This window comes from Primulina huaijiensis, chromosome 7 (assembly GCF_012295235.1).
Source record: "Primulina huaijiensis isolate GDHJ02 chromosome 7, ASM1229523v2, whole genome shotgun sequence".
Taxonomy (NCBI): domain Eukaryota; kingdom Viridiplantae; phylum Streptophyta; class Magnoliopsida; order Lamiales; family Gesneriaceae; genus Primulina; species Primulina huaijiensis.
The window spans coordinates 20,393,108-20,450,960 of record NC_133312.1 but is presented as its reverse complement, the minus strand read 5'-3'; the positions used below and the strand labels follow the sequence as shown (position 1 = coordinate 20,450,960).

General features: G+C 35.4%; 8 protein-coding genes across 14 annotated transcripts; 4 read left to right on the top strand and 4 right to left on the bottom strand.

Annotated features, from left to right (window-relative positions):
• Positions 1–3,887: 3,887 nt before the first annotated feature.
• On the top strand, positions 3,888–5,764 carry LOC140980724 (xyloglucan 6-xylosyltransferase 2-like). Its single transcript, XM_073446754.1, has one exon. The coding sequence runs from the start codon at positions 4,193–4,195 to the stop codon at positions 5,555–5,557; it is 1,365 nt and encodes a 454-aa protein (XP_073302855.1). The 5' UTR covers positions 3,888–4,192; the 3' UTR covers positions 5,558–5,764.
• A 586-nt stretch (positions 5,765–6,350) lies between these two features.
• LOC140981681 (probable histone-arginine methyltransferase 1.3) lies at positions 6,351–13,008 on the top strand. The gene is made up of 16 exons (XM_073448099.1): positions 6,351–6,722; positions 7,056–7,118; positions 7,418–7,524; positions 8,178–8,238; positions 8,525–8,555; positions 8,780–8,883; positions 8,985–9,083; positions 9,169–9,238; positions 9,442–9,538; positions 10,294–10,348; positions 10,591–10,674; positions 10,962–11,039; positions 11,715–11,818; positions 11,902–12,074; positions 12,180–12,331; positions 12,714–13,008. Exons 1-16 carry the CDS (start codon positions 6,549–6,551, stop codon positions 12,762–12,764), a joined length of 1,503 nt encoding a protein of 500 aa, XP_073304200.1. The 5' UTR covers positions 6,351–6,548; the 3' UTR covers positions 12,765–13,008.
• Positions 13,009–13,242: 234 nt separating this feature from the next.
• Positions 13,243–17,187, bottom strand: LOC140981056 (uncharacterized). Its single transcript, XM_073447292.1, has one exon. The coding sequence runs from the start codon at positions 16,967–16,969 to the stop codon at positions 13,427–13,429; it is 3,543 nt and encodes a 1,180-aa protein (XP_073303393.1). The 5' UTR covers positions 16,970–17,187; the 3' UTR covers positions 13,243–13,426.
• Positions 17,188–19,012: 1,825 nt separating this feature from the next.
• LOC140980267 (GTP-binding protein At2g22870) lies at positions 19,013–22,123 on the top strand. Its single transcript, XM_073445998.1, has 4 exons — positions 19,013–19,506; positions 19,596–19,665; positions 21,404–21,566; positions 21,660–22,123. Exons 1-4 carry the CDS (start codon positions 19,044–19,046, stop codon positions 21,870–21,872), a joined length of 909 nt encoding a protein of 302 aa, XP_073302099.1. The 5' UTR covers positions 19,013–19,043; the 3' UTR covers positions 21,873–22,123.
• A 508-nt stretch (positions 22,124–22,631) lies between these two features.
• Positions 22,632–24,171, bottom strand: LOC140981281 (uncharacterized). The gene is made up of 5 exons (XM_073447643.1): positions 23,829–24,171; positions 23,645–23,751; positions 23,399–23,546; positions 23,112–23,306; positions 22,632–23,019 (listed from the first exon to the last, which is right to left on the bottom strand). The coding sequence occupies exons 1-5, from the start codon at positions 24,057–24,059 to the stop codon at positions 22,789–22,791; spliced, it is 912 nt and encodes a 303-aa protein (XP_073303744.1). The 5' UTR covers positions 24,060–24,171; the 3' UTR covers positions 22,632–22,788.
• A 488-nt stretch (positions 24,172–24,659) lies between these two features.
• Positions 24,660–29,058, bottom strand: LOC140980882 (uncharacterized). 2 transcript variants are annotated; one of them, XM_073446970.1, is made up of 4 exons: positions 28,699–29,058; positions 28,563–28,609; positions 25,389–28,353; positions 24,660–25,055 (listed from the first exon to the last, which is right to left on the bottom strand). In XM_073446970.1, exons 2-3 carry the CDS (start codon positions 28,585–28,587, stop codon positions 25,622–25,624), a joined length of 2,757 nt encoding a protein of 918 aa, XP_073303071.1. In that variant the 5' UTR covers positions 28,588–28,609; positions 28,699–29,058; the 3' UTR covers positions 24,660–25,055; positions 25,389–25,621. The 2 variants fall into 2 exon arrangements, with proteins under 2 accessions (XP_073303071.1, XP_073303072.1); XM_073446971.1 differs by having other exon boundaries at positions 24,660–25,012.
• Positions 29,059–37,058: 8,000 nt separating this feature from the next.
• Positions 37,059–48,315, top strand: LOC140980502 (ubiquitin-like-specific protease ESD4). Its single transcript, XM_073446351.1, has 9 exons — positions 37,059–38,181; positions 38,298–38,377; positions 38,455–38,548; positions 38,649–38,747; positions 39,586–39,678; positions 39,793–39,912; positions 45,568–45,671; positions 46,636–46,708; positions 47,884–48,315. The coding sequence occupies exons 1-9, from the start codon at positions 37,342–37,344 to the stop codon at positions 47,944–47,946; spliced, it is 1,566 nt and encodes a 521-aa protein (XP_073302452.1). The 5' UTR covers positions 37,059–37,341; the 3' UTR covers positions 47,947–48,315.
• A 346-nt stretch (positions 48,316–48,661) lies between these two features.
• On the bottom strand, positions 48,662–55,614 carry LOC140980501 (kinesin-like protein KIN-13A). 6 transcript variants are annotated; one of them, XM_073446345.1, is made up of 14 exons: positions 55,323–55,614; positions 55,106–55,226; positions 54,730–54,970; positions 54,151–54,372; positions 53,860–54,051; positions 53,640–53,744; positions 53,426–53,503; positions 53,011–53,092; positions 51,930–52,092; positions 51,328–51,657; positions 50,229–50,447; positions 49,526–50,123; positions 49,371–49,436; positions 48,662–49,196 (listed from the first exon to the last, which is right to left on the bottom strand). In XM_073446345.1, exons 3-14 carry the CDS (start codon positions 54,937–54,939, stop codon positions 49,014–49,016), a joined length of 2,448 nt encoding a protein of 815 aa, XP_073302446.1. In that variant the 5' UTR covers positions 54,940–54,970; positions 55,106–55,226; positions 55,323–55,614; the 3' UTR covers positions 48,662–49,013. The 6 variants fall into 6 exon arrangements, with proteins under 6 accessions (XP_073302446.1, XP_073302448.1, XP_073302449.1 ...); XM_073446347.1 differs by having other exon boundaries at positions 55,161–55,226; XM_073446348.1 differs by having other exon boundaries at positions 54,730–54,984; positions 55,170–55,226.
• Positions 55,615–57,853: the final 2,239 nt, after the last annotated feature.

Here is a 57,853-nt window from a genome sequence, read left to right as displayed (position 1 = left end):
GCTACTTCCACTATGGAAGCTGAGTTCGTATCTTGTTTTGAGGCAACCTCACATGGTGTATGGTTGAAGAGTTTCATTTCAGGGCTTAGAATTATGGATTCTATATCTAGGCCATTAAGAATATATTGTGACAATTCAGCTGCTGTTTTTATGGCTAAAAATAACAAAAGTGGTAGTCGAAGCAAGCACATCGACATTAAGTATTTAGCCATACGAGAACGTGTTAAAGATAAGAAGTTACTTATCGAGCACATTAGCACTGAATTGATGATTGAGGATCCTTTGACTAAGGGCATGCCACCATTGAAATTTAAGGATCATACAGAAAGAATGAGACTTGGTTCCTTTATGTAATTTTGTTGTAAGAACAAATTTAATGAAACTATGATGTGATATTTTCTCATATTTGTTGTGTACACATTCATTGATTTGAGAAATATCAATAAAGTTGGACCTCGAATAAACATAAGGTTTATTCATTAAGTTATACAGTTTGAGATACATAATGCATTGTAATTCATAGAAGATAATATTCGTTTTAAGATGACCTATTGCCATGATTCATGTATTTTGTTTTCTCCTATGGTAAATGATATATATGTGTCAAGTGGGAGAATGTAAGAAATATGACACATGAAGTATCGTGTAGAAATTGGCGACGGCCATTGCCTACATATTTTGACGAAACTTGTGTACGCACCCTCAACTTTAGAAAATTGATATGCGTACACGTTTCTTCTTTTAACATTCAGACTCCCGATTTTCTCGTTGATGGTATGAGATGCCTATAAATAGAGACGATTGAGGTCCCTAAGCATACACACCTCATAAGAAATATACACCATCTACAGAGAGCGTGAAGTGCTTAGAAGGCTTCAACCGAGAAGAAAAGCAGAGAATTTCAAAGTTTTCAATGGTCGGAGGTAATTCTCGATTAAGCTTCCGCATATTATATATCATGTTTATATATACGTAGAAAAGTGATTTTAAGAAAAATTCTAACATATACATATAAAGTTAAATGTCATAATTAGATAAAACCGTAAAATATAATTAAAATAAAGATAGTTTTTATATTAGAATCAATAAAGCTCAAAACCCAATATTGACTCGTTGTGCATCACATACTCTTACATATACAAGTACTCGGTCGATACATTACATTATGCAGCTGGGGATTTTGAGACTTTTGAGGAAGGGTTGAATCTTGCGGTCCTGGACGCCAACTACGATTCAATCTTACATCTTGTGTGATCTGTGATTCGACACGGAATTTTGTGTTTTTACTTGTAACTCAACAAGTTGAAGCTTGCTTTATAAATGAGAACTTTGAGGTGCAGGAAAAAGATGAGCTGCATGAGTCACAAGGTCAGCACTTTGAGCCAATGGATAAAGTAAGGGTTAGTCTATTGATGGTTTTCTCTCGATCTTTTTCATGGCCAATTTACTAAATTAATGATTTCACTAAATTAATAAAGATAATAATTTTTTGAAAGACTCTTGTATAAAACTATGATAATTAAATGATTCATTCTTTAAAATTACAAACATAACTTGGAACATTTAGTAAAAATATGATTATATTGTTATTTGTAACCTTGTACAAGCTTTTTACTTCTTTGTAATTTTCGAAATTTAAACATCTTGGCATCAGATTTCTTTTGAAATTTGAAAGGCCAAGTTAAATTCTCATTTGACATGTTATATATATATATATATATGCTGCACATCTACCGTGCACACCGAGAAAAACCACAATTTCAGAAGAAGAAAAGAAACAATTTGACCATTTAGTTTCACAGACGGAGCACTCATTTGGGGAAGGACGACTAGTTCAATTCAACACCCATATTAAATAAATAAATTGAATCATTCCTTTTAAGTTTGATTTATACATGATAACCTTGTTACATTAAGGTATCCACCAATTATTTTTCATTTGGCATGCGTGACTCGGGGAAATTGAAAAATTGCAGAGAATTGAATTCTCATCTGCCTTATATGATACTTAGTTTTAAAGTATTCCCTCGATATTCTTATTCTTCATAACTAATATTTTACGCGTGCGATTCACATATTGTTATTTTATATAATTAATTATTGAAGTTAGTAAGTATTAACATTTAAAAATTTATTTAAATCATTTGAGGTAATATTTAAATGATGGTTAATTGATTTCTTTATCTTGATTGAATAGAACAACTACTAATAAAAAAATAGAAAAATATATCTGAAAAAGCACATTGTTTTGTCTACATTTTAAATAATAAATAAATATTTTTCAAAAAGTTAATTTTTTTTATCATTTATTAGATGGATAAATTTCGATTAAAAATTTTAATTATTTTTTAGAACATATTAAAAAATATTTATACTGAAATTCTAATAATAATAGTAATAATATTTTATGGACAATCAGTACACCAAAATTCACGACGACCTTCTTTTAAAAAGTTGGAAAATATAACATTGTATTAAAAATTATATTTTATTTAATATGGTAGAGAGTAGTGATACTAAATATATAAAAAATGACACAAAATTAAAATCATAACAAAAATTAAATGAAATGATATAATCATTGTAGATGCTTAAACATAATTTATATTTTCAAGGAACATCAAATTCAATTTTAAATTTTTTTTAAAAGAAATTAAAATATTTCACATTTAGTTACACATTAATTTTCTATTTGTTTTCAACTATTTAATATTGTATGTGAATATATTAATGCTAATAAATATATCTTTTTATAGTAATTTTTTTGGGAGGAACATTTTAAATATGATAAAAACTCTTTTTACATAATATATATATGTAAAAGACTAATTAATCAAATATTGGTTACCATATGATAATTAGTACATAAAAATTTACATGAAATTATACGGCCCTTGCATATTAAAATACTTTAATATATCTATTAATTAACCTTATTTTGAGTAGATTTTGTTTTTATTAGCTACTAATGAATTGTTAAATTAGTATATGATCTATTGTAAAAATTATACCGATCATTCATATAAAAATAATCTGATATATCTAACAGCTAACTGTATTTTGAATAGATTTTGTTTTGGTTAGCTCAATGTATTGTCAAATTAATATATGAATTATTGTATATTTGATATGTAAAATCTACAAATTTAACTAAAATAATTATTTTTCCCTCAAACTAAATTATTTTTTCCCAACTTTGTTTTCATTAAATGTAACTAGTAGGTTTTTTGTGAGACGATTTCGCAGATCTTTATCAGTGAAACGTCTCAATTATGTCCATATTTACAATAATAAGTAGACAAAAATTTGTGTGAGACGGTCTCACGGATCGTATTTTGTGAGAGGAATATTTTATTTGGGTCATCCATGAAAGAATATTACTTTTTATGCTAAGAGTATTACTTTTTATTGTGAATATCGGTAGGGTTGACTCATCTCACAGATAAAGATTCGTGAGACCTTATCACAAGAGACATACTCTAATAAGTAATACTTTTGACATAAAAAGTAATCATTTTTTATGAAAGTTCCAAATAAGAGATTCGTCTCGTAAAATTGATACATAAGCCCATCTTACAAAAGTTCGTGTGAAATGTAAAATTGGTTGGTACTAGTATTTCTATATGTTTAGTGATTTCTTTAAAAAATATATCAAATTGATATTTTGTGCACAAATTAAAATTCAAATAACCATAAAATTACGAAATGGGTCATATTTTGACATGAAATAATATATAATTTATTTCAAAACATTTTTTAAAAAATATAATCAAACATTGCCATATTTTTGCTATTCGTTATATAATTATTTGTGCTAAAATAAATTAATTTATAGTCATATTAATTATTTTGATTTTGAAGGTCGAATCTCAAAACTATGTTTATTCGAGGGGGATGACTGCAGTTTACCACATTTCCTGTCCGAATCCCATGTTCGCCACCACCTCTGTCCGTATCCGCCTCTTTCTTTTCTTTCTTTCTTTCCAACATCGGCACTTAAAATTCTTCCTTTCCCTTCAAAAAATGCATCTCAAATTTGAAATTGTCATTCTCAAAGCTCCCTTTTCGTGCAACAATCTTTGAAAAAACATTGCCAGATTGAGGAAAATCATCTTTAACAGTTCTGTTAATCCATCGAAAGAATTGGAATTTTGAGCCGGTTCGAGTTTTAGCTCAAAGGAATTGAATAGCCATGTTAAATCGGCTAATCAGCCAGCGCCGTGCACGCCAGTTCCGGCGACTTTTGCGCAATGGCAAGCTCACGCTTTTATGCCTCGTTCTTACCGTCGTAGTCTTGCGTGGGAATCTTGGCGCCGGAAGATTCGGCACGCCGGAGAAAGATCTTGACGAGATTCGAGAAACCTTCTCATACATACGCAAGCACGCCGAGCCTCGCCGCGCTTTGGTAGAGCCTTCAAAGGGGCAGCGGAAACCCAGTGATGGTACGGAAAATGGCAGCAAGAATTATGCTGAATTTGATATGAAGAAGATTTTGAAAGACGAGGATGATGGGGTTGAGGAATTCAAGCGTGATTCGACGCAAGCTTATAGTTTGGGTCCAAAGATTGAGAACTGGGATCAAATGAGAGACGAATGGCTGAAGAAGCATCCAAATGTCCCTAATTTCATTGCAGAAAAGAAGCCCAGGGTTTTGCTGGTGACTGGGTCGTCGCCCAAGCCGTGCGAGAATCCGGTGGGGGATCATTACTTGTTGAAATCGATCAAGAATAAGATTGATTACTCTAGGCTTCATGGGATTGAGGTCTTTTACAATATGGCCTTGCTTGATGCAGAAATGGCGGGATTTTGGGCGAAACTACCGTTGATCCGAAAGCTTTTGTTGTCCCATCCAGAGGTGGAGTTCTTGTGGTGGATGGACAGTGATGCAATGTTCACAGATATGGCCTTTGAGGTGCCGTGGGAGAGGTATAAGGATCATAACTTGGTGATGCACGGTTGGAACGAAATGGTGTATGATCAAAAAAACTGGATTGGTTTGAACACAGGGAGTTTCTTGTTGAGGAATTGTCAGTGGTCTTTAGATATTCTTGATACATTGGCACCAATGGGGCCAAAAGGGAAGGTTAGGGAAGAAGCAGGGAAGCTTTTAACTCGGGAGCTAAAGGATAGACCAGTTTTTGAGGCGGATGATCAGTCTGCAATGGTGTATATATTGGCAACACAGAAGGATAAGTGGAGTGATGAGGTTTATCTTGAGAATACTTACTATCTGCATGGTTATTGGGGCATTTTGGTGGATAAGTACGAGGAAATGATAAAGAAATATCATCCGGGTCTCGGTGATGACCGTTGGCCGCTTGTTACTCACTTTGTGGGTTGCAAGCCTTGTGCAAAGTTTGGGGATTATCCGGTCGAAAGATGCTTGAAACAGATGGATCGTGCATTCAACTTTGGAGATGACCAAATCCTTCAAATATATGGTTTCTCTCATAAATCACTAGCCAGTCGGTGGGTGAAGAGAATACGGAATGAAACTGGTAATCCTCTTGAAGTAAGAGGTCATCAGGGGTTGCTTCACTTGCATCCGAAGCTGTGAAAATGTCATTTTCTTGAATAGGCACGGAGATCCGATGAAAGGGACTGACTTGCCCTTTACATATCAAGATTTTTGTTTCTAGGAATACATGTAAAATTTCGAATTTTTATTATTTTAGTGTAATTCGTTTGTGTGGATTGTTCTGCTGTACAGATTACATTATTTTGAGCTGGTTAATCCAATCCGAACTCATCCCTTTTCGGTTTATTTGATTCTTTCCCTGAATTTCATGATCTTTGCAAGTTGATGTTTGATCTGCAATGCCACACAGCTGGTGGACCTGAAGTTTCATCAGTTATGATGGCCTACAACAAGTATAGGATTCTTGGTTTTGGCCGAGTAGCTCATTTATGCCTCCATCGACATCGAATTCTTCTCCATTTTGTCCACGCAAAGCACACGATTTAGGTATGTCGGGATCGTGCCATGTTGAACCTACTAGATCATCCTAAATTATCGTATCGTTTTTTAATTTGCATCCATATCTATTATTTGAGATTAGTTAGTTATATTGAATCTTGCATCGAAATTACTTTTTGTATATATACTATATTTTTTAGATTTTTTTTTATTACAACTCAAGCGGAGATGGGGATCGAACCCGAGGAAATCGACTATTCCGACAGGGGTGAGACCACTGGACTACAAGCCCGGTCTCCTATATTTTTTAGATTCTACGAAGTCATTAACATTACATCACAAGAAAAGAACAATTCTTTAACCAAACATGAGGTCAAGTGATTTGTACCTTTTCCGGGCACCAAAATAGACAACGTGTCGAAAAAGAAAGACAAAAGACAACGTGTCACCTACATGTCCAATTAAAAACTGACACGTCGCCATATTCACCATCACTGTCGCACCAAATCATCATGAACGTATTATTCATCTGCACTACTAAAACCTCGCTTCTCCCCATTAAAAACCCTAACTTGTTATGTGTAAACTGTTCTTTTATTGACAATATTTATAGTGTTAGATTCCATTTTTCATGGAGGATAATAAGCTGGATGAGCAAGATTTTTTGGTAGCTTCGATTTCACAGCTATCCATTTCGAGCAATTCTTCGCCGCCGGTGGTTGCCCGGTTTCGCCCCGACTGGCTCCAATTTGACCTGGACTCCGATTCAATTAACTCCGTCCGATTCGAGCTACGAAACTGCAGGGTCAGGTTTTTTTTAAAAAAATTTCTTGTTGCATTTCCCTAACTTCACGTATTCAAGTTCGAGCTTTTGTGCAAATAGTGTTTGGTTGGAGGTTTAGCTTGGTTTCATATATTGAATCACGTTTGAAAATCTTTGTATACATGCTAAAGAAGTTTGTAGTGCTAGGTTAATGAAATTCGTGCTACTGGAATTTAAGTTTCAGGGAAGGATCGTTTTCCATGAATCAGTTGATTATTATCTCGAACTGCTTTCACAAAAGTTCATTTTTTTAATATGTTTAGCATGTCATGTAGTGATGGTTTATTATAATGCTTGTTTCCTTTTACTTTCCAGCTTTTCAAGCTTGGACCATCTCAATCAGTGTGTGTATCTGAGGCTTCTGAAGTAAATAAGGAGGTATTATACGATTTAACTTACTCATGCAACAATTTCATGTTCGCGAGGTTGTTTGTGCCACCCTTTTGGTTATTTCAGTTCGCACCACTACTACATTGATTGCAATCATGATTGTTATATGTGTATGGAGTTCTCTATGATCTTCTGTATCTCATAAGTAATATGCTATTTTTGTGGTAATGGTGAAGATAAAAAAGAAGGATTTTGTTTTCTTTTAAATTTTTTTTGTAGAAAAAGAGGGATTTATTTTTATGAATGGCGTGTAATTAATAAGATGTAATGGTTATTCTGTGAATCAGAAGAAGTACTCAAGGGGCATCACCATACAGTTTATAAATGAGGAGGAAAGTATGGCTTTCCATTGTGCATTTGAGCAATGGAAGAAAGACGCGACTGTTCAAGGTTAGTTTTTTGCATGTTGCAGGTGTCTCGTGAAAGATGTAATTGTGTGATTGTCATTTGTTGATTTGGTTTTAAATGATGGTGGTAGTAGAGTCCATCATCTTTTGTATGTAGACTATGATGTCATTTATCTGAGACTTACGCGATTCAAGTGTGATGTTACTAATTTCTAACCTTTTATGCTGGACTTGCCATTTTCTTTGCCATCTCTAAACATTTCCTTTTCTTTCAGTCAATATTTACCCTTTATTTGGCATCATTAAGTTCTGACAACACCACTACTATGACTTTTTAAATGACAATTTGTCTATAAATGTTATTGCATTACGTGTCTGAAATCTTGTTAAGAATCTGTCTCTTGGTAACACTATAGCTTTTTGATTCCCCGTTGATATGGGTTTAGATTCATGCCCATTTGGCTTTTATCCATTGCCTTGGTGTGAACCAAAAAATCACGATTGAGTTATTCTAGACATGTATGCATGCAGATTTTTTCAATTATTCTTCTAAATGTGCTCCATTATAATTGTTGTGATCTGATTTAAATTCAAACTTAAATCTAGATACACGCTGTAAATGTTATAAATATGGACTCCAAAATATGGAGTATAGGCACTGGTCTGTAGTTTACAACTGTGGCACACTTTTTCTATGCAGTAGCAATAATAATTCATCATGCAAGTTTGCACATGCATTCTCATCAACAATGTCTGCAGTGGTTAAGTACTTGCAATTCTGAATTAGATTAAAAACTCTGCTGTCAAAGTTCTGAGTGAGGATTCACTGTACTGATACTAGAAAGTTAAAATAGCCTTATAAAATTTTAATGTCATGCAGTCCAGTCTTTTGTTATTCTGGCAGAATTGGATTTAGTTAAAGGATAATCCAACAGAAGTAAATAATACTGAGGGCAGAGGCACATGGAAACTCATATGCAATTCTTTTTTTTTTTTTTTTTTTTTTTTTTTTTTTTGCAAATGTTAAAATTTTTTTTAAAAGNCCAGCAAAATATGATGCAAGATTATGTGAGGACAGGTTACATATCTTAGACATAAATTTATATTTCTTTGAAATTGATTTTGAACCCGGGCACTCACATCGGAGCTTTTCCTTTTACCTGCATTTTCATTGGCATGTGCTATGTTTTTCATTTAGAGAGATTTTAATTCAAGAGCTTACGATTCCATGGCTTCTCTGGTTGCTGAACTAAAATCTCAAGTCTCATTAGATTGCTGATTTATTAGAATATTGTGTTCCAGGAACTTATTATGCAGCAGTCATGGAGAATCGTGCGAATTTTGTTGATCGTGTGGTAGTTGATGTCGGTGCTGGTAGTGGCATCTTGTCATTGTTTGCTGCTCAGGTGCTGAATTACACATGATTCTTCGCACTCCCTAATTGAATAAACTGATTACTTTACCATGATTGATCAACGGTGGCTGATTTAGATATTCCTTTTCGCAGGCCGGTGCCAAACATGTGTATGCTATTGAAGCATCAGACATGGCAGAATATGCTCGTAAACTTGTAGCTGGGAATGCATTACTCAGCCAAAAAATAACGGTGATATTTCTAACCATACTTTAATATTATTTTCAGATGAGTTGTTTGCACTGTTATCAATATAATGTCTCTGTTTATTATGTAGGTTGTAAAAGGTAAAGTTGAAGAGGTTGAATTACCTGAGAAGGCGGATATTTTAATTTCCGAGCCAATGGGTATGTTTGCTTATCTTTCTTTTGTCATCTGGCAGATGTAACATTTTGATATTCTGGAAAGTCAATCTTGCTAAACCAAATGAAGAGAACATTAGTATGCATGGATCCTTTTAGATTCATGGAAATGCTCTTCTGTCTTTCGATAGTTTGCAGTTCAAAGAAGACCTGAAGGCATATAATGGCCACTAATTTTCCTGCTGCAGGCACTTTGCTAATAAATGAAAGAATGCTTGAGTCATACATTATTGCGAGAGATAGATTCCTTGTTCCAAATGGGAAAATGTTTCCAAGTTTAGGAAGGTATCTGTTATCCAAAATAATCTCCTTTCTGTGCTCAATTCTACATTTTCTTCAAAGTGGGAAAAATTCTCCAACTTTTAACTTGGACAATGAATTGGAAGTTGATAACTCCACCCTTTTCTTATTTCTCTCGGTTTCATTGTCGCTGGATTTTGTCTGAAGTATATACTTGTTTTTTACTTGTTTTGTTTATATCATACATCATGAACAGTTTCGTTCTTAAGATAATAGGAATGTGTTTATGCCTCTGCTTCTCTTTTATAACCATTCTATAATTTCTAGGAGCTTTGAATTATAATAATGCTTCGATGATTTTGTTTCTCATGACACAGTTATATGTAGCAAATTGAGCTGGTTTTTAAGGTATTCATTTTATGATATTCTTTGAAGGGCAATGATGTTCCTATTTCCATGTACTGGTATGAAAGATATTTTCAGTGTTTGTACTTTCTGCCAAATTGTATTGATATTTCTATTCAGAGTTGTCTACATGACTAGAAAGCACCTCAAACTATCTGTAGCCAATCAAGTAACCTAATGGTAGAGACGTAGAGTTATTGGTTTTCCAAGATTTAGGTCTTGTTATTGAGTCACACTGGGTGTGTGTGTGAATTTTTCTTGATAAAAGATGCATGACTGTGCATGTGCCTGTTTTTTCTATTTGCTGCTGTAGGGTAGGTTATTTTTCACATCAGTTAGAGCTTTACTTTGCGGTTTTCTTCTGGATATATATTGGTACTTGCTTGTTCTTGTAGGATACACATGGCACCATTCAGTGATGAGTATTTGTACACGGAAATTGCGAACAAGGTTGGCTACTACTATTGCAGCAGGTGTTGCTAATGTCCTACTGGGAAAACCAGGGACGGGTTAGCCATTGTTCATCAATTAATATTTTAGGTTCAACGAGGGAGGGATGTCCATTTACTTCATGGAATTTTAATTGTATAACCAAGTCAAGAATGTTATGGTGCTGTCGTAACATCTTCCCTTGACAATGAATGCTTTTCTATTGCGACAGATATTTGATTTTGTCTCTCATTTCCACCCAGGCTTTATTTTGGCAGCAACAAAATTATTATGGTGTAAATTTGACACCTTTACATGGTGCTGCATTTCAAGGATACTTCTCACAGGTTGGCTTCAATTCTTTCAATATGTTTTGTTTATTATATGTTCACAATAAGTTGCAAATCACTTTAAGACTATGTATTAAGTTTTCAATCCAAGATGCTTTTCATATAATGTGTCTTTTATAATTTCAAAATAAATATAAGACAATTTAATTCTGGAGTGATAATTTTCTGGTGAGTCCCATTGTCGTGATCATATCTGGAACTTAAATGTGTGGATCAAATTTTGTTGAGACATTGTACTGCAAATATCCTTGGGCATGTCATAATCTACTTCGGATTCTTTGCAGCCAGTGGTAGATGCTTTTGATCCAAGATTATTGGTGGCTCTTGCAGTTTCCCACGAGATAAATTTCATGTCCTCCAAGGTAATGTTAACTTCAACCACGTATCTATTTTGCATGCGTGCAACTTCAAATTTCATTTATGGTTGATACTTGAATTTCAGAAATATTTTACTGAACTATCTCCTAGTCATTTTGTTGACTGTTTTGTTAGTACATCCACTCTAATTTGATCGGGGACTAAGATGGTTGGACACTTTTTTTCATTCAATGCTCCACTAAATAGATGGAAAAGCAGTTTGTGGTTAGTAGAACCTCTTGGAAATGTGAAGCAAACTCATTCATTTTGCTAAGGGGATTGTTGGTGTTGTGCTATACCAGAATTGTGATGATAGTGGTTTGATGAACATTTCTCTGAGAAAACAGTTCCAAAAGATTTGGTTTATTTTTAACCATCAATCACAGCATAATTTACAAATGAACTATGACAAATAATTTTTTGGTTTTCGAAAAATGGAGTCACTGGTGGACTCAACGTTTGTATATCTAATGGTCTCTTTACTTGTGATTCATATCCAGAACTTTTGCCATAAAAAAATGCTGTAATTTATTTTTTGAAAAATTGAGTACCGAAAGGTCTTGGTTTTTTTAGTTCCTTGAAGAGTATGTGACCTTCAGAATTGCATCATATTATCGGTTATCTTTTTTAAAGTTGTAAATATTGGATCGCATGCAAACAAATTATCAAAATCATGACAGGAGGAAGAATTATATGAAATCGACATCCCATTGAGGTTTATAGCTTCCGTAGGAACCAGAATCCACGGGTTGGCTTGTTGGTTTGACGTGTTGTTTGATGGAAGGTAATGGTTTTATGATTTGTGTTTGCATTTTCTCTGTTTTGCCTTTGCACAGTGCTAACCGCATCAAATTGTTACAAAAATAGCACTGTACAAAGGTGGCTTACCACTGCTCCTGGTGCACCTACGACACACTGGTACCAGCTACGATGTGTATTGTCCCAGCCAATTTATGTGATGCCTGGCCAAGAGATAACAGGTCAACTACGAATGGTTGCTCATAAAGCACAGAGTTATACCCTTCACCTAACATTATCAGGTTGGTTTACGCATTTATTTTTGTAGTCATGCACGAATCTTTTTAAATGTGTTTGGTTCCTTCCATCTCGAACTTGATCAACACTATCATTTCCCAATAATATAGCTAAAATGTGGGGCCCTGGTGCTGAACAAGGAGGAATACTACAGACGTCATCTGGTAAATTTGATCTCAAAGAGCCCTATTACCGGATGTCTCAACCTCAGGCATATCCAGTGGCCCAAGAACAACCTCCTCAGCATCTACTACAAACACAGGTTTTGAGCATGCAGCTGTGTTACGTTTACCATTTTCTCATCGAATGAAAGCAATAAATTTGAGCGTTTATGAAATTTGTTCCGTACTATTTTCCCTCTTCCCACCGGAACACATCTTTGTTACACTTATTCAAGCTTTTAACCTACCTGGTAGTAATACTGAGTTTCTTCCCAAGAAACGACTTTTAGGTAGTTTGAAATTTCTTCCCAAACTTCCTAGCCATTTTTCAATCTTGTTTCATTTACAGCTTAGCGTAAAATCCAGTCTCAACTTCATTTATTTTCTATTCTTAAGCCCACGCCCTTACATAATCATAAGCAGAAGCATCCTTCGATTGATGGTAATGCAGACTTTAAGTAATATACATGTTGCATTTTGCAGGATTTACAAACACTCTCCCAGGATGAAGAAGGTTCAGATTTATTGCAGTAATCTTTGTAATTCAGAGTCAGAGATTCCATCACCACTTCAATGACAAATATACCAATTGTTTCCTGATGTTCCCCTTTTCATTACTTTGATTTTCATGTCTATGCTTTGAGACCATGAAGAGCCTGTTTCTTCCTCTAATCTTATTACTTGTCTAAGCTTGTGCGGCTCCACTGATCGTTCTAGGTGGCTTTCCGCCCCATCATAATTCATGGTTTTATTCAATTCAGATCAACTTTTTGGATCATGGCAAAAGTGACTTCCGAATTCGTGTAATAATTTACCTATTCATTTATGATTGAGATGAGTATTTTTAGAAATAAGGTAGTTTATTTTTTTCAATAGATCGAACCCCAAGAGAGTTCCCAGTTTATTTTGAAACCTCTATGACACAAGAAAAATAATGATTGGCAATTGGCATCTCTACGAAAACGAAGATCTTACAAATAAAATGAACGTTGGATTCTGGAACATTAGCAAAGAAAATAAAGTTATATTTCATTCATGCGGCTTCATTTCATGCAAGTTCAGCAATATAAAATTTGAAGTATACAAGTATCGGTTGAGCATTACCTATGATCAAATGCAAAAGCATATGCTTAACAACAAAAAGAAAAACTAAAACACAAACAAAAAAAAAATGTGACATGGGTTATTGACAGCACCTAGCTTGAGTTCTTGTTGGTACGACGGAAAAAGCTCCTAAGCATCGCTTTGGCAATCGGAAGGAGAGCTATAGTAGCGATTTGTAGCTGATCTGAACTGCTTGTCCTGATACGAACCTGCCAACTTGGCTTTTTGTTCCATCCAGCCCGAATCCGAACGTGCAATCTGGAATTCTTACCAGAAGAAAACTGAGATTGCAGGTTGCATGACCATATAACATCACCTCCCCATTTCCTCAAAGACAGACCTAATGAGCTGTGATTCTTGAAAACAGTGTAATAATCTTTTCCCTTTGAACACCTTTCAGTGCTTGGCTTGAATGCTGCATTGGTTTGAGTTTGACAAGAAGCTGCATTTCCAGTGTGAGATGGTCGTTCTCCAACTGTGATTTGATCCTCGAGAAAAGTGATGGGTACTCCAATGGTCTGAACATCGAGTCTTGCCATGGTTGATCTTTTGTGTTTGTGCTTCGCCGAGACAGATGAACGTAACTGGATCTTAAACTCTTCTGTATCCTTAGTAAGTCGAACCAAAACTACTGCTGGAAATTCACCATCATAACCAAGATTATGATCCCATCCATGGGAGTCGAAAGCCTGCTCACCGAGAAACTGGGATGAGGGTTCAAAACAACAGTACCTAAAAGAGGGCCTATTTCCATCGAAGGAAGGTGGGAGAGCCACGTCTGTTAATGGAACTGCTACAGTTTTTAAGCTTCTCGTTTGGTTGTCTGCAGAAGTGTCGTCTTCTAGTTCATACGGGGAACAAATTTTGAAACCAAATAGATTCCCACTATCCAAAGGATTCTGAATCCCGACAATGGAATTCACTTCTGATAAAATTTTCATTGAATAAAACAAAAGCAGAAGACGTGATCTCCAACTTTCTCTTACATACATCGGTTTTTCTCCATACTCGTTTTCTTCAGCAAAAGTGTTGTTTTCAACCAGAGCCACTGGAACCATCAAACCAGGATTCACTGCCAGAAACTCCCCACGAGCATGACCAATCATCTGTTGCACAGCATATGATCGTTGAGAAACAAATACCTCATAACTTAGTGGATCTCCATTGGATCCATCCGGAGGTATTGAACTTGAATGCGTAAAAGAAATTACAGCTTTCTGCCATATTGATGACCCAAGATAAGTCGTAACTAACTTCAGTAAAGGTAAATCATCAAAGTTAATGGTTTGCATGTCTAGGCGATCAATATATAGGACAACATCCGGTGGAGATTTCTGCATTATTTTTTTTATTGACAACAGAACTTTTCGGTTGTGAGATTGATCTACCAGAGAAGGTCTAAGACCAGGGGTATCAAAAATCTTAACTTTGACTTTATCCATCATACCTACAATTTCCTTCACATCAGTTGTGGCCGGCTCAAATGCGTCAATTACAGCCTTCCTTTCTCCGAAAATGGAATTTATTGTAGCACTCTTGCCAACTCCAGTTTTCCCAATAACCAGGATGCTCACAGAAAAATACATATCATTTTTAGATTGTACCTCGAGTTCCTTAGCTGCCTTTTTGTCCGAATCAAAATGGAATTCCTGAGAAGAGGATCTCGACTCAGCAACTGCAAGCTGGTATAAAACTTTTGCAGCTATGGAATTTTCAGGAAGCATGCCCAATCTGCGGAGAAGCTGCAAGTATTTTACTCTTATTTGCTGAATTACCTCCAGCTTGCGCTTCTGAGCTTCACTTAAAGTTTCCTCTATTTCACTGTTCATTCTGGGAGGAGCATAGCAGTTTCTGGCTTCGACAGATGTAAATTGATTCATGTCACCATCTGACACAACACCTATGTCGTCCATAAAGCATCCAGGAAGGTCAGCAGAATCAATTATTTGTCTCACATCGCTAATTTTGTCATCTGAATTAACCCCCACAACCAAGCCTGTGGCCATCTGACCATCGATCTCTTGCAAAATCTCCTCACCAGAGAAAGGAGTAAAAACTCGTTCTTCCATGTCACCGAGCATTACATTAACATCAGCTGGGGAGGTTGGACTTTCTCCCTCACCATATAACTGTTCACTATTTTCTTCTTTATGTGTGGCTTCCTGGTTCACATGCTTGTCGTTTATGAAAGCTTCAGGAAAATCTGAATATCGGGGACACCCCTCACTTAGCCCCCCTTTGTTTATCTGAACATCTGGATCAAGAATTACACTCTCAGTTTGGTCAATCTTTTGCCTGCATTCTTGTTCCTGATTCTCACCTTGAAAATCATCATCAGAGACCAAACTATCCACATACACTTCAACCATGCCACCGCTCCTGGCTAATTCAGGAATTTCAAGTTTCATTAGTTTACCTATTTCACAAGGGTGTCTAGGTTCTGTAGCTGTAACATCACAAGGAAAATTTTCAGGCAGCATTGTGTTTTCAGCAAGGTCAGTTGGCAGTCCATGGTTATCCAACCCCAAAAATTTTCTCTCATCCACCCCATCAATTTCTTTAAATTCCCGGTCAAGTGGCATCAAATTTCCATTCCACTCTGATTCAAATGGAGCCTTATGATCATCATGGGAAACCAAAGAACCAGCACTAACTTCACAAGTGTCCTCAAGACCTTTATTTTGTATCATATCAACTGACACGAGACCATCAATAGTTTGTTCTTCTTGTTTTGAGCTTAGACAATCGCTACCAACTACCAACTCCTCAACAAATTCGATACCAACCACGCTCTCAGCCAGTGATTCATGAACTTCCTTTTCCTCAACCTCGAAGATACTGACTTTTCGGTTGCTATCAAACCTCTGATGACTAATAATGCTCGGGACTCGAGCTACACCCAAGAATCCATCATCGTCCATAACTTCACTGGCCTGAGAATCATCATCACTGTCCCTTGATACCTGAGCGATGGGTATAATAGTCTTTGGCATCAATGAAATTTCAATATCCACGACTGAAGATGATTCATTTTCTGAAACATCCTCATTAGCTGCAGCCACAACAGGTCTAAAATCACCATATCCCAAAACATATTCCCCATCTTCAAATATTTCTTCGTCCGAGTCACTTGGAAATGAACTTGAACCGTCGTACTCGCCAACTTTCCTAAATCCCTTAATATTTCTGTCGTTTGGGTTTCTGACAAGAGCTCTTCCAAATACATTTCCATTAATGCTTCCACTCTCTTCAACAATTTCTCTCCATGGTCTTTTCACATAAGGCCTAAACAAAGCATCTTCATAGCTTCTACTACCTAGTTGAACCCTTTCACTATTTGGGTTCTCCAAGAAAGGCCTCGAAAATCCATATTCCTCAACATAGTGAGTATCCTCAAGAATTCCCTCATCTTCACCACGAGCAAAACCCTCAGATTCAGGCTCACTACCACTGTAATAACTACTGGTAGTACTGTTTCTACGACTTTTTGACGAAGCTGAATATTCAAAGTCGGATTCATCAACAGTGAGAGGAGCTCTAATACCTGAGGATGCTGAATCGTAAAAAACTGCCGCCTTTGGGACCACTCCCACTCGTGTACTGGAAATGGAGACACCATTAAACCTTGAACCCATGAAAGACTAGAACTTCAGAGCGCCTGACTGTTTGAATATATATATATATATATATCCAAAGTTTGTGGTTTATCACACGTAAAGTGAGAAATCTTTCGTTTCTGGGAATAAAGATAGGATCTTGGGTTGGTTGTTTTGGTCTTATCTAGGTCTTGAATTTGTTTTGCTTTGTTGTTTTGTTTGAATGTTTGTGGCTTAGTTCGGTTTGGATGCATCAGGCAATGTAGTGGTGAGAAAAAGTACATGTGGAGAGCCCTTTCTTGTCCTCGTAAATTAAGGTGGTCATAAATAAATTATACCAACTTAAAACTCCACACACACATTTTTTTTAAAAAAAAATTTCGAAATTATAAAATATACTGGTCTCATTTGTATATTTAAATGAAAATTAATCCCACAAATATACAATAAATTTTAATGAATGTTACTCGTGGATCTAAAATTAAGCATAGGAAAATGTCTTGTTTGGGTAAAGATACGTGTATGTGAGATTAGGCATGAGACGGTTTCACGGATCGTATTTTGTGAGACGGATCTCTTATTTGGGTCATCTATGAAAAAGTATTATTTTTTATGTTAAGAGTATTACTTTTTATTGTGAATATCGGTAGGGTTGATCAGTCTCATAGATAAAGATTCGTGAGATCGTCTCACAATAGACTACTCGTCAAACTAAGCATCGGCATTTAATTAATTGTATATGAATATACACATTAATAAATGCAAAGGTTCCTATTTGACAATGCCCATTTAATATTTTGGCCCCATTAATATCTAATATTCAATTTCAATTATTTGGAGTGTGTCCTTGTTCAAAACATATATTATGTTTAGAAATGCATATCACTAACAAGTTTCATGTTATAAAACGTAACTATGACACATGTTGTATGAAAAAATAACAAATTTAATTATTTAAGTCGTCTTAATTTGAATTTTAGTCATTTAACTTGTCAAAAAATACTTCTTTCATTTTTTGGTCATTTTTTTAGTTTGAAGTAATTAAACCCACGTAGCATAACTTATTTAATATAAATGTTCTCATACGTAGGAGAATAAAACTAATCATATAAACATTCAAATATATCTAAATAAAAATAAATGAAAAAAAAAGCACGTAATATTTAAAAATGAGTTAAAAACTTCTTTTTCTTTTATTTTTGCTTATGGAATTTTAATATGTATTATATAAGTTTTAATTTTGACACATAAAAGAGTATTAATATCAAATAAATTTAGTAGTTTCGGACGAAAAAATAATCAAAACAAAAAATGTAAGTTGGTGGATCGAAACCAAATTTAATAAATTATAAGGGTAAAATCCATAATAAACCAATTTAAATATAGAATTTACAATTTTCATCTGTTCAAATTGAAAGTCTCTTAGAAGACGAAGAATCTGAAATCGTATTTATTCTTACTAAATTATTTGGGCCCGGGTCTGAAAACATTAAAATGGGCCGTTTGTTTTAATTTGATTCACATGAGTTCAGAGTTGTTTAAATTTGAGATAAAATCGAAAAAAACGAAAATTCAAATCGAAAAAATCGAACACTGAATCGAACCAAAATCGAATTTTATAATTCAGATATAAATGTTAAAATAGAAATTTATTTGGTTCGATTTCGGATTATATATATCAAAATCGAACCGATCGAAAAAACCGAAATTTCATTAAATTAATAATTTTATTGTTATTATATTTTTTTGAGATGATATCAATGATGAATTATTTTGAATAATATTTATTTTATTGTTGTTTATGTAATTCATTTAACTTTATATTTAAACATTTTACTAATAAATCATATAAAAAGATAATCTTATTAATTTAAATAATTGTTTCAAAATCGAAATAACCGACTGAAATAACCGACAATTTCGATAGAAAATCGAACCGAACCGAATCGAAAATGATTTGGATATCAGATTATATATTTGTAAAACCGAAAAAATCGAAATAAAAAAAACGAAAACCGAATCGAACCGATCCCATTCCTGATCCCAATGTCAGCCCATTGTCTTCAGAGTCACGAAGCATCCTCCTTTCCTTTGTATCCAACAGCCAACTCAGATGCTGAAGCTAAGGCCTCTACGGTTCCACACCCATTTCTCCTTGCTCTTCAATCTCCCATCTTCTCACCTCCATCGAAAGTTTTCCTTTTCTCTCTCGTTTAGCAGCTCCACATCACGAGCACCAAACCCCAGTCATGCCGCCGCGAAGGCCTTTAGTCGGGCGGAGCCCTCCGAATCATCCCGGTTCGTGCAGAAAGTACTGTTCGTGCCGCCGGGAATGAGACCGGATGAAGTTACCGACGACATGGTCCTACCTGGGTCGAATATTGTGATTGGACCCTATGCTGGCGATGCGAAGGTTAAGGAGGTGGATTTTGTTAAGAGCAGCAACCGGGCCAAGGATTGTCCCAAAGATGACCGACCCGAATTCGCCATGTTGGGTCGATCTAATGTTGGCAAGTCATCACTTATCAACTTTTTGGTTCGGAAAAAAGATGTTGCTCTCACTTCTAAAAAACCAGGTTTTATCTATATCCTCCGTTATAAGTTAGAACTGAATTTGCGTTTTGCCGTTAAGTCGATTTTTTTAAAAAAAATAAAAATTTTGCAGGAAAGACTCAGTTGATTAATCATTTCTTGATTAATAAAAGTTGGTACATTGTGGATTTACCCGGTTATGGGTAAGCTTTTGTAGTTAATTTGTATCTACTTTTATAATGAATTTGTGCATATTGAATTTTCTTGAATTTTAAATTTTCTGGGCTAGTTGTGTGTACTTTGATTCTGTGCTTCAACATTTGGACTTACGAGTAGCTTTTGGCTTTTTTGGTCTTGAAAGTTTGCAGCCATTTTTCTGTTATGTGATTTGGGTATTGATCTAGTTTGCTCAAGTTAGTTTTGATAGGAGTTACTTGTTTCATTATTTATATGGTATCAGATTGAGCAAAAGATCCTCTGATGTATTTCAAAATCGCTGAAATTATTAGAGGTGCCAAAGTCGAATATGTTTTTTCTTCTTTGTCATATAGCACAACTGAGAATTTCAATTATTTTTGTGGAGAGGGTATGCTAAAAGAAGGAAAAAGATAATTATATATTTTTATTATATTCAAAATAACATCTTCGAATTCCAAAATGTAAATCGGGATGATTTTATAATTTTATTCATAGTCGAAGGAAAAACACTTGTGCTATAAACAAATTTATGGGGTGGGGTGGGGTGGGGTGGGTTGGGTTCAGCCATCAACTTAAGTTCATAAGTTCATTTAGTCTTCATCAAGATTTTAGTCCTTTTTGAAATAATGGAGGGCAGTGTATAAATGATTTAAACATGGTATAAGACTCAAAGAATGTTCTTCGTGCAACCGATTAAATTTTAATGATTGCAAGAGTGATGAGCATGCTGGTTCTACGTTAGCCATTTGCTTACTGCAACCATCCTATTTTGTCCAGGCTTTATACCCACAACTGAAAGTTACTCCGTAGACATTATTTGTCTAGACCACTGTTCTAGGCAGTGGTCGACCTTCTAGAAAAAGTGCTAGTCGGCCAGCCTAGGCAGTTCTAGACGGTCCTAGGCAGTTAGGGATTTGTTTTAAAATTAAAAATTCAATTAAAAAAATGCAAGATAATTTTTTATAGGCCCTAAAGCAAAGTCCAACAAGAAATGTGATTTGTCGACTTATCCTAACACATCAAACTTCATCTTCGTCTACAATCTATAGTGAAGAAACTCCACGATGATGATTTTGTATCTGAAGAAGAGCCAGATCACAATGGATGATATTGAGTTAATTTAAACAATGATTTAATATCTTAAAATAAAAAACTTTATCTTATTTTTTTCATTAGACATGCTCTTCCCACCTATATCAAACAATGATTTAATATCCTAAAATAAAAATATTTTAAAGATATTAATTTATAATGTTACTAAATATTATAAAAATCAATTTTAAAAAACCGTCTAGGCGCTAGGTGGTAGGTAATCGTTCGCCTACTGCCTACCGTATTTTAGAATACTGGTTTAGACTTGAGATATTCAGTAAAATTTCCAAAGTTAATACAGGTATCATGCGACTGTGATCATCAAATGTGAGATTATGAACTCTCTTGATTTATTTTAGGGGAGCTGTTGGTTTCCCATGATTTGGTTTGAAGTTCAAGTAGCTCCTTGTTTGTGTGTTAGAGGGCAAAAAAATTTGTAAAAAGAAAAATCCACATGGCAAATCTCTTTCCTGGTTTCCTTCCTTGATAATTTTCTTAAAATGTGATGCTTTAGCATGGAAGTGTATTGTGATTCAGTTTGCACCTTCTATGTTGACAAATTTTTCTGGTGCCGTATTTATGAACATGTGTGACTGACTGACTATTTTCCAGATTTGCCTTCTTTCTCACGCTGTTTACATTTATCTACAGTTTTGCTAATGCCCCTGAATCTGCGAGAATGGATTGGTCCTCATTCACAAAAGGCTACTTTCTGAATCGAGAAACTTTGGTGTCTGTCCTACTTCTAGTTGATGCTAGTGTTCCACCCCAGAAAATCGACCTTGATTGTGCAAATTGGCTTGGCCGAAACAACGTATGTTAGTTTTTGTTCTTGCATCTTATGTAGTTTAGAAAAACCAACTGCTCTTTTATCTCACATTTTTCGTTAATATTTGTTTATTTTTAGATCCCGATGACTTTTGTTTTCACCAAGTGTGACAAAATAAAAGGTGGTAAAGGGAGAAAGCCCGATGAGAACATAAGAGATTTTCAAGAACTGATTAGAGAAAATTATCGACTTCATCCTCCATGGATAATGACTAGCAGCATAACAGGATTGGGCAGAGACGAGCTTCTTTTGCACATGTCTCAGCTTAGGAACTATTGGGATAACGAGTAGTTCGGATAGGTGACAATTTAGAGCAATATTAAAATCGAAGTTGATTTTGTAGCATGGGTTTAGTGTAGTGCATCTGCTGTCTCCAGTGTTGCTGCATCTGCTGTATATTCAGATTACTGATACTTATTTAAGCTGTTTTTCGTTCATTATAATTTGAACATTCTATTTTTTACATGTAATAGGCATGTACCATATATTTATGTTATAAACACTGATTATATGATGTAAAGTATAAATCGTTCGTCCCTAAAGCTCGAACTCATGAGAAGTGGAGTAATAGTTTTGTGTTCTAACATGTCATCGATGATTGCTGCCGCCCTTCTTCTGCGGAAGATGGTGCCGGCAGAATTTTGTGCTAGTGGAAACCGCTCACACATTGCCGCACCATCTCCTGCAGCTGTTTTGGCCGGAATTCAAGCACACCAGTGAGCTAAGAATAAGATTCCACGATCAAAGTTGTTTCAGTTGAACTATTAAATACTCTTCAATTTTTTTAATTAAATCTTGATAATGTTTATGTGAATCATGTATAAATTATACTACAAAAACTTAGGATTAAGTGATGAAAACTAGTTGTTTAGGGCGTTCTATGCATAATAAGCTGGTTTGATTTCAACGGGATTAATTCAACTCGAGAGGGAAGAATAAAGGGAATTCGCCGTATTTTGTGCACTACAGTATAATCACCTGTCGGCGCGGTTGGCCTTGGAAGGTGACAGGACAATGTTTCAGGATATATAATGTCCTAACACATCCATCAAGTCAAAGAAAACACTGCCGATCAAATTTCACTAGCAACATAGGAATATTAAACAAAATAATGGTTTCATGAAGCATATTAATTTCCCACAATGAGGTAAAAGTACGTCAATTACATGAATCATCCCCAAACGTTTATCAATCAAGCTAGTTCCAATTAAGATGAAACATGTTTAACCAAAGCTTGTGCATGAATAGGTGGCAGATTAGACTGGCAAAAGCTTTGCCATTTCTCCTGCTTCTCTTCTTCATTCTCTGTAAATGCTTCAAACAATGAAGTTACAATACTTCTAGCTGCCTCCCTTGCTTCTGGGAGCTTATCATTTAGCAAATTTGCTGCGGTTTGAATCAACGCAACCAGGCCATATTCTTTCATACTTTGGAGATCCTGTGAAGCATTTTATACAGGTAAGATACAAAGATTGCACATAATGTTACATAATATGATATATACTTGGTGCCAGTTTCTTGTTTTTGTACCATCTTAGAGACACAACTGGAGATCGAAATTGCTGCTTTTGCTCGAACTTTGAGGTTCGAGTGCCCCACATATGTGTCAAGCTTATGGAGAAGAGAAAGAGGGGGGATGAACTCCACCATTGTCTTCAATCCCTTGTCTGCTTCCTCGCATACAAATTTCTTATCTTGAGAGGCTTTCAGAAGTAGCTGCAGCAACTGTTTAAAAACAAGGAAATTTCTTTAGAATTGTAATTGCCGTTAACATAACACTGAGCATCAAGAAAAACAGAACCAATCTATTAACGTACCAAGTTGTTGAAGGAATCAGGAGTGGTGGATTCAAGTAACTTTTCACCAAAAGCCTTGAACATATCAGAGGAAGCCATGATTGAGGTCTTGCACAATGCACTTCTTGGATTCTTTATTGCTTTCACCATTACTAAAACCACATTTTCCCTGCATACCACATATCGATTCGAAGAAGATCCTATCACACCGACAAAAAATTTTAAATTGTAAAAAAAAAAATTCAGAAAAAATAGCTTAAAACTTACAAAATTGGCAGCAATAGGATGGAGTGAAAGAGTGCCAACCGCCTAACATCATTCAGTGACTCACAAACCTTCAACCAGTCTTTTGACTCGAACCCTCCAAGTAGACTCTGAAAATCCACTTCCATATAATTAACCAAGAACAAGCAAAACGGGAAAAGTTGGTATTTTACTATGTATAAAAAACCTGGATCTTCACTTCTGGGTCTTGAAACGCTTGAAGATTATCAGAAGGAATATAATCCACGGAAACGTCGGTAGAAGTCGGCAGCGATGAAGGGTGTTGGTTTTCGTTATTCACGCCAAATTCAGGATGCTGCTGCTTCTTCTCCTTGTGAATCTGCTCTGAGACTTTCGCTTGTTTTTTGGGTCTTTCTTGTGTGATTGGAAGCTTATTATCAAGAGACCTTAGCGCCATGTTCTTGAAAGTTTTTATTTAACACACACTTTGAAGAAAGAACGAGAGAATCTGCGAGTAAGAGTAAATCTGAGGATTGCTTTATGATAGTGTTAAGTCAAGAAAAAGGGAATCGAAAAGATTATGCAACGGTCATCTGAGATTTGAAATATTGAGGATGAATAAGCAGAAACGAACTTTTTCACAACGGTCATTTGTTAGAAGTTGATTCTCTATTTTTCCCTTTAATATTTGAAAAAATTAATTTACAGGTGGCGTAGTTTTTCTTTCTTTCTTTCAAAAAACAAAATTGACAAGTAATTTACATAAAATTGACGTTAAAAGATGTCCGAAAGAGTAAATATTTCAGAACTACGAGAGCCATGATTGATGATTCATTTCCTTTTCCTATTATATATGTTGCATAGAAAAATTAGAAAATAAAATAGTTTTTTTAAAAAAAAAAAATTAAATGAAAATTGTTGATTTTTTAAATAGAAATGATACGAAATAAAATCAAATATAAAGAAAAAATGCGTATATATAATTGTAAAAGAGAATAGTAACTAAAAAAAGTAACTTTAAAAATACAGGATTATCATGAAAACTTGTATGTCAGATAATATTAATGAATAATAGATCAACTTGTCATTGTTTTAAAATTGAAATTTAGTACGGTGATACACTAATGTTTGAGAGACATACAAAAGATATACATGGTTACAAGACGAACAAGAATCGCATTTCAAATACGACCCACTTGATCCTTCCACAATTATTTTCAATAATATTAACCAAACAATGTTGCATCCAAGCATTTGATGATCTGCTGATGCAACTTTCGTGTTTAATATTGGGAAATCATGTACAAAATTGATCAAAGAAAAAGTTCCCCGGAGCGTCTCTCGAGCATACCAGGTTCTGTAATATAACTTTGGCTGCATATCCTACACCGATTTTGGTCGAATATTGGCCTTCAGAACATCAGAGCAAAGAAAACATGGTGAGGCACCAGGACTACCACAGAACAGATTAACAAAGGTTACTAATCAATCCTTGAAATCAGAAGTGAAAATGAAAATCATGATAGAAAACAGAAGTAGAAGCTAAAAAAGATGCATGATTCATTTGTTTGATGTTCATGGATGCATTTCAATGCCAAAGAAATCTTCAAGAATGTACTTGAACTAGCAGTAGCAGCATATATAAGTTCGAGCTTGAATGATGAAGGTTATGAAATAAACAACTTATTTCATTTCAAGAAAACGAGCAGTCGAATGGCTTCCTTTTTTGAGAATTGAAAATATGAAGTTTCAGCAGTAGTAAGTAATTCCAAATTGAAAATCCTACCTGAGAAGCCACATTTTCCTTGGTCATCCATGTTGATGGGGATATATATCTCTGGTTCTAACTGGAATAAGAAATGCCTCCTTGCATGCCAACTTAAACACTTCTATTTATTGATGGTATAGAGAAACATTTACGAGCTAGTCGTCAATCTTTCATTGATAAGTTGTATTGGCGATGGCAACAAATGACCAGAACAAATTCAATTTCCGAACAAATATCAAGTGCAATTAGTGTTACAAGGTTCTGAAAGCATGCTGCGACTTGGCTGTTTCTCGCAACACAGCACCCACAATTGCCGCCTGTTCAAGACATTCAGCTTTATGCAAAGCGTCCAAAAGAATCACACATGTTTTGGTATAAATTTTACAACCCTTCAACCTAGTTTCTTCAAATAGCTGATATGCTTCTGTCGCCCTATTCGATACACTTAAACCTTCTATCATTGTATTATAGCAGGCAGAATCAGGTATGCCTCCATTTGCTTTGAACCTTTCAAAGAGTTTATCAGCTTCCATGATATTCCCAGCCTTGGCAAGCCCGGATATCATGGTGAGATAGGTGATTATATTGGGTTTCAACCCTTGCTTCTGCATTTCCTGCCAAAAGACAAAAGCCTTGTTGAATTTTCGAACCCTACAGAGACCATTTATAAGGATGCTATAGGTTACAATATTAGGTGTCGCATTCAAGTCTTTCATTGAGTTCCAGCAAACAAGAGCTTCATCTATTTCCTCTGCCTTAACAAGAGCATCAAGTAAGCAATTCCACGTTTGAACATTTGGCATTAAATCTCTTTGCATCATTTCTTCTATTATGAGATATGCTTCGTCAATTCTACCCACCTTTCCAAACCCATCTACAAGACTGCTGTACACCACTACATTTAACTCAACACCAATTGATTTTGCTTCTTCAAAGAGCATGTAGGCTTCATCTAGCCGGTCAATCTTAGCAAGCCCATCAATGACAGAACCATAAGTAACTACAGTTGGTTGGTGGCCTTTAGCTTTCATTTCTTCCAAAAGTTGGTAACCTTTATTCACCTTTCCTGATTTGCAAAATCCATTGATAATAGTGTTGTAAGCGAGTGTATCTAGCACACATCCCTTTTCCTTCATTGAGTAAAATAGTTCATATGTCTCACGAGCAAAGCCCGCCTTTATGAGACCATGAATTAGTATTGAATAGCTCCGCGCATCAGGTGTAAACTGAGCTTTAATCTCCTCAAATAGAGCCCTTCCCTTTTCAGTTTCACCAGCTTTGAAAACACAATCCATGTAGTTATTAAGGAGTGTAAGATCCGGAGAAACCCCTCTCCGAACCATTTCCTTGTAAATTTTGTGTCCATCTTCTTTTCTTCCAGACCTAAAAAAGTTTCGGATTAGGGACGTGTATACAATTGCATCTGGCATCTGATCAGAATCTAGCATCTGCTCATACAATCTATAGGCATCATCTATTCTGCCAGACTTTCCCAAGCCGTCTATCAATGAACAAAATGTGACTTTGTTCGGGGTACAAAATTTATGATCCATGCCTTCAAATATCGAGCAAGCCTCATCGAGTTTATTAGCCTTACACAACCTGTCAATCATAATGTTAACAGTCATTATATTTGGAACCAAGCCTGTTGCCTTCATCTCATTTTGAATTTCTAAAGCTGTGTCAACTTTTCCGGCCTTGCAAAGCATGTCTACAAGAATATTATAGGTAGAGAGATTGGGCATGGCATCTTTCTTCATGTCATCAAAAATTTCCAAGGCCTTGTCTACTTTTCCCTTCTTCCCAAGGCAAGTAAGAAGACTGTTGTATGCAATCACACATGGAATGGAGCCCTTCAGTCTCTGCCTCTCCAGCAAACCAAATGCTTCATCAAACCTCCCAGCAGACCCATAACCCATGATCATGGTGTTATAAGCATATGCACAAGGAACTTTCCTGTTCAGTTCCATCTGCTCAAACAACTCAACTGCTTCATCCAATCTATTAGCCTTGCAGAGGACTCCTATCATGCTGGTATACGATACTTCATCAGGCATGAGACCATGGAATTTAATCTCATGAAAGAACTTCCATGCCATATCAACCTTACCAACCTTGCCAAAGCAGTCTATACACACATTGTAGAGAACGATGTCTGCATCAAATGAATTGCTCTTCATCTCATCTAGCAAGGAAAGAGCAGCATCAACCCGGCAATCCCGAGCAAATACACGAACCAAAGTTGTAAACAAATGCACACTAACTTCATATCCTAATTCCTGCATTTGATGAAAGAGCGCAATCATGAGATCTGGGTAATCAGGCTTATGACCTGCAGCCAAAGCACCTATAACAGTTGTGTAAGCAGAAAATGCTGGGCGGAATTTAAATTTCCTCATAGATTGGATAATATTGCATGCCTCTTTCAATTTCTGCGCTTTCACACAGCTGGAAACTAACTCCACACTTGTTTCATACGATGGACCAAATCCAGCAAGACTCATCTCCTCCAAAACATGTTCAATCCTATCAAATTTCTTACATCTAGCCATTACCATGAGAAGTGAATAATAAGCTTCGGGAAAATTCACTTGATTGGTCATTCTCTCGACCCACCGAAAATAATTAACAGCTAACTCAACATCCTTCATTCTCCTCAACACTCCAATCACCACATCCACTTGAGGTTTATCATCAAAAGACGATAGAGCTTTCTCTAGGGCCGGTCCCCAAGATCCACTTTCTAGAATTCCACACACCTTCTCAACCACTTGTCTCACAGCTTCGTGTTTTCTAATGTTTTGACCTTCTGCAGCATTCAGAGAAAAACTATACTTTTGCTCGTTGGCAGGTCTTTCACTTTCCTTATCAACAAGAGAAACAGAGCTTTTTCCATCATAAGAGGATCCATCACTTGAAAATGAAAATCTATTACAAACGTCACAGAGGAAGAAACATCTCATGTAAAGCTGATTTTTTATCCCTGCGCCAACACATATATACAGTGAAAAACAATTGAATGCTATATGAGATTCAACAAAGTCAGTCGATGACTCCAATAATTTCATAACAATATTAAACATTGAACTACCTTACAACACTCGATTGAAAAAGGTAAAAAAAGCCACAAAAAAATACATGTTGATTGCCACACAAAAGGAATGGAAAAGATAAGATTTTGCAAAACTTTACCTCTATTAATTGAAAGGGCCCTCATTCTTCAGTACTTGAGCTGTAACCTGCAGATTCCTTTCCCAATTAATCAAACAAAAAGATCTAAAAAAAACACACCCTAAGAAATGACCTGAAGACAGGCATTTATTCTTACCTTTCTTGAAGGAACAAACCCCGGGGAATAAGAACTGCGAATGAGAAGCAAAAGATGAAGCCCGGAGCCCCTTTACTAGTAAGGGAAAACGCTAGCGCCTACTCCCTCTAATGCCTCTATTCCTATTGCTCCTGATACGCTATTTCTAATAAATAAAAAAATAAAAAAAAATAAACCATCCTTCGTTGGTAGTGTTTGTGCTGGACGGCCACTGGGGGGCAGGATCGTTGGTTACAGAACGCTGGGAAAGTGTTCGACGAATCGCCGTAAAGTAGTGATCGCCGCAAGTGCAAACACACAACTTTTAATTATGTTTGTTAAAATATTAAATATGTCCATTTCTTTTGCTTAGTAAAAATATTTCTCTTGGACACTTTATCAAGCATGTGGAGAGCAGCATCAACTAATATTGACGATCGGCTGTTGTCGATGGGCTTTATCTAATTTCGATTCCTAATGGTTAACGGAGTCATTCCGCAATTTATGGAAAAATGTGTGGAGAATAATCCTCAATTAATTGCACAAAGCTCCCATGATAAGATTTTCGTGACTCTGAATGACGACGATAATGTGCGATACACATTATTAATCTTCAAATGTGTATGATGAAATTGAGCATAATTCAGTTGAAGGCAGTAAGAAAATTTGAACCGAGTCATGGCAGCAGAAATGTCTGTAGCAAAATCAAATCTTTGTTTAATTATGATTTTTGATTGAGACTTTGACTATTGAATAACGTAATGGTTACACGCTGATGGAGATATTAATGAGACGGAGAAAGGCCGTATGGTAATTGTGATTGTGTTGTCATGCCGTTAAAAAACAAATCCTTGAAGTTTTGCTGAATGTGAGATCGATCGAATGACTAATAAATTTAGCGAATTTTCATTTGTTTTCATGCTTGTCTAGTTGGTTTGCTAGTTCTTAAAATAAGTGCTTTAGGAGTTAAAGAAACGCTTTTGTATTTAACACGCTTTCCTACTTTGTTTGTGTATAAATAGAGGGTAGCTTAGGTAGGAGAACAATTTTTTCGGTTAATACAAAATCTGGAAATCAGGTGAAGTTCATCACCGCCAATTCTCGTGTCTTTCTTTTGATCTTCAATTTCCTTTTCAACATGGTATCAGAGCTGAGGGAATTGATTGTAGTTCCTCCGCTACACCTAATTGACACGATTATGGAATCAGCTTATTTTTTCCTGATCCGATGGCTTCTTCTTCAACTTCTGCAATTGATCTGTTGGATCCACTTTATGTGAGTTCATCCGACACTGTAGGGCTTAATTTGATTAATGAACAACTGATTGGGACCGAGAATTATGGAATTTGGAGTCGTGCAATGCAAATCGCGCTGCGAGCTAGAAATAAGCTAGCATTCATTGATGGAAGTTGTAAGAAACCAGATCCTGGCTCAGATCGAGCAATACAATGGGAGAGATGCAATGCAATTGTGCTATCCTGGATAATGAATGTTGTATCGAAGGAAATCTTTGGTGGCATCGTATATTCCACTGATGCTTCCATAGTTTGGAATGATCTGAAGGAACGATTTGACAAAATCAATGGTTCGCGGATCTTTGCACTTCATCGAGAAATCGGCTGTCATGTCCAGGGTAACAGCTCGATCTCGACGTATTATTCGAAGCTCAGACAACTATAGGATGAGTATGCCTCTCTTGTAACTTTGCCTATCTGCTCATGTGAATCCTCGAAGAAGTTTATTGAATATGACCAGCAACATAAACTTCTCCAATTCCTTATGGGACTTAATGAGAGTTTTGCTCATATCCGAAGCCACATATTGATGATGGATCCACTTCCTGCCGTAAGTAACGCTTTTGCCATCATATCACAAGAGGAATCACATCGGAGTTTATTGAGTGTACCTCCGCAGCAACATGAATCCTCAGCTTTCTTCTCTACTCAAACCAGAAGGAGGAATAATGTTAAATGTGAGCACTGTAATGTGCTTGGTCATAACAAGGAAAACTGTTTCAAATTAGTTGGCCAGCCTCGTGGACACAAATTTTATAAAGGACCTTGGAAGGTTGGTAACCAGAAATATAAAAAAGAAGGTTATGTTAAAGGAAAAATGATAGGGAACGCTAACACCTCTGCTGCTGCAAATGGAGAGACTGATCAGCCGAATATGACCAAAGGTGCAGGTTCATTCGTTACTCCTGATCAATATGCTGCCATTTTGAAGCTCTTAGCCAAAGACAAGGTGGATAATGATCAAGCAGTTGCCACATCAAACATGGCAGGTACTGGAAAATCTCCTTTTCTTGATATTGAATGGATACTAGATTCTGGTGCGAATGATCATATGATTGGATATCATGGACTACCTCATGTTCTCAATTCCTATGCCAATGCCACGGGATCAATACACTTGCCAAATGGTAGTTCCACAAAAATTAGTAGTTTAGGCACCATCCATAGTAACCAAACCAGTTTCCTCTCAAATGTTCTTATTGTTCCAGATTTTCATCACAATCTACTGTCCATATCTAAGTTCACTATAGATCATCAATGTGATGTCACATTCTTTCCTTAGTTTTGTGTATTTCAGGGCCTCTCAAATGGGATGATCATGGGGATTGGTAGAGAGCGACGAGGACTTTACTATCTCATCAATTCAAGTTTGAAAATTTTAGATACTAAACCTGATTTCAATTCATCTTCCTATAGATTGCCTTTGTATAAATCCTTACTTTCAGCTGTAAATGGTGCACAAACCATTGATGTACTACCAGAAACTTTGTGGCATCAACGCCTAGGACACATTTCTATGACTCGAATGAAAATGCTACATTTCTTATCAAATGTTTGTGATTTACCTCATTGTGCAATTTGTCCCCTGTCAAAACAAACACGTATGGTCTTTCCGAAGCAAAGAACATCTCATTCTACAACTGCTTTTCAACTCATTCATATGGATGTTTGGGGACCTTTCCACACACCTACATACAATGGGGAACGGTACTTTCTTACCATTGTTGACGATCACACACGTATGACTTGGGTTTACCTTATGTCCTCAAAACTTGATGTGCTTCCTACTGTTAAGAGATTCATAACACTTATTCAAAATCAATTCTCTATTGTCATCAAAGTAGTTAGAACCGATAATGCAATGGAATTTTTTCAACAAGAGTGTACCACTTTGTTTCAATCTTTGGGCATTATGCATCAAAGTTCTTGTTCCTATACACCTCAACAAAATGGTCTTGTAGAGCGTAAGCATCAACATATCCTCAATGTTGCTAGATCTCTGAAATTTCAAGCTTCTTTACCTGATGAGTACTGGGGTGATTGTGTACTTACTTCTGCATACTTGATTAATCGGACTCCAACACCCCTTTTATCCAACAAAACACCTTTTGATGTTTTGTTTGGTTTTTCCCCTTCTTACTCACATTTACGGGTTATGGGATGTCTTTGCTATGCATCAATCTTGCCAAAGGGGGATAAATTTGCTCCTCGAGCTCGTACCTGTGTGTTCCTTGGTTATTCCAACTCACAGAAAGGTTATAGGGTCCAAGAATTACTCACACATAAATTCTTTGTCTCACGCGACGTTGTATTTCATGAGACCAAGTTTCCATTTTCTCATATACCACAAAATGAACCATTATTCCATGTTCCACCCCTCGAATTATCTGTTGATTCATTGCCCACTTCTTCACAACCATCAGTCACTCCTGATACATATATTCCTCGGCGTTCTACTCGCATCTTCGGCCTCCCATTTGGTCACACGATTATGTGTGTTCTTCCTCTTCCTTTCCACATTCTATAGCTTTTTCCCTCACTTATGATCAATTATCTCCTCGATACAATTCTTTCCTTTCACATATATCTGCCACACGTGAACCAACCTCATATCATGAGGCAGTGATTGATCCCCGTTGGGTATCGGCTATGGAACTTGAGTTACAAGCCAAGTTACAAGCTCTGTCTCATAACCACACCTGGCAGATTGTTGATTTACCATCAGGTAAAGTTCCCATCGGCAGCATATGGGTTTACAAGATTAAATATAATCCTGATGGTAGTGGATCGGTATAAGGCTCGCCTTGTTGCTAAGGGTTACACTCAGCTGTATGGGGTGGATTTTCATGACACTTTCTCCCCCGTAGCTAAGATTACAACTGTTAGATGCCTTCTTAGTGTTGCAGCTATGTCTCAATGGCCATTGTATCAAATGGATGTCACGAATGCATTTCTTCAAGGGGATCTTGATGAGGAGATTTATATGCTCCTCCCTCATGGACTTCGAAGCCAAGGGGAGCGTTGTGAGAGTCTTCAAAGTCAAGGGGAGATTCAAGGAACAAAGGTGTGTAAGTTGATGAAGTCTTTATATGGTTTAAAGCAAGCATCAAGGCAATGGAATATTAAGTTTGCCTCAATCATGAAAGCTGCTGGCTTCCTTCAATCAAAGCACGATCACTCCATGTTTGTTAAAAAAAAGGAAAAGGCTGTTACTATCTTGCTGGTGTATGTAGATGATATAGTGATCACATGAAATCATCAAGGTTCAATTGATGCATTAAAGAAGCATTTACACAGCCACATCAAAATTAAGGATTTGGGAGTATTGAAATATTTTCTTGGTATAGAGGTTGCTCGATCAAAGAATGGAATATGTTTGAATCAACGAAAATATGCTCTTGAACTCATATCAGACGCGGGCTTGGCATGTTCTAAGGCCTGTAACACACCTATGGAGCAAAATGCCAAGTTCACTTCAAAATCCTTTGATGACAGTGCAAGAAAAGATGATAAGGATGACCCTCTGCTGGAAAATGCGGGTGAGTACAGAAGACTAATAGGTAGACTTATATATCTAACTGTCACAAGACCGGACATATGCTTCGCAGTGCAAACATTGAGTCAATTCATGAATAATCCAAAAACATCACACTTGGAGGCTGCAATGAAGGTGTTAAGATATCTTAAATCCTCACCTAGGAAGGGAATTTTGCTCACTGCCAAAAGCTCGTCTAATCTAACTGCATATTGTGATTCGGACTGGGGAACATGTCCTATGACCAGAAGATCGATCACTGGATATTGTGTTAAAATTGGATTCTCGCTGCTGTCATGGAAAACCAAGAAACAAGCCACCGTTTCAAGATCCTCAGCAGAAGCAGAATATAGGGCCATGGCAAATACAACGTGTGAAGTGGTCTGGATAGTAGGAGTTCTAAAGGACATGGGAATGGAATTGACACTACATGTGGTTATCTACTGTGACAACACTACGGCTTTGCACATTGCGGCTAATCCAATGTATCATGAGAGAACGAAACATATAGAGATTGATTGATATTTAATACGAGAAAAGATATGTGAGAAGTTGATTAAAACATCTTATGTTCCGACAGAAGAGCAACCGGCCGACTTGTTCACTAAAGCACTTGGAAAAGCCCAGCCCCAATATCTTCTGTCCAAGCTTGGAATGCTGGATATATTCCAAGCTTGAAGGGGAGTCTTAAAATAAGTGCTTTAGGAGTTAAAGAAACGCTTTTGTATTTAACACGCTTTCCTACTTTGTTTGTGTATAAATAGAGGGTAGCTTAGGTAGGAGAACAATTTTTTCGGTTAATACAAAATCTGGAAATCAGGTGAAGTTCATCACCGCCAATTCTCGTGTCTTTCTTTTGATCTTCAATTTCCTTTTCAACACTAGTGGTTGTCGGTCGTTGCTGTTTTGGATGGGTGTCACATTAAGAATAAATACCATCGTCAAGGATGCTAATGATGACATGTTCACATTAGCGTATGTAGTTGAAGATGCGGAGAATGATTGTGATTGAAAATAATTTTGTGATTGTTTAAAAGTTGTCCTAACTTCACAGATATCTTGTTCTTCCATAGCTTTATTTTTTCTTTGATAGTCATCCTGGTTTGATTAAATTCATTCAGTTTGTGTTTTTTTGGTAGTCACCAAGCTTGCTGCCTCAAACACCTTGTAGATAATTTTGTCAAACATGTTAGTTTGGTATTTTTCAAACACAATTTTTCACTTATAATTTGTTGAATATTATTTTCTTTAATGATTTAAATTTTTATTGTGAATGTAGGTGTTGTAAAGGTATCCACTCCATAATAAGAAACGATGTTCTTCAATCTTGAAAAAAGTTGTTTACATCACATCTAGGTGTGAGTTTTCTGAATATATTAATAGTATAATTGTGTCCCACGTCACATGCGAAAAAGTTTATTGTGAATTCTTCGACAGAAAGTTGAGCAAATGTTTTATTCTAGGGTAAGCGATGAGGTGTCATTAACATTAATATAGCTGAAAGTTGGAACAATTGGGTAAATTATTCTCGTTATCTATCTCTTATGACTATGCATGGTCGATAATATATGCATCCAAATTATGATAATGATGCATCAAATACGAGAATCAACATTGAATTTGGTTCAAGAGTTAAGTCCTAGAAAAGAAAAAAAATGTTTCAATCGTATGTAGTAAATCTCGTACCTTGAAGGTGCATAGGTCACGTGGATCGAGGTTTTAGGTACTGTATGGAGATAAAACTTTGATGTTGATTTAAATGTATCTAGTTATTCATGTCGTAGTAGGAAAATTTATGGGCTTCCATGCAAGCGTCAAGCATGCTTGTGTATGCACCGCATACATGGTTTAGTTATTTTTTTGCCAAGAACCACGTCAAACCGCCCCGTTTAACTTCTTACCATAATATTTAACATATGATTATAATAATTTGTGAACAACATATTCAACTAAAGAAGTAATCAATTAATATATCTTAAATTTCTTCAAAATTATTACTCATACAAAGAAAACTCATCATCTTCTTAACTTATTCATATTAGTCTTGTATTAGAGTATTTATTTCTTTTACATAATAGTGTAAATGTCATTTTTGTTGGGAGTGCCTTGTATTGTTCAATTATTAACTTAGTTTTGAATCTTGATTATTGTTTTATCTAGTTTTATCTTTATACGATTTAAGTTATATTTTATATTTCAAAGACATATATTTTATATTTGTATGACATTATAATGTTATTGTTTCCAAATAAATTTGAATATATGTTCTATCTTTTTAATTAAAAACCTGCAAACAACCACAACCGCCAGAAAGTGCTCAAAATCGTAAAACTAATTCTACATGTACAACCAAGATTTTTTTTTTTTTATGTATTTTTTTAGACATATAGCAAAATTTGAAATATTTGGTTCTTTTTTCGGAAGGCCTAAGAGGTTTAAATTTGAATATATGATTTAAATTTGAAAGTCTAATTATAGAAAAATAAAATATATTTACTAAATCAAATAAATAATTGTTTAGAAAATAAAAAGTATTCAAAATAAATATTAAATTATGAAAATTTATGATATAAATATACAATAAATATTTTTCCAAACATATATTATATAAAAATGTAGGCAATATTTATTAATTATATATTCTTTTAAAAAAATTTAAAATTTTCGGCCAACTCCGGGTTGACCCGAACCCAACCCAACTCGATCAATTTTTTCGAGTAAGCTATCGGGTCCAACTCGATCTGACCCGAACCCGAAAATCCCAAACTCAAATCTAATTTTTTTAGGTTGAATCGTGTCGTGTTGATGGGTCGTGTCTGATTTTGACACCCTTAAAGTAAGATGAGCTAAAACTAACGATTAACCCAAATGAAATTCTTATCTTAAATAACAAAACGTGTGGCTCAGGAGTGTCAAAATCAGACACGACCTATCAACCTTACACGGGTCAACCCGAAAAATATCATGTTTGGAGTTTTCGGGTTCGGGTCAGATCGTTTTGGACACGATAGCTGACCCAAAAAAATGATCGGGTTGGGTTCGGGTTGACCCGAAAATTTTAATTTTTTTTAAAAAAATATAATTAATAAATATTTTCTATATTTTATATATTGTATGTCTGAAAAAATATTTATTATATATTTATATCATAAATTTTCATAATTTAATATTTATTGTGAACATTTTTTATTTTTTAAACAATTGTTTATTCGATTTAGTAAATATACTTTATTTTTCTATAATTAGATTTTCAAATTTAAATCATATATATGAGGAAGATTGTGTTATTATGTGTTAAAATTAAATTTTTTTTTTTGAATTTTATTTAGTTTTTTTTAAAAATAATTCAAAATCTGGTTAAAAGAGTTGACGAGGTTGATTTGAATTTGGGAGAGTTTTCCAGTTGATTCGAGTTCGAGTTAAGTTCAAATTAGATTATTTTTAAATAGTAGTAATGATCAACTCGATCAATCCACCTTAATTGACATGCTATCGTGGCAGGGGGTTTCACTGTAATTAATTTAAAAAAAAAAAAAACATTCACGTTTACATAAACAAACTTATCCGACTCAGAATTCACAGGCAAATTCTCTTGAGCAAAATCAAGCGTCCAAATCGTGCGGAGCTAGTTTCACACCTCTGTGTTGTTTTTGGAATACTTTCAGAACCCTAGAATTGCGTTTTTCTACAACGCTCAGAAATATTGCCGGTTTAATTTAATCGAAAGCAAGCCCTATTCAGAAAGATGATGAGAATTTTTCACACATTGTTTTGAATGAGTCGACGTTTTTCTGTCTGAGTGTTCTTTTTTGTTGGTTTGTTTATTATTTGATTATGGGGGCTTTTACTAGCAATCGAAAGCGCGGCGAGGATTTTAACAAATCACTTTTGTCAAATTCCCCATCATACGATCAATCACGCGCTCACATTGCAAAAAAGCTCAGGCTTTCGGCTTCTACTAGTAAAAATATCCATGAAAATTATCCGCCCGCATCACCAAATTCTGTTCGGTCGAGAATTGCTTTGTACCCTGATCCAAAATCAAGGGGCTCCAGAGAAGTTCATGCGCCAGTTAGGAGATCAAGAATTGGGGCGTTTTTTGGGGCAAAGAAACTTGGGATTGCTGCTAGTTCCAAGGAAAGTACTGCTGAAAAAATTGATAGTTTTTTTGTAGCTGAGTTTGAGGCGAAATTTAGTTCGGCAAGGTTCTTTAATGGACAAAATGACGTGTTTGTGCCGAGAAAGAAGGAAAAGGAGGTGATTCGAATTAAGGATGATGAGGAGGAGGACAACCTAATAGATGTATCAGATGATTCCGGCGTTGAGGAGGTGGATGTTGTGGATGTTTTGAACGGCAAGTGGAAGGAGCATAGGACTCCGGAGCAATCACCTAACTATGAGATTAAATCGGTGGAGAAAGAACTGAAGTCTTTGGATTCTTCTATAGCAAGTGATGTAAGTAAAGTGAATGCCAAGATAGATGTTGTGGAGAAAATGGACTTAATTCTGTTGGACCAAGAACCAGATGCTTCTCGTGTTCATAAAAAGTTGTATGATGCATCGAAGAAGAGAGATGGCAAGCTGCAAAGCTTAACTTTTTTAATTGGGTTTTATGAAATGTGTGTTCGAAGGTTTTCTTTTTTGAGGTCTCATAAGAAAGAAGAGCAATTTAAGGTGACATTTCAGATTGATTTGCAGTGGAAATGTCTTGTTTGTGTAATTCTTTGTTTAGTCTTGTATCTCATAGTGTGATGGTATTTTTCTGACAGTGGAATTGAATTCAATTGCAGGACGTGGCCAGTGAATGTTTTATTCCTCTTACCAAGGAGGAAGAGGATGACATCGATCGCGCATTGTCCAATTTCTATAGGTACTTAATCTTCAATTGAACTAGATCTTGATGTTTCACTTTTTTTAATACATTTTGAGTCTGTTTAAATTTTACAGGAGAAAGGTTTTGGTGAGTCATAAAAATTCTAATATCGATATTTCTGGAGAAATATTGCGGTGTTTGAGTCCAGAGGCATGGCTTAATGATGAGGTGACCTTGTTTCTTATTTTCAAGGAAAGAAATTGGAACGATTCCAGTTAGCGCGAGGAAGCTAGTTTTGGAAGTGTATGACTTGCTTCTTACTTTGCAGGTCATTAATGTCTATCTTGAATTGTTGAAGGAAAGGGAAAGCAAGGACCCACAAAAGTTCTTGAAATGCCATTTTTTTAACACTTTCTTTTATAAGAAGGTCTTCTCACTCACTGATTTTACTCTCTTACTTTAATGACGACATATTATAGAGTTTTATGCTCAAAAAGTCGTGTGCCATTTTGGTTAAAGTGGACCACGTCGATTTCGTACACACTGCATTTACTTTCTTCCCTTTTTATGCTAAGAAATACACTCATGCACACTTAAAACTAGTAACTGCTATTTCATGGTGTTGCTTAATATGCTTGGGATCGTTATGTGACAATTCCTCTTTTCCGAATAAACTTAGCGACTTATTAACCAACATATTCTGAAAACATATTGTTAAACAATGTTGTCTGGAGTTACTGCGGATACTTATTGTGGAGGTGCCAAAATATGACTATCATGATAATACATATTCTTCAATAACACCAGGAAAATGGACGCCTTAGTGCATAAGAATAGAAAATATGTGAATGAAAAAGTAAAATTGGTTGATCACATAAGACTCAGAAGCCATTGAATGGGTTGAGAGGCGTACAGTGATTAGTTATATTCCAATATATTGCATTATTCGATCAAGATGTATGCAATCATTTAGAAATTTGACATCTTTATTCTACAACAGTCTGGACCTGTTATTGAGGTTCTGGTCTTTTTATTCGTGTGGCAATGCGGTGAATCTGTCTCTTGTGCAAATGGAAAGTGATCTTTCCTTATATTAATTATTCCCAATAAAAATCAGTTTGTTGCATGGCGAATTATCAACTCCTANCGCTTTATCGAAGAACCCTAAATTGAAAATCCACTTATTATTAGACTTTCATAGCCTCTGCAATGGTTTCATTTTTCCATCGAGAACAGTATTATTTACGCTTCTAACTTTTTTTCAGCTGATTAGTGGCAGAGGTGGCTACAATTTTCAATCAGTTCGAAGATGGACTACACACAAAAAGCTAGGATATAACCTTTTAGAATGTGATAAAGTAATTTTTTTTGCATATGCATCTTTAAATATTTTATTGTTGTCTATCAGATCAACTCCATTTTTTCTAACTTTTATTTACTCAATTATCTTATGTGGTTCTCGTTTTTATTAGATTTTTGTGCCCATCCACCAAGAAATCCATTGGTGTTTAGCAGTTATTAATAAAAAGGATGAAAAGTTTCAGTATCTTGATTCGCTCAGAGGAGTTGATTCTCAAGTTCTGAATGTACTGGTATGATTGCTATCTTCTAAGGCATCTTAAGATTTGTTTTTTTTTCTCAAGCTATGTTTTAATATAGTACCATATATTTTTATTTGGATTTTCTTTATGTTGTTCTTTGAATTTGAATAAGTTAGAAAAATGCAAGGCACATGTATTTGGATAAATTCCTCGAAGTAGGGGACAAAGGAGGGACAGAAGATGCAGTAGCAACAGGGAAGACACAGAGGAGAAAGGATATAAGGAATGTGAAGATGAAGCCGGAGAAGAGATGATAGGAGCATTATAGGAAAGAGGAATTTCTGGAAGATATAAATTAGATAAGGGATCAGTGGTTGAAGGAGATAGAGCAGGAGACTTTTTACAAAGGGAAATGAGTGCTCATCAAAATTGACATGGCATGAGATATAAACATGACCATCTGAAATTAGGTATTTGTAGCCTTTGTGAGTGCTACTGTAACCAGGAAAGGTGCACAGTTTGGTGCGAAAATTAAATTGTGTGAATTGTAGGGTTGGAGATAGGGAAAACAAAGGCAACCAAACACTCTAAGAAACAAGTAATCAAGAGCTAGTGAAAAAGTCGAGTAAGAGAAATTTCCCCTTGAATGCTTGAAGATGGTAAATGAATTATAAGAAAGACAGCTGTAGATAAGCATCATCCTAAAACTTGAGAGGCATATGAGAATGAGCTAATACTGAAAGACTCATATCAACTATATGTCGATACTCATGTTCGACAACACCGTTTTGTTGTCAGGTGTGTGGGCAAGAGACTCAATGTGTGATGCCATGCTTTTGGAACCCAAAAAAAAAAAAAAAACTAAGCTACGATACTCCCAACCCCAATAATTTTGAATGGCTTTGATTTTAGTGTTACATTGGAGTTCAACGTTAGCTTTGAAAGTGACAAAAGCTTGAAACACCTCATATTTGACTTTTAAGAAGAAAATCCAAGTTTGACGAATGCATCAACAAAGCTACCATAAATATTTAGACCCATTGGTCGAGACTGTACTAGGAGGCTCCCAAACGTCCGAAAAGATTAATTGAAGAGGCGATGAGTAACAGGTGTTGGTAATTTTTGCCTAACTCACAAGAAGAACAAAAACTAAATGTTTCATTTCTGGAATAAGGAAGTTTACAACTGCTTAACACTTTCATTACAGTAGAATTCATAGAATGCCCTAATTGACAGTGCCATTGATGTAATGTGGAAGAAACCACTTGGGATGGCTGAGATGGACTCTCTGATTGGAAGGAAATGACGCAGTGAAACAGGTGTTAGAAGAGGAAGGAGATCACACCAGATTGCCAAGTCGAAACTTATATAAGCTATTATGTCAAAGACCTTTGAGAAGAGGGACCTGCATCTTGAGATCCTTCACAAGACAAAATGAAGGGTGAAATTCAAAGAAAGCACCATTGTTCCGAGCAAATTTACTAACACTGACTAAGTTTTTAGTAATGTTCGGAACACGTAGAAGGTTGTATAAATGAAAGGAACGAGATGAGGAGGAAATAAATTATGGGAAAATCTAAAGCGCTAGGGTACCTTGGAAGCGCAAGGCGAAGCGCACGCTTTATCGAAGTAAAACGCATTAAGCATAAATTTTAAAATTCAATATATAAAGTGATTTATAATATAAATCTATAATATTACATAAATTATATATTTTTCACAAAGATAGCAAACATTATAAATAAAAATTCATTAATAGATAATATATCGTAAATCATAACCAGAAAAAAACTTTGATCATATAAAATTCATTAGCTCATCAATTCATAGTATATTCAGGGAAAAAAACTTTAAATGTTTAAATCATCAAATTCATCTTCATCTTCTTCAGTTATATCATCATCATCATCTTCCAAAACCATTGTTAGTCATGAATGTTGAAGAAATTAGAGTAAAAATTTGCATGTGCGAATACAGTATCATCTAAATCATCAAATTTTTCTTCTTCCTCAACTATATTATCATCACAGAGGGAAAATGAGAGTAAAAGTTTCCACAGAGGACTTCTGAACTTTCAGATAAAAAAATCTTGCATAAATGAGTGACAATATGGTTTTTTTATCATTAAATAGTCATGAACTTTGCTAATTGGATTCAAAATTGGCTAGGTTCGAGTTAATTTTTATTTACTTACAAAATATCAACCTACTTCTTTAAACCGCACGCTTCTGCACCTCTCGGATGCCTCGCGCCTAGGCAGAATCGCACGCTTGTTTCAAGTTATGGCCAGAGGCAGCCAGGCGCACGCTTTTAGTAACTATGGTCACATCCATGATGAGAGGATATAGAGCGTCGTTGATCGCGATCCTCGGGTTTAGAGAACTGAGCAAGTGAAGGGATGTAAACGATCCAAACCAAACCAAACCAAACAGTATCAGGCTTGAGCTTGGTTTGTTTAATATTGTTTGAGGCTCGAGCTCGATTCGAGCTTCTATTATCAGGCTCGTGCTCGGTTTGTATTGAAATTACTGAGCTCGAGAAAAGCGCGAGCTCGGCTCGTTAAAAGCTCGTTTAGCATGTTAATCAAGCCATGCTCGAGCTTGATTCATTAATAGCTTGTTTAGCATGTTTAACAAGCCTGGCTTGAGCTCGTCTCGTTTTCGAGCTCGATAAGCATAGAATTGAGCTCGAGTTTGAGTTTGAATCGAGCTTGTTAAAAATTAAATATATCTATAAACTAATTTTAAATCAGACATAAAAATATAAATTAATTCATAAATAACCAAATTGACACAAATAAAAGCTAAAAAAAAAATCAATATATTATTGAACATTCCAAAATCATACATCTAGAATATTCATTATATATCGATATCACCAAAATCATCTAGAATATTCATTAAATATAGCAGATCGAAGACAGCACATCATTATGAAATGAATTCGACATAATTAACTTAAATTATTGATTAATGTCAAATGGCATATCAATTTAGAATGTAAAATTTTTAATTAACCTTCACAGACTAATAGTAAAGTTACTCAACTTGTATATGACTTGGTTATGTAAATTTTTAGGAAAAAAGAATAAGTTGATGTATTTCTGTTAATTTATTTTATTTATTGTATTTTAAAGAACATTTTAATATAATGATATGCAAATAACATTAAAAATATAATTGTGACTAAATGGTGTGAATTCATCATTTTTTTCAAACATGTCTTGTATTCAATTCCTTCCATTGACATTAGTACTAATATTTTTATTTGTCAACTTAACAAATCAGCCAAGATCAAGCTTACGAGCCACCTAAACGAGCCGAGCTCGAGCTCGAGCTCGCGAGCCTATTATCGAACATGTTTGCGAGCTCACGAGCCGAATATCCTTAAGCTTGAGCTTGGTTTGATTAAATTTTCGAGCTCAAAATCGAGCTTGGGCTTGGTTTGATATGATTAATAAACAAACTCAAACGAGCTTTTTATCGAGTCGAGCTTCGAATAGCTCGCGAATGATTTGGTTCATTTACATCCCTATGAGCAACATTGGCCGAGGGAGTGATGTCATCAATATTGATAGTATAGAGTCAATTGTCCCTTCGTGAGATAAAAAGAAAGCACCCACTTCAGCGGGAGACATAGTGTCAACTCGGGACGTCACATGGAAGATTACCAAGTCGTGTTCTAAACCAACCCTTGCCATTAGATAGAGGATGTGATCTTCTTCGGAGATAGGATGACCACATGCCGCAAGAGTATCAAATAATTTTTCATTTTGGTCAGGTAATCCTTCATGAACCACTTTTCTTCAATGTTTGTAATTGAAGTTTGTAATGCATCACATGGGCCTTCGATTGAGTAGCAAAGAGGCAAAAAAACTCTAGACCAGATTTAAGCAGATGTGTGACAGCTGATCATCTGGACTTGGAGAGACCAAAAGAAAAGAGAAGAGTAACTGATCTTGACGAGTCCACATAATAAAAGGAGGATTGATAACCACTGTCGCTTCATCAGTAGCTATGTCACGGATACTTTAAAAAAAATTTGAAGTATCGGATACGACACGCGGATACGCGTGTCGGATACCTCAAAATCCGTGTCGTTGACTTTGTTCAGGGTTGACCAGCCAGATATGTTTTGGACACGGCGAGGACACACCATGGATACGGCGTGGATACGTTTTTCCGATACGTTTGAGCAAAATTGCAAATATTTTAAAGTTTTATGGGTTAATTATAAAAAATTAAAATTTCTAAGGACTAAAAGGAAAATAATTTAAAATAAATTGGGCTGGGCTTTTAAATCTCTAAATACATTTGTCCGTCTCTTTCATTCTATTTCTGCTCAATCGGCTTTCAATTCAATCGTGTCGCCCTTCTTCTCTCTTTCTGCCGCTGATTCCTTATTACTAGCTTAAGATAGATTTTGCGTTTAACATTTTGTATTTAAGATATTATGATGGATGAAATATTTTATCTACCACTATAATTTTTACTTTTCAATACTAAATTTATATAAATATAAATATATATAATATTTATATATATTTTAATGATTGTCGTATCGTGTTTTATATTTTCAAAATTTGACGTGTCGCCATATCCGTATCGTATTTGATACGATACTTGTACCCGTATCCATGCAACATAGATCAGTAGAGATGGTCTTGGGTGGCACGGGCAAGGTTTCATTAATGAACGTTTCCAGCCCTAAACCATGAATTCCGGCCAACACCTGGAGTTGCCAGAGCAGAAAGTTATCGTCACTGAGCTTGACAAAATTTATTTGATTCGCGGGATTAACAAGCATAAATCTGGCAGTCAGATTTGGATCAGCGGCGGAACTGATCTCAGTGTGGAAGGTGGCTTCCGCCATGGCTCGAGATACCAACTTAGAGAAATGCAAGGCACTTGTATTTGGATAAGTTCCTCTTGTGTTACTCGAACAATTTACATCCCTTATATACAATTACAAAAATAAAGAAAATATAAGAAAAACAAACAAATCAATGAAGGCACTACACTCTTCTAGAAGCTAGTAATATTCCTTAAGCACGCAAATGATGTACGTGTGAGATAGCCACGTATCCAACTGCTGATAGTCACTTGACTGCATATGGGCAAGCTGCAAGCACATGACTATTTCTTTCTTTTTCACTGTGCGTGTGGTGCAAGCACATGACTATTTCTTTCTTTTTCACTGTGCGTGTGGTGGGTAGGAAGTGTTTCAGCATATGTGAATTGGATGGTTCTAAAAGTGAAAACCGACAAGTTAACACTTAAAAAGCATAGTCTGCATATTTTCAATATCAAAATTGCACTCAAAGGAGAATGGTTAGAATTATCTGTTAGCTTCAAGATTCCTCTTTTAGCCTCCTCCTATAACTTTATTCTTTACTATTGGCTTTTCATTTTTCTATATCCGCGCATTCATTGCTTAATTAATTTTTGAACTGTTGCAATCTTGGAGTTACATTTAAGTAATGAAACTTGTGCATACTATCAGATTGTGGAATGATTTGTTTCGTTTTGTTTTGATGAGGTGTATACACCCTCATTCTTCTCCCTTTTTTTATACACAGGTACTGCCTTTAGTCTGTGTTCATGTATTAGCCTATTAGGTACTTAAATACCTATTATCAACTTGAACTTTTTGGAGATGTAATTTGTTTGTAGTTCTTTGCTGTGGAATGACTTCATATAAACGCAGGCTAGGTACTATGTTGATGAGGTGAAGGAGAAGTGCGGGAAGGACTTAAATGTTAGTTCGTGGGAGCGAGAATATGTCACGGATCTTCCAAAGCAGGAAAATGGGTAAGTGGAACTTCTCGGTATTTTCTTGTCTGCTGAAAGTGTAAGATACCTCAATACCATAAAAATACTTTTGTAGCAAAAACGTGAATTTAACATGCTGTGTCATTGTGCATTGATGATTCTTTTGGTGGCTGGTGCATAACATGTCCTTATTTTTAGCATCATCTTGTGGAACTAAAGTCGTTGAAAGACTGCATTCTGATATGTGAACCAATCAGACAGATTTGTTAGTTAAGGATTTTGGATTTGATCATACCTTCTGGCCTACTCATTGAAGGGTGGAAAATCCTTGTATCTGGCTTCAACAGAATAGAGAAAAATATTGTTACTTTTTATCTTGAAAATAATATTGTGGTTCTTGAATTCAAAGCTTGTCTAGTTTAGTTCAAGTTCCTGCTTTTAGATGTTGAGAAGTTGTGGGTTGGTGAGATCCCATCTTTTTTTCTGTTTAATTTCCTTTTTTGACTTTGTCCTTCTTCCAACTTTTCTATAAGATCATCTTCCCTCTTTACAACGGCGTTAAAATATCATGCTTCCCCCTTTCTCTTCAGTTGTGTTAGGACAAGATAATTTTTATTAGATTAGCAGGCACTCTTTTCATTGCATTATGATTTTAATAAACCTTTGTATTCGGACAGAAATTAATTGTACACAATGTTTTTAAATGAAGACAAAAACCATTATTTTACTTGGGCATGAGTCGTAATTAGTGTTCTAGCAATCATGCTTCAATTTAGGTTTATATCCAAACTGAATAGTACTAATTCTAGGTTATATTATCTTTGGTTTATTTTCTCCATCGATCTTTATCAAGATTCATTCTGTTGTGAGGATTCAAACCAGTTTTTGGTTGTATAGTATCTTTAGTCTCATACTGGAAAGAAAAAAGATGATTTCCCTTTAGCATCAGTAAAATCATGTGAAAGTAAGCTGACTTTCTTCGTGTTGCTGCTGTTTGGTGCAGGTTTGACTGTGGAGTTTTCATGATCAAATATGCCGATTTCTTTAGCAGGGATATAGGACTTTGTTTCAACCAGGTAATCCTTGCGCTGGGTGCTTGTTTATATGTTTGCTCATCTCCCCCTCTATCCTTGCTGCACACTAAAACTCATACGTTTTGGATCCATGGTTGTAAAAGGCGAGCCACCAGGCGAGACTGTTGCGCCTGAGTGCCGGGAACCTTTTCTTAGGCGCACTTAGAGTCATGTATTTTCCCTCTTTAAAAAAAATATATTTGAGGCTTTATTTCCTAAAATATTCGAAAAATGCTTGTATAGATACATAGCAGCTATAAACTAGGATCTAAATTGTCAATCGGCCTTAAATCTAAATTGATTGATCGGACAAATTAGTGGAGAACACTTTCTATGGTAAGAAAGAAAATAAAAGTAAAGAAAAAAATCTTCTGTAATTGCAGATTACTTAACTACACAACATACTTAAACAAAATCTCGAAAATCTAAATCAAGAAAATAGAACCAACGCATAAATCTGTCAATAATTAAATATTTCCTTACTAGATACTAAAAATATATATTTTGCCATAAAATAGCAGTATGATAATATATTTTTCTAAAACATTAATAATAACATTTTTTACAGAAAAATATATTTTTGTGATATATATTTTCTCAGCTTAATTATTTCAATAATAGTGTTTTGTCATGTACAAAAATATATTTTTAAAAAATTAATAGTGAGTTTTGCTTCGATAAGGCGTGTGTCTCGTCTTGCGTCTCAAACTCCAGGACTTTTTTGCGCTTTAGTGCGCCTTTAAGGATCTACACTGTGTTTAGCATGAAAAAAATTGTTTCTTGACTCGCCAAAGCAAGCTTTAAATTTCACGTTGATTTCAAATGAGTTGCAAATGTTATGTAATTATTTTATACGTGAATACATATTTTGCTGTTACTTTGGTAGTAATTCAACTGTTACTCCATTAGTGTGAGCAACTTTTTGCTCTCAACTGTTGCTCCATTAGTGTGAGCAATTTACTGGCACTCATTGATTGTTGGTTCAGTAATATGTTTATAGACAGTATTCGAAGATTATAAATACTCTGTGAGCCCTGCTTAATCTGTGAAGACTTTTTCTCATGCAACGCATGATCTTTACCTGCAACTGAGTATTAGATAATATTGATTGATATTTGGAACGAAACTTGGTTTGCTTGTGATGTGTAAATTCTGAGTGAATTTTCTGTGTTCTGCAGCAACACATGCCATATTTTAGGCGAAGGATAGCAAAGGAAATTTTGAAGCTGAGAGCTGAATGATGAGTAAAGAACTGTACTGATTGTTTAGGTCAAAGTAATTGATAACGTATCTGCGCCTGTGGATGATTTTGTTTTTTTTTTACCAAATATAGAAAATCAGTCCTATAGAAGCACATTGACATACATATCATGCAACAGCCAATCCATAAATCTCTGATAATGACAAGATTAAGTATGTTGAAACTTCGGTGAAATCGAAAAAATAGGGAGATTTGGACTGCATTTTATTTCAAATACATCTCTGTGATAAATTTCCTAAGTGCCTTTGGCTTTTGTGTTGGTGGACAAGTTACATGTGAAGAATGATTTTGGATTTTCGTTTGTTATTTGGTAATTCATTAGTAATGTAATCATATGCACTTTGTGATCTGTGTATTGCTTTGTTCGGAGAGGAGTTGTTTCTCGGTTATAATACGTAAAAACGTTTTATTTAGAGCAATCATTAAAAAATTATATACACAACAAAATTTTAAAATTTAGAAAATTATGTAAAATTTTAATTTTCTTTTGTTAATGTCATTCCCTTGTCCAAATGCCTCTGATCAAAATTTTCTGGCCTTGGCACAATTGAAGGTTCTTTTAGATAAGTAAAAAGAGAAGGCAAATGCAAAGCTTTTTTTTTTTTTTTTAATGAAAATGACTTCATTAAAATGTGGTAAAAAATTAAAGTACAAGTACACCGGCCATCTAAACTAAATGGTAGTACAAAGCATCATGACAATTTCAATACAAATCTTGAACACGTGCATGGTTTGAACCAAAACAACTCCAAACCAAGCATCAAGCATACAAGAACAAGCCTTCTGTTCCATGGTAGCAGTACGGTAATTCATATTACACATGAAATGAATTTACGAAAGATTGGTTGATCCTTGGTACACAGACAATTCTTCGACCTTTCTTATATTCTCCTTTGCATTATGCTCTATAAATGAAATAAATTCACCAGGTCATTTTGTTTACATATTTGACAGTTAGAAGTGAGGTGTACTTTGGTGAAAAAAAAAAAACCAAGGATCAAAGACCAGGTGCCTTGACGTTGGTATTGGCTGGTGAAAATATTTGCCTTACCGCAGCACTCTCTTTCTACTGAGTATTTCCTGCTCTTTCAATCGATGCTGGAACCTTGCAAGGCGAGCTTGAAGGCTGACAAGACTAGCTGCTTTGCGTGAGAGCACAAAATTCAACTGAGTTACATAATTGTCAACGTGGCTTCGTGGTTGGTCCACTTCTGCCAATAGTTTCATTTCCTGGAAATCAAATCAAAACGAGTTAATTCTCCCGATTCATCTTCAATGTTCTCGAATGAGATTATTTACTTGACGTTAAATGAGTTTTCCAGTCATAACGCAAGAATCTAATTTGATTGTTCATTCAAATGAAAATCATTTTCGAGAAAAAAAAATTAACAATTGTTTGCTTACCTCACGAACCATCTCCATTGTATCTTCAATCTCTTTTCTGTGAGCTGAAATGAGGGCCTCTTCCTCCTATACACACGACAAAATATTAAATGCATGGTCTATGTTCTAATAAGACTTATGACACAAAAATCAGAATAACTGAGTACACACTGAACCTCAAGTATCTCGTTGATGCTCTCGTGAGAAGGTAGCTCAGATTCATTCTGTTTATCGATGGTGCTGGTTACATTAGAACTGTTTATATATTGCCGCTGCTTATAGCTGCTAGTTGGCACATCAGAATCGTCGCCCTCTTTTCTCGGTCCATGTCCTGGCCTTTCATCCCTGTAAGGGTTTTCCCGTGGTGGAGACACTTTCTGCACCTTATCTTCTATATCACCAGAATTCTGTGAGTAGAAAACTGAGTGGGCCTTTTGACTCGTAGAACCCTTGAAAGTGTTTTTAACATCAGGCCGTTCGGTTTTCAAACTACCAGCAGTATCCCCACTTTCCTCATGGCCATTTAAGGTAAATTTGGAAGAAAAACTAGATGGTAGTTTCTCATCATCAGTAGAAAAATTGTAAGGTAAACTTTCCTTCTCTAAAACCCGTCCACTCGTACCCACTGCTCTAGATTCTTGACGTTGCTCATAAATATCCTCTGTCTCAGCAGAAAGAGACAAAGTTGGTGCTGATGAAGATTCTTTGACACTAGGTGGCAGTGAACTAGCCTGATCCTTCCTGGGATTCCCACCTTTTGATAGACTTTTGACCCTGTCAAACCATAGCTTACTTCAGTTTAAGCTGCGTAAAATTTATACGCGAGGAGTGAAGTAGAGTACACACGAGAAATCAATTATAGAAATAAAATAAACAGACCTATCAGCATATCTCAAAGTATTGAGAGTATGCTCGCACGAACCAGCATTTGGAGAAATGCACGAGATCATAACAGTCCTTGAATTTCCGACAAAGGAGTCACGAAGGACCTCAGTTAGTTTGCTGCCACGGAATGGTATGTGAATCTGGTCATTGTCGAGAGCACGAATACACTCCTTAAGGGCCAGAAGACTCTTGTTGATTTCTGCTCCTTCAATCCTGGATACAAACCATAATATGCCCAAATATAATCCCCAACCATTCATAAACTAAACAATTATGAGGATAACTTAAAGCACGTGTTAAACAGATCCCTTTATAAAGATCTAATAATGCTTGGTCACAAAATTATTATTGCAAAAAAGACCTAACAAGTGAGCTTTACTAGATTCCGAATATCAGTTACCAAAATGTCCCATTTAACAACAAAAAAAAAAACAAAAAACTCATTTGAGAAACTTCAGTACTTGATTAAATAAATGCTTCCATTTAGAGGTGTCAAAGACATCATTGAATCAACTCTAAAGTCATTATTAAGGTGGACAGTCGCTAAAAAATTAAAGAGGAAAAAAAAGAATAAACAAACCCCAAGTAATAATAATCCAAGACCAGCAGAAAATCCAAAATGGCCATTCCATTCTATAGGTCTATTCTCCAGAAAGGCACCAAATTTAACAGTTGAACACCAAACACAACCAAAGTCTTGTTTCTGGAATCAGAAAAACCACATTCTAGAGCACGCTCTAACCAAACCCGAACCAAAAAGAATTTGAAATAATCATGTAATATATTCATCACAAACTTCAAGATCAGTAAAGCCAAAATTAAACAGGTTTTACACAATAAATAACCAAATATCATAAAGGTGTTTCTTATTTCAGATAGCGAAATCAATCAGAAAGAGGGTAAATACCAGAAAAATAGGTAACAGCTTGAAAATATACAAGACAAAAATATGAACTTTCCATGTGTACTGAAAAGTTTGTTTGTGGAAGAAACAACAGAGGACATATATTAAAATCTTTAATTTTTCTAATTCAAAAAAATGGTTAAACGCAAACAACTATCAATTTCTACTGAATTTCTTCAGAAATAATACCGAGTTTGCCGGTCATTATCTGTAGTGTCGGCCCCTCTCTCACTACCAGCAAGATCAATGAAAGAAATCTTGCCAACAACCTTCGCATTCCTGGCATCATTTCCATCAATATTTCGTTTAGACTCCTTCACCTCATTGTGTTTCTTCACAGCCAGTTGCAATATTGCATGAGATCTGGAAGACTCTTCATTAGCACCAGTAGAACCTGTGCTTCTCGCTGCATTTCCCTTCTCAATGTATTCTTTCACAATCTGTACATCCAGGACTTCAAACTCCTGCAGTCCAACAATGCAAACTTGTTGTCTTCCATCCTCTCTCATACAGAGTTTCCTACATAAGCCAAAATTAGAAACATTAGCCTAGATAACAAAAGTTTTTTTAAAAAAGAAAAAGGAAAACAGAATTTAATGATCACCCCTCACAAATCTGGAGGTTAAAATTCAGAATTTAAGGAAGTAAAAAATCATAGCTTGTCATTTTATTACAGTATAATAAATACTGCATTTACACATTTAGTTGCTTTAATAATGCAATTATCTGCATCATATAGCAACGAGTAAGATTTCCAATACAAAATAAAGGAGACCAAGTTGAATACTAACTTCCTATCACTAAGAAGATCAAAAAGTTTTCCACCATATATCTCAAAATAGCTAAGCCACAACTTGAATCTTTGAGTACGATAAATTGGCTGATGCAGGTATCTAACAAGGTCTTCTGCAGCTCTAAGAGGTAGCGGCTGCATGGTGTATGTCTTACCACTTCCTGGAGAAAGAGACGACGTAAATTCAGTAATCCTACAGAATCCATAGGATCTTAAACCATTAGTTGAAAACAAGAATAAATAGACAGATAAAATTTCAGAACTTCAGTTCACACCACACTAAACTGCAGCAACACAAAAGGACGGACCCAGGAATTTTGTTTAGGGGGGCACAGTTCACATAAAATCACAAAAGTATAATTTATATCAACTAAAAGACGAGCATAAATGTTTGTTGTGTTCCTTTCAAGAGCTAACGGAAGAGAGAGTTTTTTTAGAATAGGCCAAAAAGGAATATTAGGGAAAAGGGTTTTGTAGCTTTATACAGTGCTTGCTTGGTGGTGGTCATGTTCTTTGTAAAATAATTTATTTTATTAATTAATATTAGTAACTTCACAGGAAAAAATGAGGGTGGGCCGCCCATGATCCCCTCGTCCCTGCACGAGTCCGCCCCAGGCAACACAACACCAACTAATACAGTCTAGAACCAAAGTGGTTCCATCCAAAGAACCTCAGGCATTCTCGTATAAAGTTGTTGAAGCAGCAAGAAACTTCTTCTTGTATTTTTTTTATATGAATAAAAAGTTCCACCACAAAATATCCATAGAGCTACTTTGATTCAATAGTAAATAAACCTTGTGCACCTTTCTTCATATGGATTTGATAGTTAAAAATAAATTGGATCAAGATACAAGGAAGTGTAAGATGGTGTTGATGCAAATGAATAGCAAATTTATTCAGCATGGAACCTCAAAAAGGTTTTTGACAAACAGAATCTAGTACGTTTACACTATGGAGTTGCACCTGAACTCTACATGCAGGCCACATAATACAAGGCCATCAGCAGTCGGAGACTCAATAAAATGCTTGAAGGACAAGCAAGAAGAGAAAGAGAAAGAGAAAGAGAAAGAGAAACCCACCTGTCTGACCATATGCAAAACATGTTGCTTTGGTACGTTGAAAAATGGTAGGTATGATTGGCTCCACGGTGTTACGGTATACCTAATTAGACAAATCAAAAGACCAAACGTGAGAACGTCCAAACAGAAATACAAACATCCCCACTCAATTCCAAACTTGTACATACGAATCCCACCCATAGAAGAAAGAGTAAGGAATTTTTTTTTCAGTATAAACCCTCGATCAAATCAGCCCAACCCAAAGAAAAGAGAAAGAGAGACTAAAGAAAGTACATTCCAGCATATTTCTTTTTTTTTTATCATTATTACCTAGTGTGGAGGGGAGACTCGAACTCGAATCATTATAAGGGGGAGAGGGTGAGACACCAATTGGGCTAGGAGCCCGGTCTCGCATATTTCTTAATCAAGGTATTACCTCATCATTCGTTACATACTCATCCAGAACCGCATCAAAATAGAACTCATGTTTCTCCACATAAGCTGTCAGGTCCACCTTCATTATGATTCTAAATTGTTAGCCCTGAATACCAAAAAGACTAATGGAAAATTATTTACTCAGTTCTATATTGATTCTACACCACATTATCAAATGAAAAATACTGTTTCATGACGTTAAAACTGTTTCATACCTTTAATTTTGGTTCATGAACTGATAAATAAACATCATCAGACACAGTGACAACATCATCCTCTTTCCGAGCAATTTCCTTCTTATTTAAAGGTCTCTTACGCACCTGAATTCAGAGGAAAGATGTGCATATATTTCTCACTCAACACACTCAAAATAGCAATAAGAACTGCATTGATAGGTAATCCAGTTTCAAACACTTCCGTAAGTATGCAACATACCACAACTTTAATCTTGGCCACATTGTTTTCCCTCGAATTGTTCTCCTTCTCATTTGCCAACGATTCTGCTGCAGCTTCTACATCTGTCTGAACTCTTTGTTGTCTGCTGGCTATCTCGTCATGGTCAGTTTCAAAAGTTGTAGTAACAGTGGGCATGAAAGGTGATGGCTCAAACGGCTCCAAGATAACATGCTGAAATCAAATTAAATGAACTTACATCAGGACTGGACTTTTCCTAGTCGCTACAAGGAAAAATTTTGTTTAACCAAGTCAATATTTAAGCATGCTTACATCAGATAATAGCTCTGTATCATCCATAGAATGTAGATCCAAAAGCCCAGCTCCGAAATCACCCCTAAACTCAGGGGAATAATATCCCTCTGACAAAGCAAATGCACCTGAACTATGGGTACTCGGAACATAAGGATCAGAAACAGATTCACCATTAAAATTGAGATTCCTCATCAGTTTGAAGAGCCTCTGCTTCTCTTCCGCGGACTGTGGTCCATAACCCTTCGAACACAACCACAAAATCCTCTATCAATCAGAAGATTAAGATGCAAGAACTAAAAGATTATTCACTCATACACTCCCCTCACCACCACAACCGGCAAAAAAAAAAAAGAAGAAACAGAAGAAGAAAGCATGCACGCAGTAACAGAAATGCTCAGAAAAACAGGATGGTCTTCCTTAGTTTTTGTCACTTACGATAAAAGTTTTAATTTTCACGATACATTTTCCTATGTGAGAGAGAATAACAATGCACCTCAAACTGTTGTCCCAAAAACAAATTATATGAAACGCGCTAAAGAAAGAGAAGAACAAATCATAAAAGAAGTGCGCGTAGCTATAAGGAAATACTATTATTACCTGCATTAAAAGGTTCGGCAGCACGCGATGATCAACCACATTGGATGCAATAGGAGAGGCCAGATGCTGCAATCCAGCAGACTGGAGCCATCGCGCCATTACAGCGGCGTCGCCCGCATCACCACCGGACATACTAGTTCCAGTATTGTCATACAGGGCGGTGGCCGCCGCCGCACCGCTCGGCTGCACCTGGCCGCCGACGTGGCGCATCGATCTCTTAAGGGGAGCCAATTTTCAAGATCTATTAAACAAAAACTTCCAAGAATCAACAGTTGATGGTTTCAGCAAACAACAACAATGACGATGATGACAAGTATCGTTCACGTTAAAAATAACAATGCCTTAAAATACAAAACGGGACGATTTTAATTAATACTTAGATGGGAAATCCGAAACAAAATCATAACATCAAACGCGATCCCATGCAATACCTAAAAAACAGCTCAGTTCCCCAGTAAATTTCTACAAAGCCGATTGCATCACCAAAAATGAAAACCCTGATAAGATCAACCCAAAAGACAACACATTTCAATCGAAAAAACATATAATCAAAAGCGGGCCAAGATTAAATATATAAACAAATATATCCACACCCATATACGGGAATCAACGCCGATTCATCAAGAAACGGTACAGATCTGCAAATTCAAAAATATAAAATCAATAACAAAGATTTGGGTTGCCGAGATCTTCACAAAACTATTGTGAGATTACTTTGAGAATAGTGAACAGAAAGCATCAAGCGATGATGAAAAAGAACGTGAATATACACATACATACACACACATACAGAAGCATTGATATTTTCACTTAGCTTTAGAGTTTGTAAGAATAAATTGTATATATAAACGGCTAATTTGAAAATCGTATGCATGAACATTTTTGCCCTTTCAACCAACCTATTAATTCAACACACGGATCTAAGTACATAAAATAGGTGGATTCAATATATATTTATAATTAAAAATAATATTTTTTTTAATGATCCATTCAAATTGGAGAATCTTCTTACAAATTGTTTCGTTAAACCGTCTTCGAACAATCAATAGAAGTTTGTCTGATACGATCTTGCTGTGGTGATTTGGTAAAAAATGGTAGAAATTATCACAAACCACCACAAATTTAGAAATTTATTTATTTAAATTACCCTACCTAAACATAAATTCCAGTGTTCTTTTAAGATTCTTGATTTGTTTCTATTTGTTTACCATATAATTATGTACATCCATGAAACATACACTAAGGTAGATCCAAATAATTATGAAATAGGGTGGAGTTGGATAGGAAGTGAAGGAGATGATATTTTGTATTTAATAACATCGAATAACTCGGTTCGTTTTTAGATGTGAACTTTTTACGTTATTCAATGCATAACTTCGCATTAAAAATTAAGATATTGTCAATTGTATTTCATTATGTTATGTCATGTACGTAAACTAATCAAATTGGGTCGAATAATAGTTAAAAATAATGTTCGAATTCGGGTCGAATTAAGTATATTCGAGTTCGAGCTAGATTCAAAGTTCGAAAGTTTTTAATTTTTTTACTCGAGTTCGGCTAGAAATATCTGAATATATTTGCGAGCTATTCGAACTATTGTTCAGATACTAATGTTCGACAATGAAGGTTCAAAAGCTCGAAATGTATATATATTTAACATATAATTATATTAATAAAATATTAAGACTCGCGAACATTCGAATGAAATAATTTTGGCTCGATTTCAGCTCGAAAAAAATTTAAATGTGTTCGAATTTGGCTCAAGTTCCATAAATTCGAATACAAATCAAATATTTATCGAGTTAACTCGAGAAATTCGTGAACCAACTTGATTCGTTTACAAGTAGTGCACTAGATAAAAGCTCATAAGAGCATCCACTCATAAAAAAGTGTGGGCTCTACTGCCACATATTCATTATAACAACATATCTCTTTTACCAACATTCTTTTTAACATTCAAACTCATTATTTATGGATCTCACAGTCCACTCAATCATCTTAAAATTTTTTTCATATTAAATAAATATGTTTTAAATATATTTTACATTATTTAAATCATTATTATTATTTTTAAAACATCTTACTTTTTAATATAAACCACATTTTGATAAATTAAAACTAACATATGAAATACTAATTCACGGATTGTTGTTGTATTGCCCACAGATATGCTCAACTAAGTTTGCACAAAGTTGGTGATTAACTTGAGTGTCACGGAGAGTTGTATTACAAATTTTTTTTTTTTTGTAAAAAAAACCAATTTTACCGTTGAAGGGAAAGTCAAAATTTAAAAAATTTTAAAATAATTAAAATAATTCAAGACACGTGGGGCTCGTGTGTCAATTAGCGACGGTTTTTGAAAAACTGTCGCTAATAGCAACGGTTTTTCCGAAAACCGTCGTAAATTGTCTAATTTTAAAAAAAAAAATAAACTGACGAGGGGCGTTCAATTCTCTCTCTCCTGTGAGTGGGCGTTAAGAGGAGGTGTTAAATGGGTATCATAACACTCATTTAACTTCTACTCTTCTTTTGTTTTTTAATTAATTAATTATTTTTTTAAGTGGATGTTATTTATCAAATTTTGAATTCTAAAAAATTAATATTTAAAATTAAAATTTATTTAGAGTTAGATTTTAAATTGGCCCCTCATTTAACATCTCAGGTGTCCTAACAACGTCCACATCGAATTCTCATTGATTCAACGAGGCGTGTGTTCACTCATTTTTCTCATGGGTAGCCAAAGTGGACACAATTAAGTTGATGAAAATTAGACGCATTGTGCTTAGCGGGAAAAAAATACAAAGTGATTGCAAGGGAAAAAATGACAGTAAATTTTAAAAAAAAATTGAGGTGGCAAAATTAATTAATCTAAGATTTTTTATAGATATTTTTTTTTCATTATTATGTTAGAAAATATTAACCAATTTATCCTCGAATATCGCTTAAATTACGATTATACCCTTGATGGCAGCTGAGTTACTGAATTTTATGGTACAAAAGCAATTTATGGTTTCTGACACCTTTGCCTCCCAATTTGAATCCAACCATGTCAAACCCTACTTGTCATTTAATAAATAAATAAATAAATAAATATATATATATATATAACTTTAATTGTCATTTA

What these genes read in the sequence shown, in the direction of transcription:
- LOC140980267 (XM_073445998.1), top strand. Translation starts at nt 19,044, where the DNA reads ATGCTGAAGCTAAGGCCTCTACGGTTCCACACCCATTTCTCCTTGCTC. An exon ending in GTGGATTTACCCGGTTATGG is followed by an intron (nt 19,666 to 21,403) that starts GTAAGCTTTTGT and finishes ATTTATCTACAG; the next exon opens with TTTTGCTAATGCCCCTGAAT. An exon ending in ATTGGCTTGGCCGAAACAAC is followed by an intron (nt 21,567 to 21,659) that starts GTATGTTAGTTT and finishes GTTTATTTTTAG; the next exon opens with ATCCCGATGACTTTTGTTTT.
- LOC140980502 (XM_073446351.1), top strand. Translation starts at nt 37,342, where the DNA reads ATGGGGGCTTTTACTAGCAATCGAAAGCGCGGCGAGGATTTTAACAAA. An exon ending in CTTCCAAAGCAGGAAAATGG is followed by an intron (nt 45,672 to 46,635) that starts GTAAGTGGAACT and finishes TGTTTGGTGCAG; the next exon opens with GTTTGACTGTGGAGTTTTCA. An exon ending in TAGGACTTTGTTTCAACCAG is followed by an intron (nt 46,709 to 47,883) that starts GTAATCCTTGCG and finishes TGTGTTCTGCAG; the next exon opens with CAACACATGCCATATTTTAG.
- LOC140981056 (XM_073447292.1), bottom strand. Translation starts at nt 16,969, where the DNA reads ATGGGTTCAAGGTTTAATGGTGTCTCCATTTCCAGTACACGAGTGGGA.
- LOC140981281 (XM_073447643.1), bottom strand. Translation starts at nt 24,059, where the DNA reads ATGGCGCTAAGGTCTCTTGATAATAAGCTTCCAATCACACAAGAAAGA. An exon ending in ACCCAGAAGTGAAGATCCAG is followed by an intron (nt 23,752 to 23,828) that starts GTTTTTTATACA and finishes GTGGATTTTCAG; the next exon opens with AGTCTACTTGGAGGGTTCGA. An exon ending in ATCCTATTGCTGCCAATTTT is followed by an intron (nt 23,547 to 23,644) that starts GTAAGTTTTAAG and finishes TGTGGTATGCAG; the next exon opens with GGAAAATGTGGTTTTAGTAA.
- LOC140980501 (XM_073446346.1), bottom strand. Translation starts at nt 54,939, where the DNA reads ATGCGCCACGTCGGCGGCCAGGTGCAGCCGAGCGGTGCGGCGGCGGCC. An exon ending in TGCCGAACCTTTTAATGCAG is followed by an intron (nt 54,373 to 54,729) that starts GTAATAATAGTA and finishes TTGTGTTCGAAG; the next exon opens with GGTTATGGACCACAGTCCGC. An exon ending in GATAATGACCGGCAAACTCG is followed by an intron (nt 50,448 to 51,327) that starts GTATTATTTCTG and finishes GTTTGTATCCAG; the next exon opens with GATTGAAGGAGCAGAAATCA.
- LOC140980724 (XM_073446754.1), top strand. Translation starts at nt 4,193, where the DNA reads ATGTTAAATCGGCTAATCAGCCAGCGCCGTGCACGCCAGTTCCGGCGA.
- LOC140980882 (XM_073446970.1), bottom strand. Translation starts at nt 28,587, where the DNA reads ATGAGGGCCCTTTCAATTAATAGAG. An exon ending in GGCCCTTTCAATTAATAGAG is followed by an intron (nt 28,354 to 28,562) that starts GTAAAGTTTTGC and finishes GTGTTGGCGCAG; the next exon opens with GGATAAAAAATCAGCTTTAC.
- LOC140981681 (XM_073448099.1), top strand. Translation starts at nt 6,549, where the DNA reads ATGGAGGATAATAAGCTGGATGAGCAAGATTTTTTGGTAGCTTCGATT. An exon ending in TACTCAGCCAAAAAATAACG is followed by an intron (nt 9,084 to 9,168) that starts GTGATATTTCTA and finishes TTTATTATGTAG; the next exon opens with GTTGTAAAAGGTAAAGTTGA. An exon ending in TTTAATTTCCGAGCCAATGG is followed by an intron (nt 9,239 to 9,441) that starts GTATGTTTGCTT and finishes TTCCTGCTGCAG; the next exon opens with GCACTTTGCTAATAAATGAA.